The 71,782-nt window shown below is 45.2% G+C and overlaps 3 protein-coding genes and 1 long non-coding RNA gene across 5 annotated transcripts; 2 read left to right on the plus strand and 2 right to left on the minus strand.

The window, feature by feature from the left end:
• The first annotated feature begins 32,928 nt into the window (after window positions 1-32,928).
• Window positions 32,929-36,863, plus strand: LOC100282929 (tic20-like protein). 2 transcript variants are annotated; one of them, NM_001155834.2, is made up of 4 exons: window positions 33,078-33,252; window positions 33,329-33,680; window positions 34,021-34,198; window positions 35,968-36,835. In NM_001155834.2, the coding sequence occupies exons 3-4, from the start codon at window positions 34,033-34,035 to the stop codon at window positions 36,603-36,605; spliced, it is 804 nt and encodes a 267-aa protein (NP_001149306.2). In that variant the 5' UTR covers window positions 33,078-33,252; window positions 33,329-33,680; window positions 34,021-34,032; the 3' UTR covers window positions 36,606-36,835. The 2 variants fall into 2 exon arrangements, with proteins under 2 accessions (XP_008643698.1, NP_001149306.2); XM_008645476.3 differs by having other exon boundaries at window positions 32,929-33,680; window positions 33,788-34,198; window positions 35,968-36,863.
• A 1,531-nt stretch (window positions 36,864-38,394) lies between these two features.
• On the minus strand, window positions 38,395-41,784 carry LOC100502459 (uncharacterized). The gene is made up of 4 exons (NR_157380.1): window positions 41,313-41,784; window positions 39,093-39,141; window positions 38,725-39,006; window positions 38,395-38,645 (listed from the first exon to the last, which is right to left on the minus strand). It is a non-coding gene; the product is annotated as an uncharacterized lncRNA (long non-coding RNA).
• On the plus strand, window positions 39,151-44,174 carry LOC103627410 (filament-like plant protein 7). The gene is made up of 4 exons (XM_008647705.2): window positions 39,151-40,313; window positions 41,249-43,100; window positions 43,206-43,266; window positions 43,350-44,174. Exons 2-4 carry the CDS (start codon window positions 41,284-41,286, stop codon window positions 43,827-43,829), a joined length of 2,358 nt encoding a protein of 785 aa, XP_008645927.1. The 5' UTR covers window positions 39,151-40,313; window positions 41,249-41,283; the 3' UTR covers window positions 43,830-44,174.
• A 3,391-nt stretch (window positions 44,175-47,565) lies between these two features.
• On the minus strand, window positions 47,566-49,559 carry LOC103627411 (uncharacterized). Its single transcript, XM_008647706.2, has 2 exons — window positions 48,447-49,559; window positions 47,566-48,351 (listed from the first exon to the last, which is right to left on the minus strand). The coding sequence occupies exons 1-2, from the start codon at window positions 49,453-49,455 to the stop codon at window positions 47,861-47,863; spliced, it is 1,500 nt and encodes a 499-aa protein (XP_008645928.1). The 5' UTR covers window positions 49,456-49,559; the 3' UTR covers window positions 47,566-47,860.
• Between the last annotated feature and the right edge of the window lie 22,223 nt (window positions 49,560-71,782).

The raw sequence follows: 71,782 nt of genomic DNA on the forward strand, positions 1-71,782 counted from the left end.
AGGTTGGAAAAAAGGTTACGCAAATTATCTTCCTCATCACTAGCATTATCATCACTAGAGGATTCATATCTAGTGGAGGATTTAGATTTAACCTTCTTTTTGCCGTCCTTTGCCATGAAGCACTTGTGGCCGACGTTGGGAAAGAGGAGTCCCTTGGTGACGGCGATGTTGGCGGCGTCCTCGTCGTCGAAAGAGTCGCTTGAGCTTTCATCGGAGTCCCACTCCCGACAAACATGGGCATCGCCGCCCTTCTTCTTGTAGTACCTCTTCTTCTCCTTTCTTCTCCCCTTCTTGTCGTCGCCCCTGTCACTATCACTTGATAATGGACATTTAGCAATAAAGTGACCGGGCTTACCACACTTGTAGCAAACCTTCTTGGAGCGGGACTTGTAGTCTTTCCCTCTCCTTTGCTTGAGGATTTGGCGGAAGCTCTTGATGACGAGCGCCATTTCCTCATTGTCGAGCTTGGAGGCGTCTATTGGTTGTCGACTTGGTGTAGACTCCTCCTTCTTTTCCTCCGTCGCCTTGAATGCGACGGGTTGAGCCTCGGATGTGGAGGGATCATCAAGCTCGTTGATTTTCCTCGAGCCTTCGATCATGCACTCAAAACTTACAAAATTCTCGATAACTTCCTCGGGGGTCATTTTAGTATATCTAGGATTACCACGAATTAATTGAACTTGGGTGGGGTTAAGGAAAATAAGAGATCTTAGAATAACCTTAACCACTTCGTGGTCATCCCACTTTTTGCTCCCGAGGTTGCGCACTTGGTTCACCAAAGTCTTGAGCCGGTTGTACATGTGTTGTGGCTCCTCCCCTTTGCGAAGCCGGAACCGACCGAGCTCCCCCTCGATCGTCTCCCGCTTGGTGATCTTTGTGAGCTCATCTCCTTCGTGAGCGGTTTTGAGCACATCCCAAACTTCCTTGGCGCTCTTCAACCCTTGCACTTTGTTATATTCCTCTCTACTTAGAGAGGCGAGGAGTATTGTTGTCGCTTGAGAGTTGAAGTGCTCGATTTGGGCCACCTCATCCTCATCATAGTCTTTATCCCCTACGGATGGTACCTGTGCACCAAACTCAACAACATCCCATATACTTTTGTGGAGTGAGGTTAGATGAAATCGCATTAAATCACTCCACCTAGCATAATCTTCACCATCAAAAGTTGGTGGTTTGCCTAATGGGACAGAAAGTAAAGGTGCATGTTTAGAAATGCGAGGGTAGTGTAGGGGGATCTTACTATACTTCTTGCGCTCTTGGCGCTTAGAAGTAACGGATGCCGCGTCGGAGCCGGAGGTGGATGTTGATGAAGTGTCGGTCTCGTAGTAGACCACTTTCCTCATCTTCTTGTGCTTGTCCCCACTCCGATGCGGCTTGTGAGAAGAAGATTTCTCCTTCTTCTCTTTGTGGTGAGAAGAAGATTTCTTCTCCTTCCCTTTGTTGGAGGAGCTCTTCTTCTTCTCCTTCCTCTTGGTGCGGGACTCTTCCGATGAAGTGCTCCCGTGGCTTGTAGTGGGCTTTTCGCCGGTCTCCATCTCCTTCTTGGCGTGATCTCCCGACATTACTTCGAGCGATTAGGCTCTAATGAAGCACCGGGCTCTGATACCAATTGATAGTCGCCTAGAGGGGGGTGAATAGGGCGAAACTGAAATTTACAAATATAAACACAACTACAAGCCGGGTTAGCGTTAGAGATAAAATCGAGTCCGCGAGAGAGGGCGCAAAACAAATCGCAAGCAAATGAAGAGTGTGACACGTGGATTTGTTTTACCGAGGTTCGGTTCTCGCAAACCTACTCCCCGTTGAGGAGGCCACAAAGGCCGGGTCTCTTTCAACCCTTCCCTCTCTCAAACGGTCCCTCGGACCGAGTGAGCTTCTCTTCTCAAATCAAAGCCGGGAACAAAACTTCCCCGCAAGGGCCACCACACAATTGGTGCCTCTTGCCTTGATTACAATGGAGTTTTGATCACAAGAACAAGTGAGAAGTAAAAGAAGCAATCCAAGCGCAAGAGCTCAAAAGAACACGGCAAATCTCTCTCGCTAATCACTAAAGCCTTTTGTGGAATTGGAGAGGATTTGATCTCTTTGGTGTGTCTAGAATTGAATGCTAGAGCTGTTGTAGTAGTTGGGAAGTGGAAAACTTGGATGCAATGAATGGTGGGGTGGTTGGGGTATTTATAGCCCCAACCACCAAACTTGACCGTTGGTGGGGCTGCCTGCACGATGGCGCACCGGACAGTCCGGTGCACACCGGACATGTCCGGTGCCCCCGCCACGTCATCACTGCCGTTGGATTCTGACCGTTGGAGCTTCTGACTTGTGGGCCCGCCTGGATGTCCGGTGCACACCGGACATGCACTGTTCCTTGTCCGGTGCGCCAGTATGGGCGCGCCTGACTTCTGCGCGCGCATTAATTGCGTCGCAGGTAGCCGTTGGCGCCGAATAGCCGTTGCTCCGGAGTTGCACCGGACAGTCCGGTGCACACCGGACATGTCCGGTGAATTATAGCGGACTAGTCGTTGGAGATTCCCGAAGTTGGCGAGTTCCTGAGGCCGCTCCTCCTTGGCGCACCGGACAGTCCGGTGAATTATAGCGCGAGTGCCTCTGGAAATTCCCGAAGGTGGCGAGTTTGAGTTGCAGTCCTCTGGTGCATCGGACATGTCCGGTGGTGCACCGGACACTGTCCGGTGGCACACCGGATAGTCCGGTGCGCCAGACCAGAGGTGCCTTCGGTTGGCCCTTTGCTCCTTTGTTGAATCCAAAATTGGTCTTTTGATTGGCTTGTTGTGAACCTTTGACACCTGTATAACTTATATACTAGAGCAAACTAGTTAGTCCAAAGATTTGTGTTGGGCAGTTCAACCACCAAAATTATATAGGAACTAGGTGTAAGCCTAATTCCCTTTCAGAATCCTCTACCAAAAAACAAGTACGCATCATATTAGAAGATAAAATGAAGTATATTTAATATCAATATTAATGTTCTATATTTACCTGCAAGTACTAGTCCGGAGCCAATGACATGGTCCAAGCGTTCTTCTTGCTCACCTTCTCTCCAAGGACGGAGTCGTAGTAAGTGATGATGGCCTGGATGCGCACCTCGTAGTGCATGTCCACGACGAGCTTCTTACAACTCGTGGTAGCCACCACATCCGCCATGGCCTCGTATCCAGCCTCGCATGTGAAGAAATCATGTATACAAAGACAATATATCCATACATTATTTCAAGAATGTACAACAAATGCGCGTATTAAACAATATAGTGTGATAAAGACATACCCATAACTCTTGCTTCACCCGCTCTACCTTGTTTTTGAATTGCCTGTCGTCCCGATCCACTGCATCGGGGGCGACGTCATAGTGGTCGAAGGAATAGGCCGGACCTATCACTCCAACGTACTCAATAAGTTCAAGGAAGTGTTCCCTGCATAGAAGGCCGAGGATGCCATTAGGGTTGCGACCGTGACCCCCTGCATTCTCCAAAACCTTCCAAGACCTGTTCAAGTGATTAAGAAAAAGTATTAGTTTCTATTTTAAATTTGAACATATAATATGAAGAAGCAGCGACAACATCTAAAATTGCATACATTTCCCCATCGGGTCGAATAAGCAGGCGCCTGTCATGAAGTATCGGCCGCTGAGGGAGACTCGCGGGACCTCCCAAGTAGACGTGTGTCGAACCTGAGCCGTCAAACCCAGAGGTGTCATGTTGAGCGTCGTCGTCGTCATCCTACTGTGCTCGGTATAGTTAACAACCATCAACTATAGATGACTGTTGACGGCCCTTTGCTAAGCATTGTGTTTCGCCGAGAGCCTAACACTTGGTAAAGCCTCATTTGCCGAGAGTGTCTATGCCGACTGTTTTGCCCTCGGCAAACAAGGTATATGTTGAGTGTCTTAGTTTGCCGAGAGTGGCACTCGACAAAGCATGATTTGCCAATAAATTGCCCTCGGCGAAGCGCCAAGCATTTGGCAAAGAGCTGGATTCCGATAGTGACGACAGCCTAATGCTTAGCCCCCGTTATTCCGCGTTTGTACATATGCGGTTGCTGGCCTGTTGCGATCGAGAGATCGTTTATGCGTATGCTAAGAACCTGGGCACCTAGCCAACTGATCCCAATTCCCAAGTCATGAAAACATAATTCCTATTGTCACCATGTCGTCGAATGGTCGAAGGATGACTGTATAGTGCAGACGTGCGGTCGACGATCGACCTTCGAAGAAATTTTATAAGGTGATGTAGTGTACGAAGTAAGTTTTTATCATTCTAATTAATACTATTTTTTGTACGTTCCAAAATGTGTGTGTGTATATATAGATAGAGAGAGATGGGTCAAAAGGCCTCTATATAAGCTTTCATCTATGACCCCTAAAATCTTAGGCATGGACCTGCTTGTACTTTTATAGGCACATTAGGACTTGGGAGACACTAACTATAAATGCATGGCCTTCTGAGCAGGGATAGTTATTAAGCTATTTTGATGCCCTATGTACCTTAATTATGTGATGTTTGTTATTAAGAGAGTGGTTGATTTCATAATTGCTAAGGATGATCTTAATGAGCCTTTCTAGGTTGAGAAAACACACTCCTCTTTCGAAGTGAGTCAGCTAGGACTTCCTTTGTTGTTGGTGGTGATAGACACAAGAACTACTCTACAAGTGATAGACCCAAAACCTCCTTAGCCACCTAGGACTTCTCGCCCTTCATCTTTCTCTCATAGAAAGAAGAAGGGTAAGCTTTCTAAATGTTTCTATGTGATATTTTGGACTTTATTTTATATGTTGTTACTACAATTTATGAGGCTAGATTTGAGATACGTGAGCTATGAGAGTGTTTCAGCTTTCCTCTACTTGAGGTTTTTTGTCATCCACCCATATACAGTGACATATCCAGTACTGAGAATGAGGATATTGAGGAGCTTGGTGATCCTTCAACTCAAAAATCGACATACACTTCATGTTATACCAGTACCGCCCACTGTGATGGCAAGGCTATGGTCTTTGACGTTGATGGTGTAGATGAGGTTCTATGGGATGAGATTGAGGAGGAGGATTGATCTTTTATATTTCTCTCTCTTCTTCTTTCTCTTTTTCATTCTTGGCACCAAAGGGAGAGAAATAAGATGAGAAGGGAGGGGGTGAAAAATATTTATGTCACCATAGACCTTATATTAGTTTGTGTTATGTGATATGAGAGTATATATGAGTTAAGTACCTAGAGCAAGCGCTATGATTAGTGGTCTAACTAACCTAAACACTTCACAAAAGCATTTACACTACTCATCCAGTGATTCTTTGAGCACATGGGTTTCTAGATCTAGTAAATATGAGCTTCCACTCTCTTGATATGTTCCTCGGCTCCCACACCTCAAATGGCTGGTTGTGGTGGTATACATAGACTCCAAGTCCAAAACTAGTCATTATAAATGACAAGTTTTGCATGTCGTGTCTGGTGCACTTATTGGATATGTCTGGTGCGTCGATGTTAACTAGCCATTGGTTCTACTCATTACCGATCATTGGAGATCGATCATTTGATGCTTTATCTATTGTGTTCAACGAACATGTCTAGTGCCTTATGGCCCTCTCTAATCATGCTACAACCCTCTGAGTATTATGTCTAGTGGTGTATCTGATGTTACATCAGACATACCCTGTGTCGTTTGAATGTCCTTAAAACATTGTAGTATTCTCCAAGTTTCTTATTCGATGTTGTATTTTGTGCCTCACCACTCATTTCTGGTGGTTGGTATCTGGTGCACACAGGGGTGGTGCCAAGATTATGACATAAAGGGGCCAACCAATTCATCAATACTATACGGTGAAAAATATCATATGATGTTATCAAGCCTAACCACTCGACATGGAATAAGAATTCTAGTTCTTTATAAATTATCCTAGTCCATGAGTCTATTTTCTAGCTAATTAATATATTGAACTAAAGTTATGGCGCAACAACAATACCAAAATAATAAAGACGAGATAATGATGAATGTTCGATTAATGAGATTCAACTTTTATATAATGACTCTAGTATTCATCACGCAGCTAACAAAATTTTAATAGAATTTAAAATCCAACTAGCGTCGAGGATCCATAAAAATCCGTCAACTTGTCCAGGTACATGTCAAATTCATCGTGTACACGGTAACTATTAAGTAACAACTTTAGTTGAAATTCGTATATTTTATTATTAGCGACGAATTTTTAAGATTAGAATATTTTTGTAGGAATTGTAATTAATTATATATATATAACATATTTAGTAATGAAATTTATAGTCCGCCTAAAACCGACTCTAGCAGATTACCCAAAGTTTACCCATATGCAATTTTCTGCACTGTTCACAGAGTGAAGATTGAATATAAACTAGTCGGTTGCCTTTGCATTGCGACGGCTTACAACAATACCCACGTAAACTATCCATCAAAAAAAATCAAGATTTTTTATTGATTGTCTCTGTTCTCTGTATAATATTTTTTGATTTGGCTAATTTGTGTTATTGTTTACTCCATGCAATATGTCTTGGTACAAAACGACCAATGAAGTGAGCGATTAAAAGAGAGTTCACAACGACTGACTGAATGAACAGAGATTATAAAATGACATAATTCCACCATACAGAAACCAAATAAGAGAAAGTTTGTGAGCTCAAGTTTCTAAAATAAGTCACATAAAGTCAAACTTATAAAAAAGATAGATCAAAATATGGAGTGATTGCTAAAGTCAGGCATCAATAAAAACTGGATGCGCTCCATATAAATTATGCTACTTCGTACCAATTACTAACGTTTAAAACCAACAAATAACCTTTCATTTTACTGTTTGTGTGACAAATCATTGTTGCTTCATCCAATTCAGCAACCTCAAACATCATGTAGTCCATTGCGCCAATGTGGTCTTAGAAACAACTTAATGCTTACAAGAGCCAAGAACGTCGTGCCGTGCTTGGGCTGTAGCCTCAGGCCGTACTGCTAGCCCGGTCCGACACGATTATATTTTTTTATTTTACAAAAAAACGTATATACATATATACAATTTATATTCAATATTAAAAACATTTGAGCATGATGTTCTACTGGTTAGACAGCTTCACTCAGTGACTCTCGTCCTTCTTCCATTAGGGCATGGGTTCGAACCCCACTTACTGCATCGTTTTTTAACATTTTACGCTAATTTAATCAAATGGACCGACAGGCTAACGGGCTGACCCGACACAGTCAGCAGGTCGGCACGACGTGCCTAGGCCATAGTTGTGGCCCGCGTGCGTCTGGCCTGTGCTAGGCCACCGTTTGGCCATCTATAGGCGTGTAGCTGATTAATTTGAAATAGTTGTGAGGAGTTATTTATAAAAATATGACGCTGGCCTGTGCCAGGCCACCGTTTGGCCATCTATAGGCGTGTAGCTGATTAATTTGAAATAGTTGTGAGGGGTTATTTGTAAAAATATGACGCGGGACGACGCTTCTTGCGCCTCTAGCCGGCAGGTCCTCGGCCTAGCCGAACTGTCTTACGTGACACGCTTCGATTCCTCTCGACACAATCGAGTGGTATGTATTTCTAGTAGATTGAATCTGCTGCTCTCATTGAGGATCGAAGAAGAGAATTTCGGACTGTGATTAACAAAGAGAAAAAAATCCAACCGACCACCGCGTGCCAGCAGCACGCTCGAGCCGGGGCCGCACTGCGCGCCGGAGGGTTGTGCTTCACCGTCAGTTGCGCCCACGCTGGAAGCCGCGTCGCGCCCACGTCGGGGCCATGTTGCCGCTAGTGGCACGCCTGCGCCTCGTCAGGACCTCGCCTGCACCGCGCTGTGGATGCTACAATGCTGCACCAGCGATCGCCTGCCGAGCGCGATGGTCTCGTCCTTCTTCCTGGCTTGGAGTCATGGACTCGTGGCCGAGAGGAGCTCCTGATCCATTTTTCAGGGGCATAAAGAGAGCACGTCATGGACTCGTGGCCGAGAGGAGCTCCTGGTCCATTTTTTCAATTGAAAAAAACGCTCCCTTCCGTGTCACGGTTACTAGTGCGCATGGATCCTAGGTTTTGCATGCCTATCTCAAAACTCAATAGTGCTGGCCCAGTCGCTGGTGTGATGGCTTTAGCCATGAATTATTTATCCTAGTGAAGGAGCTCGGTCAAAGTGCTCCTGGAAAGGTGGATCTAACTGATTGGTTAAAAATAAAAGAAAAAATGGCAATGCAATTCATACCATTCACTACTTTTTACCGTTTTACGTAGAATTAATTTCTTCGATAATTTCTGTTATAATTGTTGCACTTAAAATAGGTTCTTGCTGAATTTGTTCATGAAATTTTTAGTACATTTAATTAGCATGCATGCTTTTATGTTACAATTTCTACCTTAATTATTTCCTGTCGCAAATAATTAGTTGAAAAATACGTGTTTAAATATGGGAAAATGTATTTTACACCTGATATGTTATGTTCATGCATTACTTTTTGTGTTTATATTTCTGCCTTTATTTCCCGTAGTAAATAATTAGCAGAAAATTATTAAAATGTATGTGAAGGCTATGCTATGTATTTTCATATCCCTCTAAATATTTGTGTTGCGTTGAGCTTTTAGACTCACGTCGAGCGATAAAATGATATAGTGGGTACTCAGACACGTCGATCAGACTACATTTTTAATTGGCTGAGTAAAGGCATTGGCTGCGCCCTGGCAACACAGCGCATTATTTGTGTCGTACGAACTTAGCTGTGTCATGTGATTGCTATGTAGCACTCTCGTTTAATCGGACAGCTCCCATTGAGTCGAACCACCATCGCTGAGTCACGTATTTTTCGCATGCCCTGTAGCCACTATCTATCTACCGTGATCATTGAGCCACAATTGCGCCTGTTGCGCACGTTGCGTAGACTTATCGTCTGCCCCGATTACCGAGCCATAATTGTGCCTGTTGCGCTTATTACGAAGGCTTGTCGTGTTGTCGTAGCCCTGATGGTCGCACACGTGTTGACACCAGATGCTAGAGCTTGTACTCGCGTGGGTTGTGGTGGGTTGTTCAAGCCTCTAAAGTCACATTATGTGCAACCTTCATAAACCATTTTGTTTGACTCTATATTCTATTTGACTATGTTGTGTGGCATTATATATTTATATATCGCCAAGTGGCCATAACAACTATATCAAGCTCTATAGTGCTTGGAAATCTAGGAAATTAAATTGAAATACAATTAAACACAGATAAGTTAATTTTCTGCTCTCTCCTCATGCATAAAGTTTTACCCGAAGTAACCCGAATATATAAAATATAATGCATGAAAGCCTTTTGGCATAGAAGATATCACATATTGGGATTCTATTAGTAAGCAAAAGACTTTACCAAATGATTTAAGGCTATAAATCTCAGTTATACATTGTTCAACAAGATGTTGACACATTGCTCTCTTTGTCATTGAACGGCATGGAGCGAACTTTGAGATAAATGGCTAGTACCATAGCAACACGAAGTTGCGAGTACATCGAAAGGTTACTCTGAGAAAAATTTCACTATGTTGGTGTGCAAAAAACATTGTGTGTTATCGTCGAACCACTTTACTCGTCCTGTCTAGGACCTCTATGCTTGTGTTGCATACATCTCTCAGAATTGTAAATACCTATAGTCGCTGAATTGACTAGGTATAGTCCTTTGATTGGTATGGTATACTTTTAAGCCAAATCGTAAAGGTCAGTCCTGAATGGACATACACCTGGAGTTTATGTAGCAGAACTACATTGGATTCCACCTTTGAAATGCTTACCGTAATCTATCTCTGATCTACTAGGAGTAAGAAGAGTAGAAACTAGCCATGGAATCCCACATCACCATAAAGCTTGAAGCGAAATTGGGCATTAATCTGTCATTGGTCCTTGGCGTTGGAAGAGCCATAAATCTTGAACGCCAGAGAGGTAGTGATGGTAATTTGTGATAGAACTATGAAGATCTTGTGAAGAACGGATGACTCCTTCATATGAGAGCAACACTATCTATTGTTGAAGACTGGTCCCAAACGGTTATTAGTCTTTTTCGCTCCTGCCAAGCAGTTATCACCATTTGCTTAGTCTTAGCAATCAGGTGAATTTTCTCAGATAAAATGAATTCTTGGCCTTGTCTGTTTTATTCCAAAGCTTCTCTTTTTGCAGAACAATGAAGAGACAAAATAATGCTTTATAGAACAAGTTGGTATATAATACGAGAAAAGTTTGCCCTGTTGGCAGCTTACATCACAAATAATTAACTATTGTTATAATTTCTCTCTCAAAATTATAATACCTAAAAATGTTGCACAAATTGATACTCAAATTCATAACAGTATGAGTAATTGGGTAAACCATGGGCAGTGATAAAAATGAGTTGGACTATACATCTATGCATATAAAAATATTTGCTTGGCAGCATTGGCCTGATGCCGTGCACTTTACTACCATTATCTACACACATATTTTCCTATGTGCTTAAAAGCACAATGCAACCAGTGAATGTCTTTGTGAGCGTTAGACCCTGATGGTCATTTTACTTGTTGATCTGAAGTAAACTAATGGCTCCAAACAACGAATGGTATTCATGAGCCCCTGAAGGACCCTTATGGATAAAATAGTGTTGTGCATGTTAGTCTAAATCTTAAGAGATTGACTATGCATTTGGTAATAATAACAATAAGTTTGCAGAATTGTAACCACGAAGCAACTTGTTGTTGCGTGTCTCGCTGGATGTTGAGACTAACCCTTCATGTTGAACGAAAAATATGTAGTATTCATGCCACTACATTAATCTAAGTCCAAAACTCACTGCATAAAACCCCGATCTGTAATGTGCGTAAGATTTCCCAAATAAATCACCACAATAGCATACATTGGCCACAACTGGATGATTGTGGTTGGGGATTTTATCTGTATGCTTTTAGAACATCTCGACATTAGGGGGAGGAATGCCCATATTGTGTAATGCTTCAATATTCTATTAAACGCACAAAAGCCAAACTGAACCTGTCGTTCGATATGTACTCCTGTGTATATGGAGTTTGCCAGAAATCATTGAGAAGTAACCATATTGGTCTGAATGCTTCTACCTGATGTAGATGTGGATATACCCGAGATTAATATCATATCCGCATTTGACTTATTGGCATTTGATCTATTCTTGGGGATGCCTGCGAATATGATCCATCAGCCTTAGTCAAAGCATATGTTTTGATTGCAGATTCACGTGGTCTGTGAATGTGATAACTGAAAGTCGCCTAGAGGGGGTGAATAGGCAAATCTGAAATTTATAAACTTTAAGCACAATCTACAAGCCGAGGTTAGCGTTAGAAATAAAGTCGAGTCCGAAAGAGAGAGCGAAAACAAATCACAAGCAAATAAAGCGGGTGACACGGTGATTTGTTTTACCGAGGTTCAGTTCTTGCAAACCTACTCCCCGTTGAGGTGGTCACAAAGACCGGGTGTCTTTCAACCCTTTCCCTCTCTCAAACGGTCACCTAGACCGAGTGAGCTTTTCTCCTTAATGAACGGGTCACTTAGACCCCTTACAAGGACCACCACAACTTGGTGTCTCTTGCTTGATTACAAGTTGCTTGAGAACAAGAATGGAGGAAGAAGAAAAGCGATCCAAGAACAAGAGCTCAAAGCACACGAGCAAAAACTCTCTCTAGTCACTATTTGTTTGGAGTAGAAATGGGACTTGGAGAGGCTTTGATTCTATTTGATTTGTGTCTTGTATTGATTGCACTAGCTCTTGTATTGAATGTGAAGTCTGAAAAACTTCGATGCCTTGAAGTGTGGTGGTTGGGGGTATTTATAGCCCTAATCACCAAAGTAACCATTGGGGAGGTTGTCTGTCGATGGGCGCACCGGACAGTCCGGTGCGCCACCGGACACTATTCGGTGCGCCAGCCACATCACCCAGCCGTTAGAGTTCGACCGTTGGAGCTCTGACAGGTGGGGCCACCGGACAGTCCGGTGGTGCACCGGATAGGTCCTGTTCACTGTCCGGTGTGCCTTCTGGCGCCTACTCTGACTCCGCGCGCACTGTTTGCGCACTGTAACGCTTTTACAGGTTTCTGTTGGAGTCGACCGTTGCGCTGTAGTCGTTGCTCCGCTGGCACACCGGACAGTTCGGTGCTACACCGGACAGTCCGGTGAATTATAGCGGAGTGGCATTTCTAGAAACCCGAAGGTGGTGAGTTCGAGTTGATTCACCCTGGTACACCGGACACTGTCCGGTGGCACACCAGACAGTCCGGTGCGCCAGACCGGGGCAGCCTTCAGTTTTCTTTTGCTCCTGTCTTTTGAACCCTATCTTGGACTTTTTATTGGATTGTGTTGAACCTTTGGCACCTGTAGAACTTATAATCTAGAGCAAACTAGTTAGTCCAATTATTTGTGTTGGGTAATTCAACCACCAAAATTACTTAGGAAAATGTTTAACCCTATTTCCCATTCAATCTCCCCCTTTTTGGTGATTGATGCCAACACAAACCAAAGCAAATATATAGGTGCATAATTGAACTAGTTTGCATAAGGTAAGTGCAAAGGTTGCTTGGAATTAAAGCAATTTATATTTTCATAAGATATGCAAGGATTGCTTTCTTCTTATTTAACATTTTGGACCACGCTTGCACCACTAGTTTTGTTTTTGCGAATTATTTGAAAATTATTTTCAAAATTCTTTTGCAAATAGTCAAAGGTATATGAATAAGATTTCGAGAAGCATTTTCAAGATTTGAAATTTTCTCCCCTTGTTTCAAATGCTTTTCTTTTGACTAAACAAAACTCCCCCTTAATGAAATTCTCCTCTTAGTGTTCAAGAGGGTTTTACCAATTGAGATAGAATTTCTTTTCAAAGATACCAATTGAAAATAACATTTAAAACTTTAAACTTGTTTCGAAATATTTTGAAATTGGCGTGGTGGTGCGGTCCTTTTGCTTTGGGCTAATACTCTCTCCCCATTTGGCATTAATCGCCAAAAACAGAGTCTTTAGAGCCCTTAATAAATTATCTCCCCCAATGGCAAACAATATATGAGTGAAAGATTATACCAAAGTGAAGAGCGATGCGGAGTGATGGCGAAGGGTAAATAATATGATGGAGTGGAATGGAAGCCTTGTCTTCGCCGAAGACTCCATTTCCCTTTCAATCTATGACTTAGCATGAGAATTCACTTGAAAACACATTAGTCATAGCACATGAAAGGGATATGATCAAAGGTACATAAATGAGCTATGTGTGCAAAGTATCAATCAAAATTCCTAGAATCAAGAATGTTTAGCTCATTCCTAAGTTTGGTAAAGGTTTTCTCATCTAGTGGTTTGGTAAAGATATCAGCTAATTGTTCTTTGGTGCTAACATAAGCAATCTCGATATCCTCCTTTTGTTGGTGATCCCTCAAAAAGTGATACCAAATGGCTATGTGCTTAGTGTGGCTGTGCTCAACGGGATTATCCGCCATGCGGATTGCACTCTCATTATCACATAGGAGAGGGACTTTGGTTAATTTGTAACCATAGTACCTAAGGGTTTGCCTCATCCAAAGCAATTGCGTGCAACAATGGCCTGCAGTAATATACTCGGCTTCGGCGGTAGAAAGAGCTACTGAAATTTGTTTCTTTGAAGCCCAAGACACTAGGGATCTTCCCAAGAACTGGCAAGTCCCTGATGTGCTCTTTCTATCAATTTTACACCCTGCCCAATCAGCATCTGAATAACCTATTAAATTAAAGGTGGATCCCTTGGGGTACCAAAGACCAAACTTAGGTGTATGAACTAAATATCTCAAGATTCTCTTCACGGCCCTAAGGTGAACTTCCTTAGGATCGGCTTGGAATCTTGCACACCTGTATACGGAAAGGATAATATCTGATCGAGATGCACATAAATAGAGTAAAGATCCTATCATCGACCGGTATACCTTTTGATCTACGGATTTACCTCCCGTGTCGAGGTCGAGATGCCCATTGGTTCCCATGGGTGTCTTGATGGGCTTGGCATCCTTCATTCCAAACTTGGTGAGTATGTCTTGAATGTACTTAGTTTGGCTGATGAAGGTGCCCTCTTGGAGTTGCTTCACTTGAAATCCTAAGAAATACTTCAACTCCCCCATCATAGACATCTCGAATTTTTGAATTATGATCCTACTAAACTCTTCACAAGTAGATTTGTTAGTAGACCCAAATATGATATCATCAACATAAATTTGGCAGACAAACAAATCATTTGCAATCATTTTAGTAAAGAGTGTAGGATCAACTTTGTCGACTTTGAAGCCATTAGTGATAAGGAAATCTCTTAGGCATTCATACCATGCTCTTGGGGGCTTGCTTGAGCCCATAAAGAGCCTTAGAGAGTTTGTAAACATGATTAGGGTACTCACTATCTTCAAAGTCGGGAGGTTGCTCAACATAGACCTCCTCCTTTATTGGTCCATTTAGGAAGGCACTTTTCACGTCCATTTGATAAAGCTTAAAGCCATGGTAAGTAGCATAGGCAAGTAATATATGAATTGACTCAAGCCTAGCTACAGGTGCATAGGTTTCACCGAAATCCAAACCTTCGACTTGTGAATATCCCTTGGCTACAAGTCGAGCTTTGTTCCTTGTCACCACACCATGCTCATCTTGCTTGTTGCGGAAGACCCACTTGGTTCCTACAACATTTTGATTAGGACGTGGAACAAGATGCCATACCTAATTCCTTGTGAAGTTGTTGAGTTCCTCTTGCATTGCCAACACCCAATCCGAATCTCTTAATGCGTCTTCCACCCTGTATGGCTCAATAGAAGACACAAAAGAGTAATGTTCACAAAAATGAGCAACACAAGATCGAGTGGTTATCCCCTTATGAATGTCACCGAGAATGGAGTTCACTGGGTGATCTCGTTGTATCGCTTGGTGGACTCTTGGGTGTGGCGGCCTTGGACCCTCATCATCTTCCTTGTCTTGATCATTAGCATCTCCCCCTTGATCATTGTCCTCCTCTTGAGGTGACTCATCTTGATCTTCATTTTCATCATCTTGATCTTGATCCTCATCTTGAGTTGGTGGAGATGCTTGCACGGAGGAAGATGGTTGATCTTGTGCTTGTGGAGGCTCTTCGGATTCCTTAGGACACACATCCCCAATGGACATGTTCCTTAGCGCGACGCACGGAGCCTCTTCATCATCTAGCTCATCAAGATCAACTTGCTCTACTTGAGAGCCATTAGTCTCATCAAACACAATGTCACAAGAAACTTCAACTAGTCCAGTGGACTTGTTAAAGACTCTATATGCCCTTGTATTTGAGTCATATCCTAGTAAAAAACCTTCTATAGCCTTAGGAGCAAATTTAGATTTTCTACCTCTTTTAACAAGAATAAAACAGTTGCTACCAAAGACTCTAAAATATGAAACATTGGGCTTTTTACCGGTTAGGAGTTCATAGGATGTCTTCTTGAGGATTCGGTGAAGGTAGAGACGGTTGATGGCGTAGCAAGCAGTGTTGATTGCTTCCGCCCAAAACCGGTCCGAAGTCTTGTACTCATCAAGCATGGTCCTCGCCATGTCAAGTAGAGTTCTATTCTTCCTCTCCACTACACCATTTTGTTGTGGTGTGTAGGGAGAAGAGAACTCATGCTTGATGCCCTTGTCCTCAAGAAAGCCTTCAATTTGAGAGTTCTTGAACTCCGTCCCATTGTCGCTTCTAATCTTTTTGATCCTTAAGCCGAACTCATTTTGAGCCCATATCAATAATCCCTTTAAGGTCTCTTGGGTTTGTGATTTTTCCTGCAAAAAGAACACCCAAGTGAAGCGAGAATAATCATCCATAATTACAAGACAATACTTACTCCCGCCGATGCTTATGTAAGCTATCGGGCCAAATAGATCCATGTGGAGTAGCTCAAGCGGCCTGTCGGTCGTCATGATGTTCTTATGTGGATGATGAACACCAACTTGCTTCCCTGCTTGACATGCGCTACAAACCCTGTCTTTCTCAAAATGAACATTGGTTAGTCCCAAAATGTGTTCTCCCTTTAGAAGCTTGTGAAGATTCTTCATCCCAACATGGGCTAGTCGGCGATGCCAAAGCCAACTCATATTAGTCTTAGCAATTAAGCAAGTATCGAGTTCAGCTCTAATAAAATCAACTAAGTATAGTTGACCCTCTAATACTCCCTTAAATGCTACTGAATCATCACTTCTTCTAAATACAGTAACACCTATATCCGTAAAAAGACAGTTGTAACCCATTTTGCATAATTGAGAAACAGAAAGCAAGTTGTAATCTAAAGAATCTACAAGAAAAACATTGGAAATGAAATGGTCAGGAGATATAGCAATTTTACCAAGTCCTTTGACCAAACCTTGATTTCCATCCTCGAAAGTGATAGCTCTTTGGGGATCATGGTTTTTCTCATAGGAGGAGAACATTCTTTTCTCCCCAGTCATGTGGTTTGTGCACCCGCTATCAATGATCCAACTTGAGCCCCCGGATGCATAAACCTACAAAACAAGTTTAGGCCTTGTTCTTAGGTACCCAAACGGTCTTGGGTCCTTTGACATTAGAAACAAGCACCTTGGGTACCCAAACACAAGTCTTTGACCCCTTGTGTTTGCCCCCGACATATTTGGCAACTACTTTGCCTGATTTGTTAGTGAGCACATAAGAAGCATCAAAAGTCTTAAATGAAACAATAGGCTCATTTGATGCAGTAGGAGTTTTCTTTTTAGGCAATTTAACATGAGTGGATTGCCTAGAACTAGATGCCTCACTCTTATACATAAAAGCATGATGAGAGCCAGAGTGAGACTTACTAAAATGAATTCTCCTAATTTTGTGTTCGGGATAACCAACAGGATATAAAATATAGCCCTCGTTATCCTGAACCATGGGAGCTTTGCTCTTAACAAAGTTAGACAAATTTTTAGGGGCATTAAGCTTGACATTGTCTCCCTGTTGGAAGCCAATGCCATCCTTAATGCCAGGGCGTCTCCCTCTATAGAGCATGCTTCTAGCAAATTTAAATTTTTCATTTTCTATCTCATGCTCGTTAATTTTTAGCACTAAGTTGAGCTATGTGATCATTTTGTTGTTTAATTAAAGCTAAGTGATCATGGATAGCATCAACATTAATGTCTCTACATCTAGTACAAATAGTAACATGATCAATACTAGATGTAGAGGGTTTGCATGCATTTAATTCATCAATCTTAGCATGTAAAATAGCATTCTCATTTCTAAGATTGGAAATAGAAACATTGCAAACATTTAAATCTTTAGCCTTAGATGTTAATTTATCATTTTCAATCTTAAGGCTAGAAAGTGATTCATTCAACTTGTCAATCTTAGCAATCAAACTAGCATTATCATTTTTAAGGTTGATAAGAGAATCGTCACAAACATTTAATTTTTCTACGTTAGCAATTAATTTAGCATTCTCAAATCTAAGGTTGGAAATAGTGTCATGGCAAGTGCTTAACTCACTAGTCAATTTTCACATTTTTCTACTTCCTGAGCATAAGCATTTTTAACCTTAACATGCTTCTTATTTTCCTTAATAAGGAAGTCATCTTGGCTATCCAAGAGTTCATCCTTCTCATGAATAGCACCTATTAATTCATTTAATTTTTCTTTTTGTTGCATGTTTAGGTTGACAAAAAGGGCAAGCAAATTATCTTTATCATCACTAGAGTTATCCTCATCACTAGATGTTGCATATTTAGTGGAGGCTCTAGATTTTACCTTCTTTTTGGCGTCTTTTGCCATGAGGCACTTGTGGCCGACGTTTGGGAAGAGGAGACCCTTACTGATGGCGATGTTGGCGGCGTCCTCGTCGGAGGAGGAGTCGGTGGAGCTCTCATTGGAGTCCCACTCCCGGTATACATGGGCATCGCCGCCCTTCTTCTTATAGTATCTCTTCTTTTTCCTTCCTCTTTCCCTTCTTGTCGTCGCCCCTGTCACTATCACTAGATAATGGACATTTAGCAATGAAATGACCAGGCTTACCACACTTGTAGCAAACTTTCTTGGAGCAGGACTTGTAATCTTTCCCCCTCCTTTGCTTGAGGATTTGGCGGAAGCTTTTGATGATGAGCGCCATCTCCTCGTTGTCGAGCTTGGAGGCGTCGATGGGAAGCCTACTCGACGTAGACTCTTCTTTCTTCTCTTCCGTCGCTTTGAATGCGATGGGTTGCACCTCGGGTGTGGAGGTGGCGCCTCGCTCGATGATTTGTTTGGAGCCTTTGATCATCAATTCAAAGCTCACAAACTTTCCTATAACCTCCTCGGGAGACATTAGCTTGTATCTAGGATCACCATGAATTAATTGAACTTGTGTAGGGTTAAGAAAAACGAGTGATCTTAGAATAACCTTGACCATTTCATGGTCATCCCATTTTGTGCTCCCAAGGTTGCGCACTTGATTCACCAAGGTCTTGAGCCGGTTGTACATGACTTGTGGCTCCTCCCCTTGGTTGAGCATGAATCGACCGAGCTCCCCTAGATCGTTTCCCGCTTAGTGATCTTGGTCACCTCATCTCGTCCGTGCACGGTCTTGAGCACGTTCCAAATCTCTTTGGCACTCTTCAACCCTTGCACCTTATTATACTCCTCTCGACTTAGAGAGGCGAGGAGTATAGTAGTGGCTTAGGAGTTGAAGTGCCGGATTTGGGCTACCTCGTCCGAATCATAGCCTTCATCCCCCACGGATGGTTCCTGCGCTCCAAACTCAACAATGTCCCAAATGCTAGCGTGGAGTGAGGTTAGATGGTGCCTCATTTTATCACTCCACATACAATAATCTAAACCGTAAAAAACCGGTGGTTTGCCTAGTGGGACGGAAAGTAAAGGGGTATGTTTGGAAATGCGAGGATAGCGTAATGGGATCTTACTAAACTTCTTGCGCTCATGGCGCTTAGAAGTGACGAACGGCGTGTCGAAGCCGGAGGTGGAAGGCGATGAAGAATTGATCTCATAGTAGACCACTTTCTTCATTTTCTTCTTCTTGTCGCCACTTCGGTGCGACTTGACGTGGGGAGGTGATTCCTCTCCCTCTTCTTGTTGCCAGACTCCCCTGATGGAGCTTTGCCGTGGCTTGTGGCGGGCTTCTCGCCGGTCACCATCTCCTTTTGGCGTGAGCTCCCGACATCACTTCGAGCGGTTAGGCTCTAATGAAGTATCGGATCCGATACCAATTGAAAGTCGCCTAGAGGGGGGTGAATAGGCAAATCTAAAATTTATAAACTTTAAGCACAATCTACAAGTCGGGGTTAGCGTTAGAAATAAAGTCGAGTCCGAAAGAGAGGGCGAAAACAAATCACAAGCAAATAAAGCGGATGACACGATGATTTGTTTTGCCGAGGTTCGGCTCTTGCAAACCTACTCCCCGTTGAGGTGGTCACAAAGACCGGGTCTCTTTCAACCCTTTCCCTCTCTCAAACGGTCACCTAGACCGAGTGAGCTTTTCTCCTTAATCAACGGGTCACTTAGACCCCTTACAAGGACCACCACAACTTGGTGTCTCATGCTTGATTACAAGTTGCTTGAGAACAAGAATGGAGGAAGAAGAAAAACAATCCAAGAACAAGAGCTCAAAGAACACGAGCAAAAACTCTCTCTCTAGTCACTATTTGTTTGGAGTGGAAATGGGACTTGGAGAGGCTTTGATTCTATTTGATTTGTGTCTTGTATTGATTGCACTAGCTCTTGTATTGAATGTGAAGTCTGAAAAACTTTGATGCCTTGAAGTGTGGTGGTTGGGGGTATTTATAGCCCCAACCACCAAAGTGGCCGTTGGGGAGGCTGTCTGTCGATGGGCGCACCGCACAGTCCGGTGCGCCACCAGACACTGTCCGGTGCACCAGCCACGTCACCCAACCGTTAGGGTTCGACCGTTGGAGCTCTGACAGGTGGGGTCACCGGACAGTCCGGTGGTGCACCGGACAGGTCCTGTTCAATGTCCAGTGCGCTTTCTGGCGCCTGCTCTGACTCCGCGTGCACTGTTTGCGCACTGTAGTGCTTTTACAGGTTTCCGTTGGAGTCGACCGTTGCATTGTAGCCGTTGCTCCGCTGGCACACCGGACAGTCCGGTGCTACACCGGACAGTCTGGTGAATTATAGCGGAGTGGCATTTCCAGAAACCCGAAGGTGGCGAGTTTGAGTTAATTCACCCTGGTGCATCGGACACTGTCCGGTGCGCCAGACCAGGGCAGCCTTCGGTTTTCTTTTGCTCCTGTCTTTTGAACCCTATCTTGGACTTTTTATTGGTTTGTGTTGAACCTTTGGCACCTATAGAACTTATAATCTAGAGCAAACTAGTTAGTCCAATTATTTTTGTTGGGCAATTCAACCACCAAAATTACTTAGAAAAAGGTTTGACCCTATTTCCCTTTCAATAACTCTCCTCCGATTAATTCACCCTAATGGTGATTTGCCTCACGAAGAGGTTCATCTTGATGATGAAATTCCTAGCAATGCATGCAATATCATTGTGCTAGGAATACGGAACAATGAATCTTTTGTTTTTGGGAAATGATGAAGATCATTATTAAATGTGGGAGACAAATGTGTCGACACCTATCTTGCCTCTATAGATTGCAAAGGGATCCAAAACAAAGTCCTAGACATGAGTGCTTGAAGCTCTCTTATCGGATCATTGATAAATGCAATCCAGGCTGAACCAATAATCGCAAAATAAAAGTCGCGAGCTTAAAGTTCGGACATTTATGGGCACTATTGAAATAATGTGTGGTGAATGCGATGGTTCAAGTGGTCTTGTGAGAGACCCATCCCACATATGTGTTGAGTAAACACTATTTCGCTATGTAATATATCTGGCAAATGACATGAATTAAAATATGCAGTTAATAGGATTCTTGAAAGTCGCCTAGAGGGGGGGTGAATAGGGCGAAACTGAAATTTACAAATATAATCACAACTACAAGCCGGGTTAGCGTTAGAAATATAAACGAGTCCGTGAAAGAGGGTGCAAAACAAATCGTAATCAAATAAGGAGTGTGACACGCGGATTTGTTTTACCGATGTTCGGTTTTCGCAAACCTACTCCCCGTTGAGGAGGCCACAAAGGCCGGGTCTTTTTCAACCCTTTCCCTCTCTCAAACGGTCCCTCGGACCGAGTGAGCTTTCTCTTCTCAATCAAACGGGAACAAACTTCCCCGCAAGGATCACCACACAATTGGTGTCTCTTGCTTTGGTTACAATTGAGTTGATCGCAAGAAAGATTGAAAGAAAGCACGATTGCAAAAGCCAAGCGACAAGAGCGACAAATAACACACGGATCACTTTCTCTCTCAAGTCACTAATCACTAATGATCTCTTTTCTCAATTGTGAAACTTGGAGAGATGGAGGCTTTGAATGTGTCTTGGAATGGATTGCTAGCTCTTGTATTGAATGTTGAAGGTTGGAATGCTTGGATGTTATGAATGGAGGTGGTTGGGGTTGTATTTATAGCCACCAACCACTTCCTAGCCGTTGGGCCTTTCTGCTGAGCGCGGACGGTCCGCCCTCCTGGTGCGGACGGTCCGCCCCTGAAGATCAACGGCTGAAAATGCAACGGTCAGCAGTAACGGCTATATCAACGGCTATATTGTATTTAATGCGTCGTCAGATGTCAGACAGAGCCAGTCGCGGACGGTCCGGTCGTGCACCCCGGACGGTCCGCGAGGCCCCCTATAATTCATTTCTCCGAACCCGTTACCTTCGGGTTTTTCGGTTTCTTACCGACCGGACGGTCCGCGCCTGAGGCCGGACGGTCCGCGCGAGGGCTCGGACGGTCTTTGCTTTTCTTTCGGACAGTCCGTAATGGAAACTTGTATTTTTGCATTGGTTCTGTCCGGGAGTCATTCTAGTGTTGCGGACGGTCCGCCGCAAGGGCCCGGACGGTCCGCGCTTGGCTTGTTTTTCCAAAAAGCTTCTCCTGTTCGGAATAATCTACGGTATTCCGGACAGTCGATTTAGTATAGATATAGATGAACTTTTGGCACCTGTAGAACATATAATCTAGAGCAAACTAGTTAGTCCAATTGTTTGTGTTGGGCGATTCAACCACCAAAACTATTTAGGAACTAGGTATAAGCCTAATTCTCTTTCAATATCCCCCTTTTTGGTGATTGATGCCAACACAAACCAAAGCAAATATAGAAGTGCATAATTGAACTAGTTTGCATAATGTAAGTGCAAAGGTTGCTTGAAATTGAGCCAATATAAATACTTAAGATATGCATGGACTGTTTCTTTCTTATATAACATTTTGGACCACGCTTGCACCACATGTTTTGTTTTTGCAAACTCTTTTAAAAATCCTTTTCAAAGTTCCTTTTTGCAAATAGTCAAAGGTAAATGAATAAGATTTTGCAAAGCATTTTCAAGATTTGAAATTCTTCTCCCCTAGTTTCAAATGCTTCTCTTTTGACTTAAACAAAACTCCCCCTAAATGAGATCCTCCTCTTAGTGTTCAAGAGGGTTTTGATATATCATTTTGAAATACTACTTTCTCCCCTTTTGAACACAATAGGAAAACCAATTGATAATATTCTTTGGAAAACACGAATTTTTTGAAATTGGTGGTGGTGCGGTCCTTTTGCTTTGGGCTCTTACTTTCTCCCCCTTTGGCATGAATCGCCAAAAACGGAATTATTAGAGCCCTCGAAGTGCTATCTTCCCCTTTGGTCATAAATAAATGAGTTAAGATTATACCAAAGACGAAGTCCGGTCCTTTTGCTTTGGGCTCTTATTCTCTCCCCCAAAGACAGGGTCCTTTTCTTTGATGCTCATGCCTTTTCTCCCCCATGAATGGAGAGTTGCTTGGAGTGACGGCGAAGGATGAGTTACGGAGTGGAAGCCTTTGTCTTTGCCGAAGACTCCAATTCCCTTTCAATATACCTATGACTTGGTTTGAAAAAGACTTGAAAACACATTAGTCATAGCATATAGAAGAGATATGATCAGAGGTATATAAATGAGCTATGTGTGCAATCTAGCAAAAGAAATTGCGTGAATCAAGAATATTGAGCTCATGCCTAAGTTTGGTAAAAGTTTGTTCATCAAGAGGCTTGGTAAAAATATCGGCTAATTGATCTTTAGTGTTAATGTAAGAAATCTCGATATCTCCCTTTTGTTGGTGATCCCTAAGAAAATGATACCGGATGGCTATGTGTTTAGTGCGGCTATGCTCGACAGGATTGTCGGCCATTTTGATTGCACTCTCATTATCACATAGCAAAGGGACTTTGGTTAATTTGTAACCATAGTCCCGCAGGGTTTGCCTCATCCAAAGCAATTGCGCGCAACAATGACCTGCGGCAATATACTCGGCTTCGGCGGTGGAAAGAGCGACCGAATTTTGCTTCTTTGAAGCCCAAGACACCAAGGATCTTCCCAAGAACTGGCAAGTCCCCGATGTGCTCTTCCTATTGATTTTGCACCCCGCCCAATCGGCATCCGAATATCCAATCAAATCAAATGTGGATCCCCTAGGAAACCAAAGCCCAAACTTAGGAGTATAAGCCAAATATCTCAAGATTCATTTTACGGCCGTAAGGTGAGCTTCCTTAGGGTCGGCTTGGAATCTTGCACACATGCATACGGAAAGCATAATATCCGGTCGAGATGCACATAAATAGAGTAAAGATCCTATCATCGACCGGTATACCTTTTGATCCACGGACTTACCTCCCGTGTCGAGGTCGAGATGCCCATTAGTTCCCATGGGTGTCTTGATGGGTTTGGCATCCTTCATTCCAAACTTGCTTAGAATATCTTGAGTGTATTTGGTTTGGCTTAGGAAGGTGCCCTCTTGGAGTTGCTTCACTTGAAATCCTAGAAAATACTTTAACTCCCCCATCATAGACATCTCGAATTTTTGTGTCATGATCCTACTAAACTCTTCACATGTAGACTCGTTAGTAGACCCAAATATAATATCATCAACATAAATTTGGCATACAAACAAGTCATTTTCAAGAGTTTCAGTAAAGAGTGTAGGATCGGCCTTTCCGACTTTGAATCCATTTGCAATAAGAAAATCTCTAAGGCATTCATACCATGCTCTTGGGGCTTGCTTGAGCCCATAAAGCGCCTTAGAGAGCTTATAGACATGGTTAGGATACTCACTGTCTTCAAAGCCGGGAGGTTGCTCAACATAGACCTCTTCCTTGATTGGTCCATTGAGGAAGGCACTTTTCACGTCCATTTGATAAAGCTTAAAGCCATGGTAAGTAGCATAGGCTAATAATATGCGAATTGACTCAAGCCTAGCTACGGGTGCATAGGTTTCACCGAAATCCAAACCTTCGACTTGGGAGAATCCTTTGGCCACAAGTCGAGCTTTGTTCCTTGTCACCACACCATGCTCATCTTGCTTGTTGCGAAAAACCCATTTGGTTCCTACAACATTTTGATTAGGATGTGGAACTAAATGCCATACCTCATTCCTAGTGAAGTTGTTGAGCTCTTCTTGCATCGCCACCACCCAATCCGAATCTTGGAGTGCTTCCTCTACCCTGTGTGGCTCAATAGAGGAAACAAAAGAGTAATGTTCACAAAAATGTGCAACACGAGATCGAGTAGTTACCCCCTTATGAATGTCGCCGAGGATAGTGTCGACGGGGTGATCTCGTTGAATTGCTTGGTGGACTCTTGGATGTGGCGGTCTTGGTTCTTCATCCTCCTTGTCTTGATCATTTGCATCTCCCCCTTGATCATTGCTGTTATCTTGAGATGGCTCATTTGCTTGATCTTCTACTTCATCAACTTGAGCTTCATCCTCATTTTGAGTCGGTGGAGATGCTTGCATGGAGGAGGATGGTTGATCTTGTGCATTTGGAGGCTCTTCGGATTCCTTAGGACATACATCCCCAATGGACATGTTCCTTAGCGCGATGCATGGAGCCTGTTCTTCACCTATCTCATCAAGATCAGCTTGCTCTACTTGAGAGCCGTTAGTTTCATCAAACACAACGTCACATGAGACTTCAACTAGTCCAGTGGACTTGTTAAAGACCCTATATGCCCTTGTGTTTGAGTCATAACCAAGTAAAAAGCCTTCTACAGTTTTAGGAGCAAATTTAGATTTTCTACCTCTTTTAACAAGAATAAAGCATTTGCTACCAAAAACTCTAAAATATGAAATGTTGGGCTTTTTACCAGTTAGGAGTTCATATGATGTCTTCTTGAGGATTCGGTGTAGATACAACCGGTTGATGGCGTAGCAAGCGGTGTTGACTGCCTCCGCCCAAAACCGATCCGAAGTCTTGTACTCATCAAGCATGGTCCTTGCCATGTCCAATAGAGTTCGATTCTTCCTCTCCACTACACCATTTTGTTGTGGAGTGTAGGGAGAAGAGAACTCATGTTTGATGCCCTCCTCCTCAAGAAAGCCTTTGATTTGAGAGTTCTTGAACTCCGTCCCGTTGTCGCTTCTTATTTTCTTGATCCTTAAGCCGAACTCATTTTGAGCCCGTCTCAAGAATCCCTTTAAGGTTTCTTGGGTTTGAGATTTTTCCTATAAAAAGAATACCCAAGTGAAGCGAGAATAATCATCCACAATAACTAGACAGTGCTTACTCCCGCCGATGCTTATGTAAGCGATCGGGCCGAATAGGTCCATGTGTAGGAGCTCAAGTGGCCTGTCGGTCGTCATTATGTTCTTATGCGGATGATGAGTGCCAACTTGCTTTCCTGCTTGGCATGCGCTACAAATCCTGTCTTTCTCAAAATGAACATTTGTTAGTCCTAAAATGTGTTCTCCCTTTAGAAGCTTATGAAGATTCTTCATCTTAACATGAGCTAGTCGGCGATGCCAGAGCCAACCCATGTTAGTCTTAGCAATTAAGCAAGTGTCGAGGTCAGCTCTATCAAAATCTACTAAGTATAGCTGACCCTCTAACACTCCCTTAAATGCTATTGAATCATCACTTCTTCTAAAGACAGTGACACCTACATCAGTGAATAGACAGTTGTAGCCCATTTGACACAATTGAGATACGGAAAGCAAATTGTAATCTAAAGAATCAACCAGAAAAACATTTGAAATGGAATGGTCAGGAGATATAGCAATTTTACCAAGACCTTTGACCAAACCTTGATTTCCATCCCCGAATGTGATAGCTCGTTGGGGATCTTGGTTTTTCTCGTATGAGGAGAACATCTTTTTCTCCCCTGTCATGTGGTTTGTGCACCCGCTGTCGAGTATCCAACTTGAGCCCCCGGATGCATAAACCTACAAAACAAGTTTAGTTCTTGACTTTAGGTACCCAAATGGTTTTGGGTCCTTTGGCATTAGACACAAGAACTTTGGGTACCCAAACACAAGTCTTTGACCCCTTGTGCTTGCCCCCAACATACTTGGCAACTACTTTGCCGGATTTGTTAGTTAAAACATAGGATGCATCAAAAGTTTTAAATAAAATGTCATGCTCATTTGATGCATTAGGAATTTTCTTCTTAGGCAACTTAGCACGTGTTGGTTGCCTAGAGCTAGATGTCTCATTCTTATATATAAAAGCATGGTTAGAACCAGAGTGAGACTTCCTAGAATGAATTTTCCTAATTTTGTCCTCGGGATAACCGACAGGGTATAAAATGTAACCCTCGTTATCCTGAGGCATGGGAGCCTTGCCCTTAACAAAGTTAGACAATCTTTTAGGAGGGGCATTAATTTTGACATTGTCTCCCCTTTGGAAGCCAATGCCATCCTTGATGCCCGGGCGTCTCCCATTATAAAGCATGCTACGAGCAAATTTAAATTTCTCATTTTCTAAGTTGTGCTCGGCAATTTTAGCATCTAGTTTTGCTATGTGATCATTTTGTTGTTTAATTAAAGCCATATGATCATGAATAGCATTAATATCAACATCTCTACATCTAGTACAAATAGATACATGCTCAACAATAGATGTAGAGGGTTTGCAAGAATTAAGTTCAACAATCTTAGCATGAAGAATATCATTTTTATCTTTAAGATTGGAAATGGTAGCATTGCAATCATCTAGTTCTTTAACCTTAGCAATTAAATTTTCATTTTCTACTTTAAGGCTAGCAAGAGAAATGTTTAATTCTCCAATCCTAGCAAGCAAATCATCATTATTATCTCTAGGATTGGGAATTGAAACATTACAAACATGTGAATCAACCTTAGCATTTAAACTAGCATTTTCATTCCTAAGGTTGTCAATCATCTCACGGTAAGTGCTTAGCTCACTAGATAATTTTTCACATTTCTCAATTTCTAGAGCATAAGCATTTTTAACCTTAACATGTTTCTTGTTTTCTTTAATTAGATAATCCTCTTGGGAATCCAAAAGGTCATCCTTTTCATGAATAGCACTAATTAATTCATTTAATTTTTCCTTTTGTTCCATGTTAAGATTAGCAAAAAGGGTACGCAAGTTATCCTCCTCATCACTAGCATTTTCATCACTGGAGGTTTCATACTTAGTAGAGGATCTTGATTTTACCTTCTTTCTTTTGCCGTCCTTTGCCATGAGGCACTTGTGGCCGACGTTGGGGAAGAGAAGTCCTTTGGTGACGGCGATGTTGGCGGCGTCCTCGTCGGAGGAGGAGTCGCTTGAGCTTTCGTCGGAATTCCACTCCCGACAAACATGGGCATCGCCGCCCTTCTTCTTGTAGTATCTCTTCTTCTCCTTTCTTCTTCCCTTCTTGTCGTCGCCTCGGTCACTGTCACTTGATATAGGACATTTAGCAATAAAATGACCGGGCTTACCACATTTGTAGCAAACCTTCTTGGAGCGGGACTTGTAATCTTTCCCCCTCCTTTGTTTGAGGATTTGGCGGAAGCTCTTGATGACAAGCGCCATCTCCTCATTGTCAAGCTTGGAGGCGTCGATTGGTTGTCTACTTGGTGTAGACTCCTCCTTCTTTTCTTCCGTCGCCTTGAATGCGACGGGTTGAGCTTCGGATGTGGTGGGTTCGTCAAGCTCGTTGATTTTCCTCGAGCCTTCGATCATGCACTCAAAACTTACAAAATGCCCGATTACTTCCTCGGGGGTCATTTTAGTATATCTAGGATTACCACGAATTAATTGAACTTGAGTAGGGTTAAGGAAAATAAGAGATCTTAGAATAATCTTAACCACTTCGTGGTCATCCCACTTTACGCTCCCGAGGTTGCGCACTTGGTTCACCAAGGTCTTGAGCCGATTGTACATGTGTTGTGGCTCCTCCCCTTTGCGAAGCCGGAACCGACCGAGCTCCCCCTCGATCGTTTCCCGCTTGGTGATCTTGGTGAGCTCGTCTCCCTCGTGCGCGGTTTTGAGCACATCCCAAACCTCCTTGGCGCTCTTCAACCCTTGAACTTTGTTGTACTCCTCTCTACTCAAAGAGGCGAGGAGTATTGTTGTCGCTTGAGAGTTGAAGTGCTCGATTTGGGCCACCTCATCCTCATCGTAATCCTTATCCCCTATGGATGGTACCTGTGCACCAAACTCAACAACATCCCATATACTTTTGTGGAGTGAGGTTAGATGAAATCGCATTAAATCACTCCACCTAGCATAATCTTCACCATCAAAAGTTGGTGGTTTGCCTAATGGGACGGAAAGTAAAGGTGCATGTTTAGAAATGCGAGGATAGTGTAGGGGGATCTTACTAAACTTCTTACGCTCTTGGCGTTTAGAAGTTACGGAGGGTGCATCGGAGTCGGAGGTCGATGTTGATGAAGTGTCGGTCTCGTAGTAGACCACTTTCCTCATCCTCTTTTGCTTGTCTCCGCTTCGATGCGGCTTGTGGGAAGAAGATTTTTCCTTCTTTTCTTTGTGGTGAGAAGAAGATTTCTTCTCCTTCCCTTTGTTGGAGGAGATCTTCTTCTTCTCCCTCCTCTTGGTGTGGGACTCTTCCGATGAAGTGCTCCCTTGGCTTGTAGTGGGCTTTTCGCCGGTCTCCATCTCCTTCTTGGCGTGATCTCCCGACATCACTTCGAGCGGTTAGGCTCTAATGAAGCACCGGGCTCTGATACCAATTGAAAGTCGCCTAGAGGGGGGGTGAATAGGGCGAAACTGAAATTTACAAATATAATCACAACTACAAGCCGGGTTAGCGTTAGAAATATAAACGAGTCCGTGAAAGAGGGTGCAAAACAAATCGTAATCAAATAAGGAGTGTGACACGCGGATTTGTTTTACCGAGGTTCGGTTTTCGCAAACCTACTCCCCGTTGAGGAGGCCACAAAGGCCGGGTCTTTTTCAACCCTTTCCCTCTCTCAAACGGTCCCTCGGACCGAGTGAGCTTTCTCTTCTCAATCAAACGGGAACAAACTTCCCCGCAAGGATCACCACACAATTGGTGTCTCTTGCTTTGGTTACAATTGAGTTGATCGCAAGAAAGATTGAAAGAAAGCACGATTGCAAAAGCCAAGCGACAAGAGCGACAAATAACACACGGATCACTTTCTCTCTCAAGTCACTAATCACTAATGATCTCTTTTCTCAATTGTGAAACTTGGAGAGATGGAGGCTTTGAATGTGTCTTGGAATGGATTGCTAGCTCTTGTATTGAATGTTGAAGGTTGGAATGCTTGGATGTTATGAATGGAGGTGGTTGGGGTTGTATTTATAGCCACCAACCACTTCCTAGCCGTTGGGCCTTTCTGCTGAGCGCGGACGGTCCGCCCTCCTGGTGCGGACGGTCCGCCCCTGAAGATCAACGGCTGAAAATGCAACGGTCAGCAGTAACGGCTATATCAACGGCTATATTGTATTTAATGCGTCGTCAGATGTCAGACAGAGCCAGTCGCGGACGGTCCGGTCGTGCACCCCGGACGGTCCGCGAGGCCCCCTATAATTCATTTCTCCGAACCCGTTACCTTCGGGTTTTTCGGTTTCTTACCGACCGGACGGTCCGCGCCTGAGGCCGGACGGTCCGCGCGAGGGCTCGGACGGTCTTTGCTTTTCTTTCGGACAGTCCGTAATGGAAACTTGTATTTTTGCATTGGTTCTGTCCGGGAGTCATTCTAGTGTTGCGGACGGTCCGCCGCAAGGGCCCGGACGGTCCGCGCTTGGCTTGTTTTTCCAAAAAGCTTCTCCTGTCCGGAATAATCTACGGTGTTCCGGACAGTCGATTTAGTATAGATATAGATGAACTTTTGGCACCTGTAGAACATATAATCTAGAGCAAACTAGTTAGTCCAATTGTTTGTGTTGGGCGATTCAACCACCAAAACTATTTAGGAACTAGGTATAAGCCTAATTCTCTTTCAATTCTGAAGATCCGTCATGAGATCCTAGGAGGACTCATCTTTGAATTATAAATATGCAACATATAAATCTCGTACTGAATAATACATTCCCGATGAATGAGCACTCTCCTATGTAGAGAGAATATCTCCTAGATGAGATTATAGTTCCTTGATGGAACCTTTCCAGAAGAAATAAAGTCTGTGTTAAACACCAAAGTTTGAGCATCCCTATAAAGGGATAAAGACCTATACAGACCCGAAAAGGAATAAGATGAGGTACCAAAGGACTTGAAGCTCACCGAATAAGCACATGTGCATTCCACGATCTTTACTCATGGTATTTTCTACTAGATGTGGAATTACGGTATACTCTAAAGCCACGATGACAGAAACCTATAAGGTTTAGATGTTACTGGCAAAATATCCCCATTGTGCCAGAATGACAAACTATAACGATATATCTGATCAATGAAAAATCCCTGATGGATTACGATTTTTATGGACTTTTGTTACACCAACATAGATGTTGCAAAGGATGAACGCCTGTAGTGATGTGTCATATTTAGAATATGTACTATTTCAACTATATTATCCCCTAAGTCCTATTGAAGGACATGTTATTTGCTTTGCACAACTATGTATAAATTGTGGTGTAAGAGAAAATAATAGCACCCCAACCTCATCTATTCTCGTTATTCCAGATGAACAACGAGACATATATCTTGAAGAATATGCTTGAGTTATGAGGGATAACGACTTTGACAGATGTCATCGTTAGGGGGAGCGAATGCTTATATTGATCACAATCATGAGACAGTAAATGTCATATTCTATGCCCTGAAGGCGTCAGCTTGATGATCAATATGTGAACCTTTATGGAAGTTTCTATCAAATATATAGATCCAGTCGATCAAACACCATCAAAGTGGCTTAACTCGTGGACGCTATGTTTTTCGCGAACTTAAACACTTGCACTTATCTCGTTGTTCCTATTTGAAATGTTTGTATGTTGGTGATCTTAAGTTTGTGATGTGTGAATTGATTATCAATGCATGTGTTTGTAATGTGTATGTTCTGTGTGATGATATATATATATGTATTGTGTGCAATTGTGGAGAAATAGTGACCTAATTTGGTGCCGATTTTGCAGCATTATAGATTAATTCCCGTCGGCCCAGTTAATTCCCGTCGGCTATGGTCGAACCGACGAGGATTAACAATTAATCTACGTTGGCCCAGTTAATCCCCATCGGTTCACCTGGCCGACGGGAGTTAACAGTTAATCCCCGTTGGTTGCGTTGGCCGACGGGAGTTAACAGTTAATCCACGTCGGTTCACCTGGCCGACGGGAGTTAAGGCTTATCCCCGTCAGCTTGTACTTGGCCGACGGGGATTACTTATTCCCGTCAGCCGCCGACGGGAATAAGGTTATCCCCGACAACTGATGGCCATCGGCTTGAGGCCGACGGGAGTTAGCCATTTACCGACGGGAATTAGTTATTCCTGTCGGTTTATAGGTTATTCCCATCGGTTTTTAGCCGACGGGAATTAACTGGATTCCTGTAGTGAGAAGTAAAGTTGTCCTTGCAAGGATATGCAATCTGTTTGTTAAATCTTTATGTGCATATACTTCCAGAAGAAGATGTTTTGTCTTATTGATACGATTTTGCAAGGATCAGGGGAGCACATTTCTAAAGCTAGCCTTTATAGAAGATTCAATGGAATCTAGATATAGAAGATCGAAATAAGTCCTGATGACAATTGTTGTACTCTTTTTCCTTGGTGAGTTTTTCTGAAGTTTCTCACATTAGGTTTTTAACGAGACAACAAAGTGCAAATGCGATATGCGTCACCCTGCGCTCTTTCTCCATATTTTCTCACTGGGTTTTTTGGGAGTTTTAATGAGGCATGTGTTGGTCGCGGTATTCGTCCAAGGGGGAGTGTTGAGAAACCCTAATGAAGGGTTATATGGGCAAATACCGAGTATGCCCCTGAGGGCTATCACGTCTCTATATATAGAACTTGTACCCCCTCATATGGAATAGAGATAAGAAAGAGGCGAGAGGTCCAACCCTATATCATGTGTCTCGTGTGTTTCCTCTGTCGTGCTTATGAGAAGGGAGACGGGTCCTCTACAACTTCTTGCGCCTCTACTGCTGACGGAGGGAAGGGAACGGATCTGATGATCCATGGTAAGGTAGTTCTCAACAGTATAGATATGAAGATGGGTAAGCTGATGCAGATAGTCTAAACTATCTATAAAGTTTGATTTACCTTTGCATCTAGCGTGTCACGAGATATATAATGCCACGTCATATAAAATCATTGTCTAAAACCAGAGTGCAAAAACAGATGGTTTAAAAATGTTGAGGATGTTAGAAATTAATTTGGGTAATTAAGTGGGAAATTCACACTATCTGTCGTAAGGGTCGTCATTGGCCTTGGCCCAATGAACTCAAAGAAATTGTCAGCCATGGTGTTAGGTAGTGTTTGGTTCGGTGTCAACGAGGGATGGGACGGGGTCAACCCTTGGTTGACCCCGTCCCTTATTTTTTGAGGGATAGCCTTATCCACCATTTTTGAAGAATATTCCTTGACCCTGACTCTGAACCTCCAAACCAAACGCGAGTGAAATTAAAATGATCCCATCCCATCCCATCCCTCTTCATCTATCCTCATCCCTCCATCCAAACACACCCTTAGTGCCATACAGATACACAGGCCGCGGCGAGCACAGTCAGCAAGTCGGCCCAAGCGGCTGCACATCGACGTGCCGACGTCTCGTGCCTGTGTCATCTCTTGACTCTTGTCCGTCCTAGCTTCTCCAACTCCAAAGGACGCAAACCAAAACGCACAGGTTGCCTAATCCAAACCGGCCGTCGCTCGACGCTCGTCCCGCTTCCTGATCCTCACCCCTGCCTGCGCGGCTCGGCTCCTCGGCTTTCCGCGTTCGCTACGGTCGGTTTGTGCCAGCAGCCGTGCCGGATCGTTGGCCTTGCGCGGTTACACCGTGCTCCAGGCAATGGCGAGCCAACAGCAAGCAAAAGGCACAATCCTGTGGGGTATTTTGATTTCCGAATCGGAGCAGGTGTCCTTTAAACAAGGAGTTACTTGTTTGCTATTTTTCTAAATTTGCAGCCAATCAACACTCACTAGGACTCTAGAAGCCAGGGCATTGATTCAGAGAACTCTGAGACCATTTTTGTTGCATCTTTGACAGGATTACATGATGAGTGCTCTTGTTTTTCCTCTGGTTGTATATGTTATCCAGTGAACACATGTTTAATTTTATAATCATTTCAGTTTTTATCATGTTTAAATCTATTATTTTCTAGCTTTCGCAGTTTCTAAAAAGTGTGGTCCAGTGTCTGTACTTTTATGCTGTTTAGGTTTTCGCGGCCACTGCCTCCTCCCATCGTGGTACTCATTCCTTCCGGACTGTCAGAGAGCGGGGATCTATCTACGCTAGTATTCAGTTCTTCCATTACTGGTAACGAAGCCCTAGCTTGCTTGGGTGCATTGTTCGTGCGATTTTATTTTCCAAATTTTGGGGGGATTTAACACTAATCCCTAAGGGAACGTATCTGGTGCTCAAAGGGGTACGGTGCTCATGTGCACATTTTAAATCTGGTGGATCCATCTTGTATTCAACGACACCAGCAATTTTACGAAGAACCCCTCCCACCAGGGGAAGAAGGTGGAAGGGGTTCTTCACAAAATTGATGCTGCTGTTAGATGTGAAATGAATGCACCAGATTTAAAATGTGCACATGAGCACCGTACCCCTTTGAGCACCAGATACGTTCCCAATCCCTAAAGCATTTCGTCAGGTCTACCACACGATGGTTCCCTGTCATGGAGCGGCTACTGCGAATCCTCAGCAGTTTGGTGTTATTGCCGCAAACCGCTATGGTTCTCCTGTGAAGCCATCTTTATGCCCTAGTGTTGCGTTTCTGAGACTGCAGGGTTCCGCATTTCTTCTTGGGAATAAATCCTTGGCTTTGAGAGGTAAATCCACTTCTATTTCTTCCCATATGGAATTTTTACTTGTGCATGGATATTTTTGTTTTGTTCTCAGGAGAGCTATGTGACATTTCGTTAAGAAGAATAGAAATAGAATGGAGAGGCAAATCCTGCTCCTAGAAACACCCAACACACCCCAGAATGTGAATAGATATTTCTGTTTATTTTTGTACTTCATCCGAGCTCTTTGAAAATGTGATATATGCTTGGGTGTATTCAGCTGTGCTTATGGGCTTATTGCTGCCACTGAAGCTCTTTCTCCATTGGCAAGGCAACTATTCTTTCTTAAAATAGTTTTTGGGATGAACTGCCTTAGTTTGGTATAGTGTGCAACGTAGTTGGGCAACGTTTGACCATGTTTAGTTTGTATTAAGCTTCAACATTTTTCCTCCAGAGTCCCAACCAAATTGTCAAGATTTGTTTTTCTTTCCTTTTCTTTTAAATGGAAAGTTGCATAATCGAAGGTGTAACGTAATTTTAACTTGCTACATGCTTCCATGGCAGAGCCAGAAGGGCTCACTGATTTTCTGATATCAAAAGATGGAATTAACCTACAACCAACCAGTTAGAGCACTTCTAAGTGTAATAAAAGATGCTTTTGATAGTAAAATAATCAAAAGATGCTTTGATTGTACATTTTTACAACAATTATCCAATAGCAACATCAACAATATTAGTTACCGTTTAATGTGAGCTTTCCCGATTTAAGTTACCGTTTTCCGAACGATTCCGAGTTATTTTGTCTGGATTTATCCGTTTTTGATATATCGGAATTTACCGGCCGTAATCCGTTTCCTGATTTCGACAGAACAAAAACTTATACGGATGAAAATGGTGAAAGAGTTTTTCCGACCGTTACCGACCATTTTCACCCCTAATTGTGGATGCTTATCTATTAACTCTGAAAAGCCATGCTGTTTATAACCTGGATTATAAGTTACTCCCGCCGTCCACAAATGTTGGTCGTTCTCACATTTCGAGGAGTCAACATTTTTAACTTTGACCATATTTATATAAATATTTATATTTATATTACATAATTAGTATCATTAGATAGATCTTTAAGTCTATTTTTGTAGTAAATTTATTTGAATATATAATTGTTGCTAATATGTTCTATAAATCTAGTCAAACTTAAGAAAGTTTTACTGGCACGAATACCATAGCGACAAACATTTGTGGACGGATGGAGTATTTACTTTTAGCAATGACAAGGGAAGTTTGTAATCTCAATGTCACAAAAGATGTTAGTTAAAGAAAAGTTTGCTACGGTTCAGTCCACTTCATGATAGTATGACATTTACATCTTATTGTATCAATGCATGATGGAGTTGTTGTTCATGTGGAGACAACATTAAATGAAGATATAGTCTAGTTCAATTGAACTTTTTTTTATGCTGAAGGCAATTGTACATACATGGATGAATTATGGATTTCTGGCCCTCTCCTATCAATGACATACACAGTTTTACAAACTGTGAAACTAATAATTCATATATTGACTTTCTTGTGATGATTATTTTGAAATTCTACTTCATTTGTGTGTTATTTGAGGAATTTGATTTTGCATGTTTTCGACTATCAGTCATAGCAAATTTTCTTTGAGTACTTTATTTTCTCAATTATTTCTCCTTTGTGCTAAAGTTGCCATATGCATTTGAGGTGAAGTATCTCTATTGTAAATCTTGCTATGCCAGTGATGATGTTGAAATTTTTATTAGATCTTCATATGACAATAAATTTTTTCCTTTCAGCTGGTGTGGATTCTCACCGTTATGCTACATCTTCAGCATTTGCAAAGTATAATCCTGTCAAGAACATCAAGCCACTACTGTCATCCCCAAAGTTGAAACCAAGAACTAAAGTTGGTTGCCAAGCATCCTTGTCGTCATTCAGCTACCCTGAGTTATCTTTCAAACCGAAATGGTGGTGGAGGACCCTAGCATGTGTACCTTATCTTCTGCCACTGCACAACATGTGGGGGCATGCAGATGCTATCTATCAGCTTCATCCATACTTGCAAAGATTTAGCCTGCCTTACGCTTTCATCGATACAATGGCTCTGCTCCCTGGGTGGCTTTTCCTGGCGATCTTCATGACTATATACTTCTTTGTTGTGAGGCGGAAGTGGTCGCCACACTTCTTGCGCTTCCACATCATATTGGCTATCCTGCTTGACACGGGCTCACAAGCTCTGGCCACTGCCTGCAACTGGAACCCAAGCATTGCTTTTCAGGGCAAACAAATGGCACATTTCTGGATGGCAATGGCCTTCATTCAAATCTTCACGGTTGCCGAGTGTGTAAGGTGTGCACTTTCAGGGGTGTATGCAAATGTTCCATTTATATCTCATGCAGCACTCATCCATTCAGATCTTAACCTGTTTAGGTAGTTGATCATTGCAAAGTGCATTTTTGGAATTAAGAGGTACTGAATTGGTTAAACTGTCGAGTAGAGGACTAATCAGACTATCAGAGAGGAAATTAATGTAACCATTGCTCTTCACTGCATTGTTGCCAGTACTGTTGATTTCATGTCTCTGAATTTAAGCTTGAGTGGCACCAGGCTTTGTGCTTTCTTCTTTCCCCACCCTCTTTAGCGGCACAAACGTTGAGAACTTATTTATATGGATAAATATTTATCGATTTAATAGTGTGGTGGTACTTCTGTGCATTTTAGCTGCCTTGTGATAAATCACCAGGCCCCGATTTGGTTTCACAGGTCGCTTTTGTTGTCAACGTGTTCAATGCCTTGTTTGAAATAGGTGCAAAGGAGCCTTCACTTGGTTAATGGAGCGATCCTAACGGCTAATTTGGAAACTCAAATCCCCTTCGGGATTAAAGGGGCCTCCATTTCCGAAGGGGATTTGAGATTCCCAGAGTAGCCCTAATACTGCTGTCCAAATCTGCCGCTGTCCAAATCTGCCGAAGCCAAGGGAATCCGGGATTAGAAGCCCACAAGTTCGATTCGCAGTTTTGGGAAGCTGGTCTCACCAGATCTTACCAACAGAATCCTAAGCTAGTTCCCGCATCTCATCTCACCAAATCAAACAGCGTTCCTCAAACGCCGCAGGTATGGCTGCAAATACACTGATGCCTATTTGGAACACAGGAAGGAATTGAGAATGCAGAAAAGTTTCCCACCCAAGGTTTCTTTTGAATGCGGGATTTTTTTCCGTTTCATGGGTTTTTCATGTGAAAATGAACTGGGCCCTTAATATTATGAGACCGTTTTGACTTCTCTGTACCCATTTATTTATTCTAAACTGTAAGAGCATCTTCGTGGATTCTTTGTTTTTGGCTCTCTATTTAACTCGATATATATTTTTCTATAAAGATTACACTCTATATGGAGCACCTCACTCTAACTTGAAGAAGCTAGCCAGAGTGGCTAGCTAAGTTTTGCTAGTGCGGGAGTCAATTTAAAGAGTCGGATAGCTTATCGAGTTAGATAGCTAGTATATTGCAGAGTTATTTGTTGTTGAGTAATCAAAATTTAGCTTGACAAGCCATTTAACTAATCTCTTGGATATGCTCTAAGACCCATTTTATTTATTCTAAATAAAAAGACATTCTGACTAGCCTTCATTCCTTGCTAGCGGCTATCTCCAACAACTTACCTATTCGTATACCTATATTTAAACTTGAATATGCGAATAGTACAGTCTATAGTGTAAAACAGTATTCTGGGTGAACATATAGATAAATTGCTGGACATAGTCTAAGGTTATTCTTAATGGATAGTATCATACTCATTAATGAGATGTCATATAAGACTTTTCGCTGATGTGGCAAGACATTTAATAGGGGAAGTTGTATGTTATATAAAATATTTATTGTTTTGGCACGACATCTTAGGTTGTGGCATAAAAAATAATGTTTAGATATAGTCTCACACAATATCACACCAATTAACTAGTTTAAATATATAATTATGATAGTACACATTACGAAGGATATCACACTTTAAATCCTATGTGGTGACACTCCATTTTTAGTTGCAAGCACGGAACGCCAACAAAGGGGCGGGGGAACAAGCTCAAGTGCTGTGGCCTAATCCTTTTCACCACACCACCTCACTCGCGGAGCACCCGGCATCTGATTCTGATCAGTGGGATGTCGCCGTGCAACCAACCGCTTGACCGAGCGACAACGAAGTGCTGGGTGGTCGCTGAACCCATTGCAAACGGCGCCAGTGGTTCGTTCGGTGCCGAGCTCACCTCACGCGACTGCCCCACGGCACCGGCAGGCAGCAGCCGGGCGACGGGGACGCGACGCGTCTCTGGCTGCGCTAGTGACAAGTGCGTCCCGTTCATGTCCTGGCATTCCACCCCGATCCGTCGCCTTAGACGACGCTACGCACTGCCCAACCGCTGCAAACTACCAGTAGCCGACGACAAGTGCAGAGGAACGGTCGCTTACGCCTTAAGGACCTGTACCGTTGTACGCATGTTAGTGTCCAAATCCAAGCAATATGCAATAAGATACTGTATCTGTACGAATGAATCTTACTGTTCATCCGGTCAGTCCTTCCAAAGAAAGAAAAAACGCGCAATGTGATTGTGAAGAACTCATGTCTCTCACAGATAGGTGCACTGGGGTGATGGATGGCTTTGATTCAGCACCAAAAAGTGTTGACCTTTTTTCCCCCCTCTTTTCGCCTTGAGTAATATTCACACGTGCTGTCGATCGACCTAACTCCTCGAGAGCACGTCCGATGTCGTGCTCCACATTTCTCCTGTGTTCGGACGACGGTTTCACAACTTTCCTGACGTACTTGCCAGTGCGCCCCGACTGGTGGCAATGGCATGGACGGGTCAGTGATTTTTTTCGGGGGTCTTATAAACCTCAAAGCTTGATGCAGAAGCCGTTTTACCTACCTGTCTTCGTCGACCCGACGTCCACGAGGTGCAATGCCACATCGATCCCCTGTAGAAAAAGCTAGCTAATAGCCTATATGGACAGGTAATATTCAGACTGTGGACGATAAGGAAGCAAATATACTTTTTTTCCGGAGGAAAAAAACATGCACACTGCAGATACACCGATCTCATTCTAAGAAGTAGAAGCCATGGAATCGATGCCAACATTTTTTTTCTAGGAAAAAAAAGGAATTGGTAACAAATTCCAGTCGTCGCGTGCAAACTGGTTTATCATGATCCCCCAGTAGAGCAGGAGAGCAGCCATGGCCCATGGGGAGGACGGAGGAAGAAGCTAGGCCAACGCTGGTCTCCGGTGGGACACGTAGGGCGTGTTTGTGACCCTGTCCCTGGCCAGCTCGGTCCGTTCAATTAGACCAGGCTGAGGCTAGCCTGTCCCGGCTACTGCAACTTATTTTGTTTGCGCACTTGTACCATATGAGCCTGGCTCAGACGAGCTGGTGTTTGTCATCCAATATGCAGCCAGGCTAGAAGACCAAAACTACCTAAACGCGGAATCCTTGCGCCACGAGCAGCCAGGCTCCCAGGAAACGGACCTTGAGCTCGTTTCTGTGGAGCCAGGCTGAGAGGCTCAATTTGCACGCGCACAGCCTGGCTCTCGAGCCAGCCAGACGACGCAAACATAGGAGCTGCAGCCCGGGAGCGCAGCCACGCAAACACAGGAGCTGCAGCCCGGGAGCGCAGCCAGGCTGCTGGGCCATGGCGACAAACACGCCCGTAGAGTGTGGTCGTGGTCGTACCCGGGCCGGGACTGAACAGCCCAACTGCTCCAGCTTCCAGTCGTTCTGACAGCATGCCTGAACCACCAGGCTCCTCGCTGACCCCTCCGCTTCCTTCCCGCCAAGCGAAAGCGCCACCCGCGCTGCCCCTGCCCCCCTTGACGCCTTCCTCCGATCCTCAACAGGATACACCCCTCGCAACAGAAACCCCCTCCGCCGAGGCCCGCCGACCAAACTTCTGCCAGTACCGCTTGCACCTTACCTGCCAAGCTGCGTACTGACGGAACGCCTTGAGCGAGAGCGAGGTTGCGCTCCACTCCACTCCACTCGCCAGTTCAGTTCTTGCTTCCTGCTCCTGTCGTGGTGCCCTGAGTCCCTGACTGCGAGGAGCTAGCTATGCATCCCCGCGGTGGCCGACGAACTGCGTAGCCTGATCAAACAGGTACTGAATATGTTCTCTCACCTTGGTTTTGATGCTCTTCTGTTTCGGATTATTGGGATGTCTTTGTCATGTTGAATGCTGGGTTTCAGTTTTACAACTACATTGGTGTAGCCTGTGCTCGTCAACTTTAGTGGATAGTTAATATATATATTTTCTGAACAAAATGGCACCTGAAATGTTTCGATTTTCGTACGATTTTTTAAAAGCGAGTTTGTGTCTCAACTTTTGCATGTGAGTACCTCAGGGATGCGCTAATTTCAGAATTATTTGAACAACTGAAGTAGTACATTTTCTTTGAATTGGTTTCTATATTTCCACAGATTATTCGTACTACATATTTTGCCAACAACCAACTCACTACAAACTCATCAAACTAATAGGCACTTAGGCAGTTGTTAGAAGACCAGCAGTTTCGTCGGTCTTAAATTGGACAGTCAATATCAAGAATTTTGGATCAGGGTTGAATAAACGAGGGGTTCCAGTACGACCCAACATTTCAAAAGCATACTTCTTTAGTCTGTTGCATGGTTTGTTTGGTTTTGGTGGTCATAATTTGGGAGGAACTAATGTTCAACGTTTCCAACGACAAAGAGTTCAGATATCAGCAAGTTTTTTCCTTCGGAATGAGACACATCAACTAGTAGTGGACTAGCGGTTGCTTCAGAAGCCCACACATTTCTATCTCTCCTTTACAAAAAAGCTTTGGTGGACGGAATGAAGAACTGTTCAGTTGTAGGACTATTTATCTTTAGCAACTGGTTGGTAAAACGTGAGAACCAAACTAGTGCAGTTGTTGCGGGCTCATACATAAGCAAGAGCATCATGCAAACCTAATTGGCTTGACCAACCTCTGTTGTTACTGTCTTACACAAGTTGTTAACGTAAATTACTTGTTCATTTTCCCACGTATTCTTTGTTTCTGCATAAACTTTTAGCTGAATAATCTGGGGAAGCAAGCGTCAAGGTAACAATGACTGAAATGGGAGAAGCTCTGAGAACCTGCATGGAGCGGCTGGTGGTTGCCAGAGAAGAGCGGGAGCAGATCATCGTCGAGGCGGCCAACGAGATATCCTCCAAGAAGAAGAAAGTGCGCGAGCTCCAGCTGAAGCTGGAGGACGCGAACAAGAAGATCGCGAAGCTCGCCGCCGAGAACAGCAACCTCTGCAAGGCCGCTGACGTCAAGGACGCGCTGATCGGGGAGCTGAGGGAGTCCGCAGCGGCCACTGGGGACAAGCTCGCCGACGCGACGGCGAGGCTAGAGTCGGCGCAGAAACAAGCCGGGTCGTTGGAGTACGAGGTGCGCATGCTCCAGAAGGAGCTGGAGGTCCGGGGCCAGGAGCGGGAGTACGACCTCAAGTCCGTCGACGCCGCGCGCCGGCAGCAGGCGGAGCACCAGAAGCGGATCGCGCAGCTGGAGGCTGAGTGCCAGCGGCTGCGCGCCATGGTCCGCAAGAGGCTTCCCGGGCCGGCAGCGATCGCCAAGATGAGGGACGAGGTCGATCAGCAGCAGGCCCAGACCCCCACAGCCAGCCCGAGGCGACCCCGTCCCGCGACGCCCTCCTCGCCGCGGTCGGCCGTCGCGCCGTTCTCGCCGCGGACCCCGTCGCCGCGGCGATCCGTCTCGGGCGGCGCCGACGGCTACGCGTTCAGGCTCCGCGCCGTGGAGGACGAGAACACGGCGCTGAAGCAGGCGCTGGCCAAGAGGGAGAGCGAGCTGCAGTTCATGCAGATGAAGTACGCCGACGAGGCCTGCAAGCTGACGGCGGCTCAGATGCAGGTCAAGGAGCTGACGGAGGAGAACAGGCAGCTGAGTGACGCCAACACTCAGTCTGAATCCTGGGCTTCTGCTCTGGTTTCTGAACTGGACAAGTTCAGGTCAGGCAACGAGAACGGTGGTGCCTGTGCGTCCATCATGGCATCATCTGAGATGAACCTGCTCCATGATTTCTCTGAGGTTGAGAAGCTGGAGACGGCGTCAGGTGATCAAAAGCGCAACGTGCAGCGTGCATCTCCGCACAAGGCGGATACAGGACTGGCAACGGAAGAACAGAATGGTAATGCTCCTGTCCTGGATGGTAGCGTCTCCAACGGCCATCCTGAGAAGGTTAGGCATATCTGGGAATTAGTTGTGCAGAAGCATGAAGCGAGCGGGGAAAGCTTTGAAGCTATTATTGAACAGATAAGCCAGGCATTGGAGCAGACAGCTACTCGTGCCAAGAGAGATGGTTCGGACGTGCCAAGTGACCAGTCTGAAATAGAGAAGGCGGTGAGAGATATGGTTGAGCAGACCACTTCCATGATCCAGGCGGCATATGCAGAAGAAGACGACGTCGCAAGATCAAGAGCGCTGTCGCACCACAAGTCTGAGATGTTTCGCCGCTTCAAGCGCCTGGTTCAGGTCCGTCATGAGCTACTGGAAGGGAAATGCGACCTTGGAAAGTTTGTAGACGAGGTCTGCCTCATCCTAAAGTACGTAGTGAGCCAATGCTTCTCGGATCAAGATCAGATCGACACTGTGAGCCGTGATACAGAGGATTTTGATGGAGCTAAGCCATCAGGTGCGGTTACAGCAGACGGTACGCATGACACTGAAAGCGCTAAACCAACAGCGACTTCAGCTTTTCGGACAGAAGCAGATGGAGAACCAGTTCAGTCAGTTGAAAGCCAGACTACGGCGGCCAATCGTCTGCAGAAACCTGATATAGAACTCATACATGCCCTACAACACGAGGATGGTAGTAGTATCCTTTCAGAGAGAAAATCGGCGGCATACCGTGAGATGCAAAGGTAGATTTATATGCTGCTATGTGTACTCGATCACTTTTTAAAAAATAAATAAATAAAATGTTGTCAACAAATTTTTTTTTTTGATGTATGCTCTTGATCATACAGCCCTGCTTCTGAGGCAAGTGTGGAACGTCGGGCAGTGCAAGAGGAAAATCATTTAGCAACAGTAAGTTACGGTGTCTGTGAGTCTGTCTACAGTTATTAGTACACCATCATGAACTGAACTCACAATATCAGCATTCACTGCAGAACTCAGAGATTCTCGCAGCGGCTGATAAGCTCGCCGAGTGCCAGGAGACGATCACGATGCTGAGCAAGCAGCTGCAGGCTCTAAAGACGCCGGCAACTCCAGGTCCTCTAGACGCCTCCTCCGCCTGCATCCCCAGGACGAGCTCGGCGAAGTCCGACTACAAGCCGCAGTCGCTCGCGAGCATCCTCGCCGAGGCCTCCACGTCTCCCAGTCCCACTCCCACCACGCCCACGCCACAGGTGCTGTCCAAGGAAGACGAAGGCGAGGTTCGTGCTACTGCTACGCCGACGACGAGGAGCGCAGCACGGCAGGAGGAGAACGACGCCGGCGGCAATAATTCGATGCAGATTGTCGTCGTCCATGCCGAGCCGCGGCCGGACGACGGTGGTTCCGCTGACCCGACGAAGAGGAGGAAGAAGCGCGGCACGAGCCTGCTGGGCAGGATCGTGTTCAGGAAGAGAGCCGAAGGCGGCTCCTAGACCGACTGCGGTGACCTGCATCGATGCGGTGGATGCGTTCTGCTGCCTACAGGTTTGGCATGGATCCGGCCAAGTGTGCTGTCACGTTGTGACCAGTGGTTTTTTTCCCCTTCTTCAGCGTGTTCTGTTTATGCTGCTCCCAGTGAGCGAGCGATCTTTTTGGGCGACATATGTTCCGGTCTTGCAGAGCCTTGTGGCTGATGGCGACGGGTTCTGTCGCATGGTGTGAGCTACGTGTCTTCTTTTGTTTATGGACAGACTTTTCTCTGTGTATTTATGAACATCTTGGCTGTGCAAAAATGTTTATTTATTGGAAGGGGACAGGTTCTTTTGTCCTTACAGTAACAGTGCGTGGGTACAGTACTGTACAGTACTAGAACAGATTTGTGTGTTTTCTGAGATGTTCTTGCACTTGCCTAAACTGCTGGACTATAGGCATGTTTGGTTCGTTGCCTCAATTGCCATATTTTGCCTAACTTTTTTTGTCTAAGGTTAATTATTCAATTTGAACGACTAACCTTAAGCAAAGTGTGACACATTTAGCCACAAACCAAACATGTTTTATATATACCGCAAAGGAATTGATCAGCAGGACGTGGGAATTCAAAAGGGCTGCGGATAGAATGAGTGTAGAGATCCGAAATCCGAATGCATAAGGAGCGCGGCAGGATTGTTTAATCTCATGGCAAAAGTGGCCATCCCAAGGGGGGCTTCTCAACGGGGATGTGATGTTCTGATTTAATTAAATAGATGGGAAAGGGATTGCCATAACCTAATCCTGCGCAGAATGGGCCGGACCAGCTGACCTCAACATAAGAAAAAAAGGGAGGAAAACTGTATGGCACAGACCTCGCCTTCTGGATGAAGCGGCGCCGTCCGAAACCGGCGCACACAAGGACGGCCGTATTCTAGAGGCCGGGCCGGGCGGCTGAATGGACAGGACAGGAGAGCCCGGCAGCACCTTGGACGCAAAGAGGTTTCAGATGCTGACAACTTCGCATGAAAAACACGAAAAAAAAATTAGTCTGCGGCCGGACGCAGACAGAAACGTCATACGCAGCTGCTACTCCGCGACGCCATCGACAGCTTGAGGCCGAGGAGACACCTGGATTAGATTATCACTCAGGACGGCACGAACTTGTTGTTTTCCACCGGCCCCTTTTTAATTGACTGCCGGCAGTTGCTTGTCATCTCTCTGTTCTGTGCTTCTGCACTGCTGGGATGCCTGGATAGCGTGGCTAGTCATGGGCTCATCTTATTCTTATCCTGTACGCTTTTTTTTCCTGAAGTTCTTGTGGAACCGGGTGACCAGATGGCAAGTTGTGGAACGGTATGGATTCTTTGCTTCCGTTGCGTCTGCCGCGCCGTTTGATGGCATATGGTTCTTATCGCCACAAAAAGGTTCCCGGATCCAGATGTCTGGATGCCATTGCCAATACATGAAGCTACCCTACCTGTTGCTCCAGATGCCGTTTATCTGAATTCCAGCTTCTTTTTCTCCGCAAGTTCATCCTCTGTGAACAGTCACTGAAAACTCGTTGCAGGGAGAGGGATTGCTCTAAACAAAAAAAACCAAAGTTTCTGCCTTTTTTTTCGGGAAAAGTTCTTCTAGTATTTTTTTTAAAAAAAAAATCCAGCTATCCTACCTTCGCATGTGCAAAATAAAGTATCAGATAACGACGGTCAAATAAACTATTTAAATTTCTGTATACAAATGGTATTACTCACACTTTGGTTGTAATGTTTTTTTTAAAAAAAATATCAGGACATACTTGAAAACAAAAACAGTAGCTGTTATATTTGTATTGGAGGCTGCATCAATGTCTATAATATATCTATATACTTCCACACTCTTCTCTATCACCGTCTGATTCAGTCCTTCACCATCATTATCAAAAAAGTTAATCATAATATAAATACACATTATATCTCATATCTCATCTCCTATTTTAAATTTCACTCTATAAACAGTGTTGTAGACTACAATGCAAAATAATTTTTTGTACGACCTGCTAGGGACAACCTAAAGTTACTCATTGCCATTATAAAATATTTAGCCTAAGATATCCAAATACATTTATACAATATGCACACCTCCACAAATAATGAAAAACAATTAAAACCATCCATATGCTTGTTTTCCTATCATCTATTCCTACTATTTATTAAAAAATAGAGCGACTCTGTTCTGCTTACCAAACACGAGATCGGAGTCGCTCTATTACAGTTGGCTCCATAATGAAACACCCTCTATGGTGCAACCGGATGGGTCTCCTATTATGTGGAAGTGAGACTAGTCATATGCTTGTGCTTTACTACGATATTTATGTATTACGTGTGTAGATTTTATTTTAATAAAATAAAAAATATATGTGTTTTGTTGGGTAGGTAGATATTAATGTAGAGTCAACGATTAAGGTTCGAGAATCCTCACTTGTACACAATTTTATCTTCTTTTTTTGCATAAAACGTGGAGAAAAAGGATGTCCACTGTGAAAACTGGTGCTTTAATATAATAGACAAGAGAAAGAGAAGATATGTGTTGAGAATTCCTATTTATGAAGAGTGAAATTAAGGTAAACTAAAACTATAAATTTATTATTGACACGATATAATATAGTAAAAAAACGGTTGCAATCATGTTTCTCATGCAATCACCGTATAATTAAAGTATCAAAAGTCTAAAAAGTTCTAAAAAAATTATAAATATACTTTATTATATACACTACAATGTATGAAATTTCAAGTTCTAATTCATACTATATTAAAAGGTATAGAAATGGAAAAGCTATATAATTTTTAGTTCTTTATATTGGATAGAATTTTCTGTTTTTTTATATATCTTAACATAGGAAAATTTATATTTACTATTTGATACATTATTAGAGTATATAAGAAACTATATCTATTTTTTGAGAATTTTGTGACTTTTAATAATTTGATTGTACGATGACTGAACAGAAAATCTAATTCAACAGAAGTTTGACTCAATATAGTACTATATTTTTTTAAGGACGTGGAGAGGGCGTGAGCCGTATATGATAGTGGTACATGCCCACATGTTATACAGCTTCTCAGTTTCATTAAAAATAAAATGTAGGCTCTGTTTATAAGTTACTACAACTCAAACATGAATAACTAAGCACTGTCTCCTTTTGTAAGTCATTTGTTGCTGGAAGCACCAGTAACAAAATCACGAGCGGTGGCGGCTGGATCGGATACTTGCATTGCTTCCAGCCTTCCACTAAGGTTTATCGTCAAAGCGTGCGCGGTGCGCCCATTGGGAATAGAAACTGCCTTGATTATCATGGTTTTTGGTCAAAGCGTGCGCCCCTTGGAAATTTGGGAGTCGAAACTCGTGTTATAAAGCAAACCAAACACTTCAAATCAGGTCATATTTTTATTTTTTAGGACTTAAATATACAATTTCTTGTTGGAGCCAAAACTTTCCGTTACAAACAAACAAAAAGCTCCTCAAAATATAAAAATAGGTGAGGTGATGGAAGTAACTAGTCTCGAACAAAAGTATAAAGTGCATGGGGTTTACAAATCAAGGTAAAAAGAGATACCATTATTAGCTATATGCAAATGTGAATCACAGGAAGATTCAACTTTTCAGATTGTGTGGTTTTTATTTTTTTCTAGCCGCTTCTTTCCTCCTCTTTATTCGAAATTATAGTTCTAGAATCTATCTCCACCATATATATGTACAACTTGAGCAATGAAAGCATAAGGATAAAGAGACACGCACCAGGGTATAATATAAAAGAAGAAAACAACGAACCAAAAGCTCATTGCATAAGACAAGCTTTTCATCCTTTTAACCGACCTATATAATACTTCTTCACATCTAGATAACAGCAGCTAGACTATGATACATCACCAGCAGCAGAACAACAACTTAATAGCGGCCAAATCAAGCTGCGTGCCCTAACTCCTAAGCATGTGTGTCAGTATCGCCGTGACCATTCGCCATTACTACACCTAATTCCTGTTTGACAAATGGGCCACCTGTCGGTCTCCGCTGTTCGTCAGTCTCGTAGCGGGATCTCGAACAGGTCGGACTCGGCCTCCGGGTCGCCGACGGACGCCGCGCCGGAGCCGCCGACGCTCTCCTTCCTGCTCCTGCTCGTCTTCGCCGTCTCCAGCCACCCGGAGTCCACGCGGCCCACGGAGAAGAGCTCGCCGCTGTCGTCGAAGTCGAGGCCCATCGAGCCGCTGCCGCGGGCGTCCACCGTGGACGCGGCGCGTACGAAGCACGGGTTGGCCGTGCGCCGCGCGTTGCCCGGCGCGTACCGGAACTTGCTCTGCCCGAGGTTGACCAGCGCCATCACGTCGAAGCTGGAGGCCAGCACCGGGTATAGCGGGCTCGAGAACGCCTCCGCGTTGCAGCTCACGGCGTGGACCAGCTGCCCGTCCACCGTGAAGAACACCTTGCGCTTCGCCGGCTCGAAGCCGCACCCCACAACCTTGTCCACGCCCGCCCACGAGGACTTGTCCGATTCGTACACCAGCTTCATCCCTGAAACCATTCAGCGAAATCAAACTCTTTATCGCGCTCATGGATCGTTGAAGCAGCAGCGTGCTTTATGTGCTCTGCTAAATGCTAATACTTACCGTCAAGGTAGACCGCGCCGTCGGAATGGAAGCCGATGGACGACGCGTACGTTCCGACCAGCGACGGCCGTTGTGGAGCGGCGGACGCGGTGGCGAGGCCGAGCGACATGACCAAATGCCTCCGTTTATCCTGTTCGTCGTCCTTGACGGCTCTGTTTTCTTGGACCGGGTTCTTGGCGGCAGGTGCAAAACTGACGAGCTTGACGCGGTCGCTCTCGCTGGAGCCGTCCCGCCCACGCCTGCTCGCCCTCGACGCGGACCACTCCGGCCGTTTCGTGTTCAGGTAGATGATGGTGATCTCGAAGTAGGCGTCCTGCGGGAACGGCGCGCCGGCGAGGGGCGGGCCCGGCAGCGGAAGGCTCATCCTGGCGAGGCACAGCGCGTTGGGGTTCCCCGCGTCCGTGTCGCCGCGGAGCGGGCTCGGGTTGCTCCCGGGGAGCCACTTCCTGCTGGACGCGGCGGCGGCCGCCGGGTCGAGCCGCACCGCTTGCATCCGCTCGGACGATCCCATGGGCAGCTCCCACGCTGCCGCCTCCGCCATGTCGCGGCTCGTCCCGGCGTCGCAGAGCGGGCACGTCCCCCACAGCGGCGACGACGACGCGGACTTGGACTTGGACCGCGGCGGCGCCACCGCGAACACGAACTGCGCCCACCCGTTCTCCGCCGCCTCGGTCACCAGCCGCGGGTGGTCGGCCCACTGGAACGGGCCCTGCTGCGCGCCGCCGCCCGAGCCACGGTGCCTCGCGTCGACGCGGGCGTGGTGCTGGTGCTGGTGCAACTGCTGGAACCGGAGCCCCACGCGGCCGCTGGCGGCGTTGTACCTCATGTTGAGCTTCGCCAGCCCGGGGCTCGCCGTCGGCTCCGCAACGGCCGTAGGGGAAACTTCTGGCAGCGCCGGCGGCGCATTACGGGGCAAGCTCCTACGCCGGTACACCAGAAACACGACCGCGATCAGCGCCGCGATGGGGAGCCCGACGGCGAGCAGCAGCTTAAGCCACAGCGCCGCCATACTGCACGCACGTTCCTCCCGCTGTTGCTCACTGAGAAGTATAGATGGCCAAAAAGCACGAGGCCCGTGAGCCCGGCACGAAGCCCGCTTTTTGGGCCCGGTCCGAGCCCGGCACGGTAGAATAAGCGGGCGGGCTTGGACAGGAAACTAGGCACGGCGGGCTAGCCCGGCACGGCCCGTTTACCTCTAAGCCCGTTAAGCCCGTTTTTTTTACACTAAAACGTGCTTTTCGGCCCGTTTAGCCCGCTTTTCGGCCCGTTTTTTCGTGCCCGGCCCGTTTAGGCCCGCTGCGGGCCGGGCTTGGACAGAAACTTAAGGCCGCTGGCTCAGCAGGCCCGGCCCGGTTTTGGCCGGGCTTCACCGTGCCCGGGCCGGGCCGGGCCGGGCCGGCCCGTTTGGCCATCTCTACTGAGAAGACCGGGGCTGCGTCGATGGAGCGGCGGCGGACATGGTCACGAATCACGATGCTCTTTGTGGTGCGGCCGGTTGATTCTTTCTGCGTGCTGTTGTTGTGGCGTTCTTGGAGCCTGGTTTGGTGGAGGGTCTCGGAAGGCTGGCGCGGCCACGGAACGCTGACCGCCTCAACAAAAAACAGGCAAAACAACGACTGGAGGGGTTTTAAATTGGGCGGAAGCCGCACGCATCGGCGTGATGCTGCAGGTGTGGGTTTATTTTGCTCAGGGGTTGATCGAATTGGCGCTTATTTGCAACGGGCACACCAGCACGTTGCACGGTGCGGGTTAGGTTGGTGACGTGACGTGCGAAAACTTTTAACGTGGCACACATTCGAAATTATTTAATGGTCATGCGAGAATTTTCAATCATAAAGGCGAGATTCACTGAACATTTGACATTTTTAGATCTTAAATTGGAACCAAGCATATACACGACACTTTGTTGGGAGTAGGATATCATATACCCAAGGATGACATGATCGAACGGTAGAATCACGATTTTATTAGTTGCTTGAGGAAATGAATGTATTTATTTGCATCGTTAATAATGATTTTCTGCATTTGGAAGTCAATGATGGTAATTTTGGCAAAAATTTAGAATCTTGAATTCACTTATTCGTAGATATTACTCAGTTTTACTGTGATAAATTTTGATGTTAGATTAAGACCTTGTGTGATCCTATCGATTGGAGAATACAGTTGACACGACCATATATACCGCGAAATAAAGATTTATTCGGCACTGCTAGAGCTATATAGAACCTTGCTAAGAAAAATCATGTTCATCCAAACAATCCATCTTATAACATAGGAGTAGATGGACTGATGGAGTAGTTACTTAGAAACCAATCATCTAGTATAGCTTATAAAAGCTAAAATACCACTGGTATTGCGACTTATAGAAGTTGAGAGGATCAAACAAGTCCTAATAAAATATTGCACTATTTTTAAAACTAGTATATAAAATTAGTTGATGATACAATAATAATGAAACATGGAATTAAGAACTACGTGCCTGTTAATATTTCAAAACATTGGCATACTTGACAGTTTTTACAGTTTTATTTTGTACAAAAATAAATATCGTCCCTTAAGTATCAACCTAACAAAAAAAGTGCGGCTACATTACATGATTCATATTGAAGCTTTAGGGTACCTGTTGTACATGTAGCATTTCTTTAAAGAAAAACGGGTATTTGATAAGATTTATGGTAACTAGCAGTAGTTGATCAGTTACTATCACTTTCCTAATCATTATGCGATGACAAAATGATCTAGTTTTGCAAGTGAAGGACGAGAGATAAAACTTCCACTACTTCTCTTATACGAGGAACTTACAAACAAAATCATCAGTAAACCATTGACGTTTTTTAAAAAGAAAAAAATGTGCAATCGAGCTTTCCGTACATTTAAATTATCATAGGTTATGAAATTTATTAAAACATTTATATATGTACATTATTTTTTTGTCCTACCAATATATAAAGTTTTAAGTTCTAATTCATTGTATGCTGAAAACATTCTAAGAGATATAAAAAACTATGAATTAGGACTTAGCATTTAATATGTTACTAGACATAAAAAAATAGAAAACTCTATCCTGAAGCAAAAAATGAAATATGTCATAATTGTTTTGTGTGTTTTTATGAATTTTTGTTAGTTTAATTGTATGACCATTATTACACGGAAACCTTGACTGCATAATATGTCCCCCGTTCCAATATATTAGTCGTTTTAGTACTTTATTTTTTGTCTATATTCAAATGGATGTCAATAAATCTAGACACATATAAAATATATACATCAAATATTGTATGAATTACGAATACTATTTTAGGATGGATGGAATAGTTTTTATTTTAAAATACATAACTGGATATGTAGTTTCCTTGACATGCATGCATTTTATAATGCTAAACATTTCCATTGGAAGAGAGTTTAACTTGTACATCGTTAAAATCTACAGCAGAGTTCAGTGACACAAACATCGAATCCCAGGAGAAAAAATAAATCTTTCCATCAACAAGGTAACTGATAAGTGATGAAGTCTCACAACCTCGTTTCATGTGGGGAACCAAAAAATGATGCCTTGGAGTGGACAGCCACACAAAACTTTTTCCACGTCGTTTTTGTAAGATGTTTCGACGTTTTAACATCTCTCGACTTCACACCTTGGTGATGCCGTTTGACAGGATTCAAGACTCAAGAGGTGCAAAACAACGGGTGAACGTACGCAACGCAGAGTGCACATGAGAGATCTTCTTTTCCCCAGATAAGAAAAGTATTGGTTCTTTTTCTGCAGCGTCGGCCTTCCGGTGAACCGGTGTCGAAGCTCACGTCAGATGTGCCGGCCTGACGACCGCCTGATCATGTTGTTGCCTTCTGAATTCCTAAACCTTTCTCTCTCTATATATAATCCCCTTCATCTTTGGCACTAATCAATGGCACGTGGTATGGAAGCGTTCTCACGTGAAGGGCGGTTCTGGGTCTTTGCTTGAACTGACATAAAAAAAATATATTGGCTTTGCACACACGGAATAGAATATATTGGCTCGCAAGCGGCTGTTGGCCCTTCACGCTCTCACGGCTAGTTTGAAAGGTAAACAATTGGGGGATTGGATTAGAGTGACTAAAATCTCCTCTTATATAATATTGAATAAAAAGAAAAATTTAGCCACTCTAAAAGCATCTTCAAGAGCTTCTCATAAGTCTCTTTTAAATCAAGTTTTTTAAGAAAAAAAAAAACAAAAACATGTCTCCAACAGTTCTCCTAAAATACTTCCAACTTTTTCATAGACTTTAAAACTCTCTCGTTTGTAGCTACAAACGAGGGGTTTTTGAGCTCTCTACAAACAATCTGCCTCTTTAAAAGATCTGTTAGAGAAATGATTAAAATCTACCATCTCTAGTTTTTGAACTCCCAAACTAGTCATCAAGATTTCCGTTGTGTTTATTTTTAGTCCCTTTCAGTCAGCGCGGGTGTCTTTTTGTTTCTCAGGATACTATTTATTGTCGTTCTGAAAGCATTTGGATCCGGTAAGCCCATTTCATAGTTTCACGTGTCATTGTTTATCTCGCTTGTCTGCTATTTTATACAATACCAAATTTGAAGTTGGTACATTAGGATGGTTCAGTTCGTAGCTATAATTATTCTGGAGACCTTTAGGCCGGAAACGCATCTTTTGTATAGTATAACTATTCTAACTTAATTCGAATAACGTTCTCCAGTTCTCCTTATACATCTCCCATTATCTATACTTCTAATTTACTATTTCCCTCTATAAGATTCTTCTCATACATATAGTTCGTTCTCCCTATATACTATAAGGGCCTATTTAGAAATGTAGTTTTGAAATACTATACTTTTGAGATACCATATTGCTCAAAATCAAGATCTATTTGGTTCCATTGGAAAAACAAAGTATATTTAGAGAGAAGAGAAGGAACCTGAAGTGGTGAGTGGAGTTTCGAAAACTCCAAAAATACCACGGTTTTAGGTAAACGTGGTATTTAAAACTGTGTTTTGCCTGAACAAATCAAACACATTTTGAGTTCTAATATTATAGTATCATCAAATATCATAGTATTGTTTTAAAACTGCAAAACACTACACTTCCAAACAGAGTCTAAGTTTATAACTTAATTAATTAACATATATTTATTTTTTTCAAATTTTAAAAACTCTACAATACTACTCTAATACATATTATTACCATACGAGGCTTAAACATGGTTAATATTGGTGTGATTAAAAATAAAAGAAACACCGTATACAGGGCACCGTTGGACGCATTCGATACCCGCACCAGCATGTGAGCGTTTGGAGAGAGCCTAATACATTTTTCAATGTGTTGAAAAAAGGAAAAACATATTTGCATCAAACCGCCAGGGTTCCTGCGTGTCTTTTGCATTGTTCCCTCAACTTTACTTACTCCTTAGAAAAAAACTATCAAGAGTTTTATTTGTTGTTTTACAGATGTTTCTAGAGTTATTTACGCTATGTTTAAATTCATTAGTTGCTAATAGTTAGCTAACGAATAGTTTATAGCAATATTAGCTAGCTAATTATTAATTGCAATTAGCTAGTTTTGCCTAACCGGTGACATAGTTGTTACTTGACATTCAACTAAAAACTAGCTAAAAGTCGATCGCTTGATCTAAAGAAGCTAGTTACTAGTATCTATCCATTTGTCAACTGTAGATCCGGTTGTTGTACCCGCGTTTGGTTGAGAATCTATATTTTTTTAGCAAATCCAGTTTAGAAAGATAAACCAAGCGCAACCTAAAATAATCTCTATCAGTCTAGGTGCAACAGTGCCCCTAGCATTGTAGCCCCTCCCCTTTAGGAGCAACAGCATGTATGCACTGCAGCAGCACAAGGGTGAACAATGCTAGGGGCGGGTGTGCCGACGCTTTATCAAAGGGACACTTGTACGCTATCGGGTCAGCGACGACAGCGACTCGGCTACGACGGTGACTCGGCGAGCGAGCGAGGGATCGAGGCCGAGGCCCAAGGGCGACTGGCCGCAAGACGGGAGTGACTGTGCGGCACTGCGGGCCTACGGCGGCTGCGGACTGCGGTGCGGCTCCAAACCCTAGCCTAGCAGCCTGTGCTGGCGTGCGGGCATCGACCGTCTGGTCTGGCCGTCTATGACTAGTGTTTGGTTAGGGCGAGGGGCCGAGGGCGAGTGCCGAGTGACGTCGTGGTGGGTTGTTGGCCTTGGTGGGTCACGTTCAGTCGGTCACGGCCTATCTGCGTATCTGCCTCATGCCTCAGCTCGTGAGCCGCTCGCGAGCCAGGCGAGCTAGCTCTGCTCGGCTCGATGGTACAGCGAGCCTGCAGAACAGACTCTGCTCGGATCGGTCTAAGCTTGCGAACCACGACGAGCTCGAGCTGGCTCACGAGCCGCGAGCTATTTTTCCAGCCCTAGCTAGGGCACTAGCCAGTGCGCACTTGCGAGGGCGAGCTCGCCTGCGCGGCTTCGCCATGTCTTTTGCGGGTGGGCTCGTTGCCCATGCTGCGACCAGGGCTCCATCCTCCATGCGAGGGAATCTTCGCTGTACTCCGAGAATCCTTTGGCCGCCTTCGCTTGGTCTGTTCGCGCCATGGACAGTCCCGCAGTGCGAGCTCGCTCATGACATCACGCGCGTGCTCCACTTCAGCCCCGACGTCACCAGCCCTGTAGGCCTAGGACTAGCGCTTGACCCCCACCTCACCGCGTGGCCTACCCACCTCTGGCTTTGTTTGGGTACTCTAGTATTGACCTCAATATATATGTGTTGAGGTGGATTGAGGTGTATATTAGTTTAAGTTACAGTCCAATCCACTTTAATACATATGGATTGGGTCTAATAGTAAAGTACCAAACTAGGTCTTCGGAGAAAGAGGATAGTGGATGTTGTTTTTCTGGCCAGCGCGGCCTCTCTAGATCCTGTCAAAGCACCTACCGTGCATGCAAGCTATGTGTTTGGTTCAGCTTTTTTCTGACCAGCTTTTCTGAGAATCTAACTGTGGAAAGAATCTGGCTGTGGGAAGAATCTGATAATCGTGGGGATTACGTGCGGAGGAAGATGAAGTAGTCCAAAGGGTTTAGGATCTAGAAAGCAATAGATTCCTACTATCGCGACGACTCGGCCAATTCTGTATTCATGTTAATTTTGGACAGTTTTTACTAAAACGATTTTTATAGAAGCGGACTAAAAAGTTGGGGTGTTTGGCAGTCCACAACAACTTTTGGTGGCCAGAAGCTGAAAAAGCCCAAACAAACACACGTGGATATAGGGTCCACAACAGTCCAAATGATAACTCCTCTTCCTCAATTAAAAAAAGGTGCCTAGTCAAAGCACCTGTATGCATAGGGATGAAAACGGGACAAACACATGTGGATATAGGGTCATCCCATATTTTACCATAATTTATTTCTCTAGGATACAGGATCGGTTATGAGTAGTTAAAATTCAGGATGGATACAAACGGGACTAGGTAATAATTTGGGCGGGTAATAAACGAATATCCGATAATACTCGGGTAGATAACGGATATTTATCGTCTAGATAATATTAGTTGCCCAACTATTCAACAAACAAATAAAATAAAAATAATACATAATCATGTACTTGATAGCTTAAATATACAAAAATAAATCGATAAAATTGACATCATGTAGTTTATAGTTATTAATCATAAGAACATTATAGAACCACAACAACACAATTCTTTAAAAAGCGACACCATATCCACTCTTTTAGGCATAATCCACAAGTACACAAGTATATAACATATATTAGATAGTTGATATTAATTGACATGCTCAAGTGTTTAACACTTTCACATCACAAAATGAAACAACACAAATCACAATAGATAGAGTTATTTGATCATGTCCAATCCAGAACAACACTACAAGTGAAGAAGTGCAATCAACATAATTCCAAAAACCAACATGTTAATTTGCTGGCGATGTTATCTTCGTGCATTCTTGGTTCCTAGCTAACCCAGAAAACATTGAGGTCATCACTCATCAAGCTCATCAGCCAGGTACTGAAAATCTGAAACTGAAATGGAAGGACACGAGCAGGCTGCAAACAGCCAGCAAGCCTCCAATATGGTGGACGGCGGACGACTGGACTGGACGCAAAAGGAGCTACGCCTCAGCCTCACGGGCACGGCTCACGACACGCGCACGCCTGCCGCGTGCCTGCTAACCCTAAATGCTTTGGGCTTATTTGGGCTATTAGATAATGGGCCCGACCATTGGGCCAGCAGGCCGCAACCGCAAAGCGCTGGGCACAAGTGTACATGTACTGATGTACATATACAACCCCTTCTTGCACTTTTTTTTTGCCACTGATTCGAATCGTCACCGTGCATAACCATCGTCACCGGTGACTGTGAGCCTCAGGCAGAACATCACAAGTTCACGACGTAGAGAATGAGGAACAACACTCTCTGTCTCTAGCGAAGAAACTGTACACTAATTTTTTTAGAGAAAAGGTTTCCGTGCTTTATTTTGCAATAAAGCGCTCAAAGTTTTCACAGTTTATGGTTCCCGTGTATTTGATATTGTGTCCGCTTACAAGCATAAATGCGTATTCCCTCCGTTTCTTTTTAGTTGTCGTTAGATAGTTCAATTTTGCACTATCCAGCGACAACTAAAACGAAACGAAGGGAGTAATAACTAACCAACAGAAGATTCCGAACTAATGCCACTCACATCATTACCCTCGCATCCCTCTCTACACGACAACAACCTAGATGTTGCTTCGCCATCGACGACACCAAATCAGATTTGTGTGTCCAGCCAATTCTTGTCGGCAATCTTGAGCTTGCCTCCAAAGTTCCACCGTCCTCGCTAGCTGTTTTTGCATCCCTAACCATGCCCCCCCCCCCTAAAAACAAAGCACATTAAGTGTTTTCCACATACACCACATAGTTGTTGCACCTTGAAAGAGAAATAGGGTTAACCTTTTTCCACAATTAATTTTGGTGGTTGAATGTCCAACACAAATATATAAACTAACTAGTTTGCTCTAGAATACATGTTCTACAGATGCAAAAAGGTTCAACACAAACCAATAAATATTTAAGTTAGAGATCAAATTCAAAGGAGCAAAGAAACTTGAGTGTGCTGTGGACTGGCGCACTGGATTGTCCGGTGTGCCACAGGACAGTGTCCGGTGCACCATGTCCATACGAATATGAACCAACCACTCTCGGGTTTCACCAGGCGCACTCCGCTATAATTCACCGGACTGTCCGGTGTGCCACCGGACTGTCCGGTGCACCAACGGAGCAACGACTAACTCGCGCAACGGTCGAGTCTGCAAAGGCTACAGTGCGCGACAGAAGTCAGAGCAGAAGTCAGAGGCGCACCGGACAGTGATCAGGACCTGTCTGGTATGGCACTGGACTGTCCGGTGCCACAAGAAGACAACGCCTCCAACGGTCAACGCACCGGACAACCTACAATGCCTGTCCGGTGGTGTCCGGTGCGCCCATCGACAGCAGCCTTCCCCAACGACCATTTGGTGGTTGAGAGCTAAAAATACCCCCCAACCACCACAACACCAAGAATCCAAAAATTCTGAACATTGCATTCAATACAAGAGCAATAGACTCCACTTCAAGACACAATCAAAGCGATCGATCCACTCAAAGTCCCCGAATCAACTCTAGCGCATTAGGACTTGTGAGAGGATCTCTTGTGTTCATTTGTTGCTCTTGTTTGCTTGGCTTGGCCTTCTTTTTCTTTTCAATTCTTACTCTCAAGTGCTTTGTAAGCAAGGCAAGAGACACCAATTGTTTGGTGATCCTTGCGGGGTCTAAGTGACCCGTGAGATTAAGGAAGAAGGCTCACTCGGTCTAAGTGACCGTTTGAGATAGGGAAAGGGTTGAAAGAGACTCGGTCTTTGTGACCACCTCAACGGGGACTAGGTTCTTTAGAATCGAACCTCGGTAAAATAAATCACCGTGTTCACTCGCTTTATTTCTTGGTTGATTTGTTTTCCCCTCTCTCCTGGACTTGATTTAAGTTCTAACACTAACCCTGGCTTGTAGTGTGTGTTTAAAGTTGTAAATTTCAGATTACACCTATTCACCCCCCCTCTAGGCGACTTTCAATTGGTATCAGAGCCCGGTGCTTCATTAGAGTCTAACAACTCGAAGTGATGTCGGGAGAACACGCCAAGAGGGAGATCGTGACCGACGACAAGCCCGCAAGCTCGGGGAGAACCCTCTCAAGGGAGTCCGGCCACAAGCATAAGGAGGAATCCTCTTCCTCCAACAAGATGCATCGGAAAGGCGACAAGAAGAAGAAGATGAAGAAGGTGGTCTACTACGAGACCGACTCTTCGTTGCCATCCACGTCTTCAAGCTCCGACTTGTCCGTCGCTTCTAAGCGCCGTGAGCGCAAGAAGTATAGTAAGATGCCACTTCGTTATCCCTGTATTTCAAAGCGCGCTCCTTTACTTTCCGTTCCCTTAGGCAAACCACCATACTTTGATGGTGAGGATTATTGTATGTGGAGTGATAAAATGAGGCACCACCTAACATCACTCCACGCAAGCATTTGGGACATTGTTGAGTTTGGAGCGCAGGTACCTAATGTGGGGGACGAAGGCTATGACTCGGACAAGGTCGCCCAAATTAGGCACTTTAACTCCTAAGCCACAACTATACTCCTCACCTCCTTGTGTTGAGAGGAGTATAATAAGGTGCAAGGGTTAAAGAGTGCCAAAGAGATTTGGGACGTTCTCAAGACGGCACACGAAGGGGACGAGGTGACCAGGATCACCAAGCGCGAAACGATCGAGGGAGAACTCGGTCGATTCGTCCTCAACAAGGGAGAGGAGCCACAAGCAATGTACAACCGGCTCAAGACCTTGGTGAACTAAGTGCGCAATCTCGGGAGCACCAAATGGGATGACCATGAGATGGTCAAGGTTATTCTAAGATCCCTTGTTTTTCGCAATCCTACTCAAGTGCAATTAATTCGTGGGGATCATAGATACAAATTAATGTCTCCCGAGAAAGTGATAGGCAAGTTTGTGAGCTTTGAGCTAATGATCAAAGACTCCAAACACATGGTCAACTTGGAGCAAGGCGTCACCTCCACACCTGAGGTGCAACCTGTCGCATTCAAAGCGACAGAAGAGAAGAAATAGGAGTCTACATCAAGTAGGCTTTCCATCGATGCCTCTAAGCTCTACAATGAGGAAATGACGCTCATCATCAAGAGTTTCTGCCAAATCCTCAAGCAACGGAGGGGGAAGAATTACAAGCCCCGCTCCAAGAAAGTGTGCTACAAGTGTGGTAAGCCCGGTCATTTTATTGCTAAATGTCCAATTTCAAGTGATAGTGACAGGGGCGACGACAAGAAAGGGAAGAAGAAGGATAAGAAGAGATACTACAAGAAGAATGGCGGCGATGCCCACATGTGTCGGGAATGGGACTCCGACGTGAGCTCCACCGACTCCTCCTCCGGCGAGGACGCCGCCAACCTCGCCGTCAACAAGGGCCTCCTCTTCCCCAACGTCGGCCACAAGTGTTTCATGGCCAAAGATGGCAAAAAGAAGAAGGTACAATCTAGAACCACCCCCAAGTATACAACATCTAGTGATGAGGGTAGTTCTAGTGAAAACGAAGATGATTTACTTACTCTTTTTGCTAACCTCAACATGGAACAAAAAGAAAAATTGAATGAATTGATAGGAGCCATTCATGAGAAGGATCAACTCTTGGACAACCAAGAGGAATTCCTTATTAAAGAAAATAAAAAACATGTTAAAGTGAAAAATGCTTATGCTCAGGAAGTAGAGAAATGTGAAAACTTGACTAAAGAGCTTAGCATTTGCCATGATTGAATTACCAGTCTTAGAAATGAAAATGCTAGTTTAAATGCTAAGATTGATAAATCGAACGGATCAATTTCTAGCCTTAGGACTGAAAATGCTAGTTTAATTTCTAAGGTTAGAGAGTTAAATATTTGCAATGATTCTATATCTTGTCTTAAAAATGAGAATGCCATATTACATGCTAAGATAGATGAATTAAATGTTTGCAAACCCTCTACATCTACTGTCGAGCATGTTTCCATTTGCACTAGATGTGGAGATGTTAATATTGAAGCTATCAATGATCACCTTGCTCTTATTAAACAACAAAATGATCATATAGCTCAATTAACTGCTAAAATTAATGAGCATGAAATTGAAAATGAAAAATTTAAATTTGCTAGAAGCATGCTCTATAGTGGGAGACGCCCTGACATTAAGGATGGCATTGGTTTCCAACAAGGAAGCAATGTCAAGCTTAATGCCCCTAATAAATTGTCTAACTTTGTTAAGGGCATAGCTCCCATGGTTCAGGATAATGAGGGTTACATTTTATATCCTGCTAACTATCCTGAGCATAAAATTAGGAAGATTCATGCTAAGAAATCTCATTCTGTTCCTCACCATGCTTTTATGTATAAGAATGAGGCTTCTAGTTCTAGACATTCCAGTCATAATAAAATGCCTAAAAAGAAAACTTTCACTGCATCAAATGAACATAACATTTCATTTAAAACTTTTGATGCTTCTTATGTGCTTACTAACAAATCAGGCAAAGTAGTTGCCAAATATGTTGAGGGTGAAAGGGAAATAGGCTTACACCTTTTTCTAAATGATTTTGGTGGTTGAATTGCCCAACACAAATAATTGGACTAACTAGTTTGGTCTAGATTATAAGTTCTACAGGTGCCAAAGGTTCAACACAAACCAATAAAAAGTCCAAGAAAGGGTTCAAATAAAAGGAGCAAAAGACAACCGAAGGCTGCCCTGGTTTGGCGCACCGGACTGTCCGGTGCACAGGGAGATCAACTCCGAACTTGCCACCTTCGGGAATTCTGGGAGCCACTCCGCTATAATTCACCGGACTGTCCGGTGTAGCACCGGACTGTCCGGTGTGCCAAGCGGAGCAACGGCTACCTGCGCCAACGGTCGTCTGCTACGGCTACAAGGAACAGTGCCGACTGCGCGCGCAGAGTCAGAGCAGGCGTCAGATGGCGCACCGAACAGTGAACAGTACCTATCCGGTGCACCACCAGACTGTCCGGTGGCCCACATGTCAGAAGCTCCAACGGTCGAACCCTAACGGTTGGGTGACGTGGCTGGCGCACCGGACAGTGTCCGGTGCGCCATACGACAGCAGCCTTCCCCAACGGCCATTTTGGTGGTTGGGGCTATAAATACCCCCCAACCACCACTCTTCAAGGCATCCAAGCATTCACTACTCCTCATTCAATACAAGAGCAATACACAACACTCCAAGACACAAATCAAAGCCACCGATCAAATCAAAGTCCACAATTCAACTATAGTTTTTAGGACTTGTGAGAAGATCGACTTGTGTTCTTTTGTTGTTCTTGTTGCTTGGTTGGCCTTTCTTCTTTCTCTCATTCTTGCTCTCAAAGCCTTGTAAGCGAAGCAAGAGACACCAATTGTGTGGTGGTCCTTGCGGGGTCTAAGTGACCCTGGAAATCAAGGAAGGAAGCTCACTCGGTCTAGGTGACCATTTGAGAGAGGGAAAGGGTTGAAAGAGACCCAGTCTTTGTGACCATCTCAACGGGGAGTAGGTTTGCAAGAACCGAACCTCGGTAAAACAAATCACCGTGTCATCCTCTTTTATTTGCTTGTGATTTATTTTTGCCCTCTCTTTCGGAGTCTACTTTATTTCTAACGCTAACTCCGGCTTGTAGTTGTGCTTAAACTTTATAAAATTTAGATTTGCCTATTCACCCCCTCTAGGCGACTTTCAATTGGTATCAAAGCCCGGTACTTTATTAAGAGCCTAACCGCTCGAAGTGATGTCGGGAGCTCACGCCAAGAAGGAGATGGTGACCGCCGAGAAGCCCACCACAAGCCACGGGAAGGCTCCATCGGGGGAATCCGGCAACAAGAAGAGGGAGGAATCACCTCCCCGTGTAAAGTCGCACCAGAGTGGCGACAAGAAGAAGAAAATGAAGAAAGTGGTCTACTACGAGACCGATTCTTCGTCGTCCTCCACCTCCGGCTCCGACACGCCGTCCGTCACTTCTAAGCACCATGAGCGCAAGAAGTTTAGTAAGATACCCTTACGCTATCCTCGTATTTCCAAACTGAAAGTCACCTAGAGGGGGGGTGAATAGGGCGAAACTGAAATTTACAAATATAAACACAACTACAAGCCGGGTTAGCGTTAGAAATATAAACGAGTCCACGAGAGAGGGTGAAAAAACAAATCGCAACCAAATGGAGAGTGTGACACGGGATTTGTTTTACCGAGGTTCGGTTCTCGCAAACCTACTCCCCGTTGAGGAGGCCACAAAGGCCGGGTCTCTTTCAACCCTTCCCTCTCTCAAACGGTCTCTCGGACCGAGTGAGCTTTCTCTTCTCGATCACTTGGAACACAAAGTTCCCACAAGGACCACCACAAGTTTGGTGTCTCTTGCCTCAATTACAAGTGAGTTTGATCGCAATGAAAGAATCAAGAAAGAAGAAATCAATCCAAGCGCAAGAGCTCGAAAGAACACAAGCAAATCTCTCTCTCTAATCACTAGGGCGTTGTGTGGAATTTGGAGAGGATTTGATCTCTTTGGTGTGTCTAGAATTGAATGCTAGAGCTCTTGTAAGTAGTTGGTGTCACACCCGGTTTTAGAAGGCAAACCGAATGCGAACCATGTACGTGCCAGGATCAGTTATTCACGTACACAGCAGTTACATAATATGGACATCATCACACAGTGCTCAAAATAGTATTAAAAAGGGAAATAGTCGATTACATCATACGTCTGAGACGTCCATATAGTCCTTACAATAAATCAAAGTGCAGAAAAGAAACGTAGATAACCGCGGCCTTCACAGGCAGCCGACTGGGGGTTGCCGCTAACCCACACCTAGAACTCGTCGTAATCTTGGAACTCCTGGAAGTCTCCTTCCACAGCTTCATCTTCGCCTGAGCAGTGGTTGCAATGCTGACAACCTGGGGATGGGGGGGTTTGGTGTGTAGAGCAAGGGTGAGTACACATCAACATACTCAGCAAGCATCCTGTTTGGCTGTAGTGGACTAGCTTTATGTGGGGATAAGTCAAGCAGTTGCTTTTAGTTGGTCAGATTATTACTTACTAGTAGAAAGCCAGGTTTTAGCATTAACCCAAATTATTAGCCCGATGTACCCTTTCCAAACGGAAAGAATACCACTTACCAGCACCATAGTCATAATCAAAACCATCGATCTCATAGCCACCTGTACCAAAGTGTCTCTGATCAAGTACCACTAATCACTGGAGCTCCCTTGGCCGCTCATAACCGCGAGCACGGCTGATATATCAGTTTTCAAACACTCTGCAGAGGTTGTGCACTTTACCCACAAGCCGTGATTCCCATTCTGCCCGGAGAGAGCTACTCCCCATTGACCACTACCTAGGTGGCCTAGCAGGGCATCACTACGTAGCCTTTACAAAGATTCCCCGGGGCTGTAGCCACCCGTTAGGTTTCCTAAATGCACCGCACTCCTCCCCAAGGGGCGAACCCAAACTTGGCAGAGCGAGCCGCATACACCGAGCCCCATTGACGGCACGACGGCTAAGTGAACTACACCCCGGATCCTCTAATTATTCAGCTAAGGGCACCCCATTCCACCCTTATGGTTGCACTGTTTTCCCGGGCGGTCATCCATAGAACAGGTCCTTACGGAGAGGCACTCGAGAAACCGCTCGAGCCCCCTTGATGACCACAAGTACAACATCATAAATAAGAGAAGGGAAAACAGCGTATCATAGATAATCTCATCATGTTCATTGATTAGAGTTTGAGCAATAGCATAAAGCTAAACAGTAATAATCCAACCCAAATAGGTAAACAAGGACATGGATAACAAAAGCTAGTCAATCCTTAGGCATAAATGTGTAAAGCGGGAGGTGAATTAAATAATGAGTAGGACATAGATAGGTCAAGGGACACTTGCCTCCACCAAACGACTGCTGCTCAGGGGCTTCTCCTGCGGGTTCCTCGGGCTCCTCAACCGGATCGTTCTCTATGCGAGCACAAACATACATACATCCACACATTTAATACAAAAGAACAGTACACCATACAATAGAATGCAATAAGTAAACAGACGTTCCACGCGGGCTCGTGAGTACGGTTAAGAGAGAAAAGAGGAAAAGACAGTCGAGAAACGATCACGTTACATGATTATAAATTAACTACTCGCTTAATAGAAGGAAATTTATGTAGACACTATGTTTAGCGTAAAGTAAAGTCATGTTTCATGTCTAATTATTATAAGCAGGTGGAGATAAATAAAAGGATGGTCGCGCGGCGAGACGCGCGACAAAGCTCTCTAAAACAAATTAAGAAGTTAACGACTCGTCGCGCGACCGAGCACGCAGCGAGACACTTCGCCTTAGCTAAGAGGAAACGTTAAGCGTCGCGCGACGAAGCGCACGACGGCACACGTCGACTAAACTGAGTCCAAAGTGGAACGTCGCGTGAATACACACGCGACGTTACACCTTAAACAACCTGAAACAAAAATGGATCGTCGCGCGACGAAGCGCACGACGCAACACGAGATAGAATATGAATTTAGACAAATCCGTCGCGCGGCGAAGCGCGCGACGCAACACGCTAATTAACGAATAATCACCGCGAGCGTGGGCGAGCGAAGATACGGTCGGGCGAGGCCGGGACGGGGAAACGGGCGACCGAGCTGGGGCCAGGGCGGTTGAACCGGCCGGGGGCGGCCGAGCCGGCCGGGGCCGCGCCGGGGACGCGCCGGCGAGCAGGGGAGGAGCGGGGGCGGGCGGGCGAGCGCCGCGCGGGGCCGGGACGGGGCCGAGGGCGGGCGCCGAGCGCCGCCGCGGGGAGGGGCCGAGCGGGCGGGCCGAACGCCGCCGCGGGCGAGCGGGCAGGGGGCCGAGCCGCCGCGCCGAGGGGCCGAGCGGGGGTCGAGCGGGTGGGCCGAACGCCGCCGCGGGCGAGCGGGCAGGGGGCCGAGCCGCCGCGCCGAGGGGCCGAGCGGGGGCCGAGCGGGCGAGCCGGGGCGCCGCCGCGGGGAGGGAGGGGGGAGGGGCCGCGCGGGGGGGGCCGGGCGGGCAGGGGCCGCGCCGCCGCGCCGAGGGCAGCCGGGCGGGGGCCGCGCCGCCGCGGGTGAGCGCCGCCGGGGGCCGGGGAGGGGGCGGGCGAGGCCGGCCGCGGGCCGGGGAAGGGCGGGCGCCGCCGCGCGCGCGAGCCGAGGGGCGGGGAGGGCCGCCGCGGCCGGGGGACGGGCGGACGAGGGCCGCCGCGGCCGGGCAGGGGCGGGCATGGGGCGCGCGCGAGCAGGGGAAGAAGGGGGCGCGCGTGGGGAGAAGAAGGGGGAGGGAGAGGGAGAGAGAGAAGAGAAGGGGAGGGGAGGGGAGCTCACCTCGGGGTCCAAAATCCGGTGATCGCCGTCTCCAAACCCTAGGGCACCACGGGGAGAGAGAGGTGGGAGAGGGAGAGAGAAGTTGTTGCGCGGGAGATCCAAATGAGAGAGAGAGGAGAGGTGGGGGCGCATGGGGGGGGGTTGGGCGCCAGGGGCGCGCAGGCCGGGGCGGGCCAGGCCGGCTGAGCTGGGCTGGGCCGAACCACTTCGCGGATCAAAAACCCACGACGAGCACGACCACTAAACGGAATTAAATCGCGAACCGAAATCCGGAACGGAACGAGACGAACACTCAACATCAGACAAAGAAATGTGCTTCGGCATGATGCAACACCCATGACACTTAGGTTTTGGTTTATACATGACACGAACACTTGTCACTATACTGGTTTGAAATTGGGAAGAGGGAGCAAACGGGGAAAGAGAAAAGAGAGTAACGCCCGAATTTGGTGAGAGAAAAGAAGAAAAAATTCTGCCCCCAAATTCAGGGCGTTACAAACCTATCCCCCTTAAAAGAATCTCGCCCTCGAGATTCAGGGTTGGCTAGCAAAGAGCTCAGGGTATTTAGTCATCAGATCATCTTCACGCTCCCAGGTTGCTTCCTCCTCAGAGTGATGATCCCATCTGACTTTGCACATTCTGATGGTCTTCCTTCGGGTGACTCGGTCTGCAACCTCAAGGATTTGCACTGGCTTCTCAACGTAGGTCAAGTCCTCCTGGACTTCAAGACCTTCCACTGGCAACTGCTCTTCTGGCACACGCAAGCACTTCTTCAACTGAGACACATGAAAGACATCATGCACAGCTGACAAATTCTCTGGCAAACTGAGCTGATAGGCCACTTCTCCACGTCTTGCAAGAATCTGATACGGACCAATGTAGCGGGGTGCTAGCTTGCCTTTCACTCCGAATCTTCTGACTCCTCTGATCGGTGACACTTTCAGATAGACAAAGTCTCCGACTTCGAAACTCAGCTCTCTTCTTCTTGTGTCTGCATAGCTTCGCTGCCTCGATTGCGCTATCTTCAGATTCTCTCGGACCATCTTGATGTTCTCTTCGGCTTCAAGCAAAATGTCTGGCCCAAACACTTGCTTTTCTCCAGGCTGATCCCATTGCAACAGAGTTCTACAACTCCTTCCATAAAGCGCCTGAAATGGTGACATCTTCAAACTGGCCTGGTAACTGTTGTTATAGGAAAACTCTGCATAAGGCAATCGCTTGTCCCATCCGGACTGATCTTGCAACGCACAGGCTCTCAACATATCTTCAAGAATTTGATTGGTCCTTTCGGTCTGGCCATCTGTCTGTGGATGATAAGCTGAACTGAAATTCAGATGCGTGCCCAAAGCTTCATGCAACTGCTGCCAGAAATGAGAGGTGAACTGCGTTCCTCTGTCTGACACTATCTTCTTTGGCACACCATGAAGACAAACGATCCGAGACATATACAATTCTGCCAATACTGCACTGCTGTAGTTGGTCTTGACAGGTATGAAGTGGGCTGACTTGGTCAGACGGTCCACTACTACCCAAATGGAATCGTAGCCGGCTCGAGTGCGAGGCAATCCGACTATGAAATCCATACCAATTTCATCCCATTTCCACTGAGGGATCTGCAACGGTTGCAACAATCCAGCAGGTCTCTGGTGCTCTGCCTTAATTCTTCGGCAACTATCGCACATAGCCACATGCTCTGCGATTTCCCTTTTCATTCCGTACCACCAGAATTTCTTTTTCAGATCCTGATACATCTTCTCACTGCCAGGGTGAATCGAATAGGCTGTCTCATGAGCTTCCTTAAGAATCAATTCCCGAATGGACTGGACATTGGGAACACACAAGCGGTCTTTGAACCATATCACGCCTTCTGCATCTTCTCGAAAATCTTTGCCTTTGCCTTCTAGAATCAGTCGCTGGATCTCACTGATCTTCTCATCATTCTTCTGCGCTTCTTTGATTTCACGCTCCAAGGTAGGTTCCAACTCAACTGTGACTCCTCGCGAATTGTTCAGAAATCCGAGACTCAACCTGTCAAACTCCTTGGCCAACTCATAAGGCATCGGACGAGCAACCATCAGATTGACTTGACTCTTTCTGCTCAAAGCATCTGCCACTACGTTTGCTTTGCCTGGATGATAATGAATCTCCAACTCATAGTCTTTGATCAACTCTAACCATCTTCGCTGCCTCATGTTCAACTCTGACTGAGTGAATATGTACTTCAGACTCTTGTGGTCTGTGTAAACATCGCATTTCTGTCCATACAGATAGTGCCTCCATGACTTCAGTGCGTGAACCACTGCTGCCAACTCTAGATCATGGATTGGGTAGTTCTTCTCATGAACCTTCAACTGTCGGGACGAGTAAGCCACAACTCTTCCCTCTTGCATCAACACACATCCCAAACCCGTGTAACAAGCATCACAATACACCGAGAAGGGCTTGTGCACATCAGGCAAGACTAGGACAGGCGCTGTAGTCAACTTCTCTTTCAGCGCTTCAAAGGCCTCTTGACAATTCTGGGTCCACTTGAACTCAACTTTGTTGCCTAGCAACGCTGTCATAGGTTTCGCAACCTTCGAAAACCCTTCAATGAATCGTCGATAGTATCCGGCCATTCCAATGAAACTCTTGATTCCTCGGGCATCTGTTGGCGCTTTCCAGTTCAAAATGTCTGCCACTTTCTTCGGATCCACAGCCAATCCTTCCTTGTTGATTATGTGACCCAAGAACAGGACTTCACTGATCCAGAATTCACACTTGCTCAACTTTGCATACAACTGGTGCTCTCGCAATCTCTGCAATACCATCCTCAAATGATCTGCATGCTCTTCTTCGCTTTGAGAATAAACCAGAATGTCATCAATGAATACCACCACAAACTTATCAAGGTAATCCATGAATACACTGTTCATCAAGTTCATGAAGAACGCTGGCGCATTGGTCAAACCAAAAGACATCACTGTGAACTCGTACAAACCATACTTGGAAATGAATGCCGTCTTCGGAATGTCCGAAGGTCGGATCCTGAGCTGATGATAACCTGACCTCAGATCAATCTTGGAGAACACACTGGCTCCTCTCAACTGATCGAACAGATCCTCTATTCTGGGCAAAGGGTACTTGTTCTTGATCGTGACCTCATTCAAAGCTCGGTAATCAATACACATCCTCTTGGTGCCATCTTTCTTTTCCACGAACAAGACAGGGGCGGCCCAAGGCGAGGTGCTTGGCCGAATGTAACCTTTCTCTGACAGCTCATCAATTTGCTTCTTAAGCTCATCCAACTCTGGTCCAGATATTCTGTAAGCTCTCTTGAAGATAGGGGCGGTTCCAGGAAGAAGCTCTATGGCAAACTCAACTTTCCGCTCTGGTGGCATACCCGGTAAGTCCTTTGGAAACACATCTGGGAACTCGGACACAACCTTGATGCTCTCAATTGGGTCTGCTTCACTGCTATCAACAGCTATCTGATAACAACTTCCTTTCTTTGGCTCAGGCGGGACTAACTCGGTCACCACTTCCTTTCCTAGTGGAGACACCAACTTGATTGTCCTCTTATCACAACTGATAACTGCCTGATACTTATCTAGCCAATTCATCCCTAGGATGACATCTATTCCCTGAGTACCCATTACTATAAGGTTGGCGGGAAACGCTATCCCCCTTATTTCCACACTTATATTCAAACAAATGCTATCGGCTCGAATTCTACCACCGGCTGAGTCAATTTGAATGGGGGTTGACATGGCAGTAATTGGAAGATTATGTGCTTCTACCCATGATGCAGTAATGAAAGAATGCGTTGCTCCAGTATCAAATAACACTTCTGCAATATGGGAGTCGACTGGGAACATACCTACTATCATGCCGGGGGTCTCCTGAACTGCTTCAGCCTCCAAGTGGTTCAGTCTTCCATGATTATAGCGCGGCTGAGGGCGATTGCCTGCTCCAGGCTGAGGCACATTCTGCTTTGCTGGGGCATTGGGGCCTGACTGCTGCTGGGCTGCCTTCTTCGGACATTGCATCACCCAGTGGCCTTGCTCTCCACAGTGGAAACATGCTCTGTTTCCAACCTGAGCTGGTGCTGCCTGACTGTTCTGCTGGTTTGCTGGGGCAGGAAGACGAGGTGCCTGCTGATTCTGCCTCTGAAACTGACCTCCTGACTGATTGCTCTGACGGTTCTGGTACTGATGCTGAGGATACTGCCTTTGGAACTGCTGATGCTGAGGTGGACGCTGGTTCTGCCTGAACTGCTGAGGTTGATTGCCTGAGAAACGAGGACGACTGCTGCTTCCAGGCTGGGGTCCACTGATCTTGCGCTTACGATCTTCCATCTCCTTACGCTTCCTTTCTGTCATGATTGCTCTGTCAATCAGGTGCTGGAATGTCGGGAAGGTGTGATTCATCAGTTGGTACTGCAGAGGGTCAACCAAGCCTCTCAGGAAACGGTACTGCCGCTTGGCGTCGGTGTTGACATCTTCAGGAGCATAGCGAGACAATTGCAGGAACCTGTCCCGGTACTCACTGACAGACGATGACCCTTGCTTGAGGGCCAGGAATTCCTCCTTCTTCACTGTCATCAGACCTGCAGGGACATGGTACTGACGAAAGCTACCTCTAAACTCTTCCCAGGTGATGGCGTCAGGGTGGGCATGGGTGGCGAGGTAAGACTCCCACCATGATTGGGCTGCTCCTCTCAACAGACGGGGACCATACAGAACTTTCTCCCTGTCATCGCACTGAGCGGTATGCAACTCCCGCTCCACAGTGCGCAGCCAATCTTCAGCATCCATAGGGTCAGAAGAATGAGCGAACGTTGGTGGATGACCTCTCATGAATTCAGCACGCTTGTCTCTGGGCATCTGAGGCATCTGAGGTTGAGGTGGTGCCTGCTGCTGTTGCTGCTGCTGCTGCTGAATGGCGGCCAAAGTCTGACCGATGGCTTGAACTGCCTGAGTCTGCATCAGAAACATCTGCTCGATGGACATCGGGGGCGGGGGCGGTAGGTGCTGCTGCTGGGGCACCTCATCCTGTTGAGCGGCTCGCTCCTGCTGAGCACGCCTTCCTCCTCTGCGCCTGTTCTCTGACATCTGCAGAATGCAACCACATATCAGAACTGATCTGGCAAATCTTGCAGCATAAGAAAAGAGTATAGAATTCTTCAACAGCACTGAACAGATGAGCATCTTCGCTGATCTCCAACACAGACCACACAGCTTCTCAGATAAAGAGGAGAGTGGAATAAAAGGTTTCCCAACTATATAACTAACTCCATTAACATAATAGGTAAACCAAAATGCAGGGGACACCCACACTCTGGTGACAGTCATTACAAAGATCGAAACCAAACATAGTTCATCATGACAACCATAAATGCACATGACATGGCAAACTACCCTGTCTAACTAAGACTAACTAAGACCGAGACTAACGCTAAGACTGAAGCTTCTATGTATATATTTCGTATTAATTACAAGATCCAACTCTAACGATCTATGGTTCTAGAGTTATCTTGGTCTTGCAGTCGGGATTGCCATAAGACTGGGATCCACGCCGAGGTGAGCGGTACAGGTGCTGAGTCCCGACGGGAGCGGGGGAACCACCATCCAGGTGACGACGTTCCGCGCGCTCAGCCCACAGCAGGGCGATCTCAGCACGAGCCCTACTCAGCTCGTCTAATGCATGGTCCAGCTCCGTGTTTAGCACGGCGGCTAGGTTGACTGTGCTGCTCAACCTAGGATTGCCCTCACCGACAGGTGAGACAATCACGCCTCCTGTGCTGCCAGATGGACGGCGGGGGTAATACTTCAGGTCAAGACCGTCAGCTGCCCCACCGAAAACCGAGCAGTAGTGCGAAAGCGCACGCCGTGCAGCATCTTGCATGGCTGCCTCAGCTGAGTCCCGCTCAGAGATAGAATAGTGCTCTGAGTAGGCCTCCGCA

This window comes from Zea mays, chromosome 5 (genome assembly GCF_902167145.1).
Source record: "Zea mays cultivar B73 chromosome 5, Zm-B73-REFERENCE-NAM-5.0, whole genome shotgun sequence".
Classification (NCBI taxonomy): domain Eukaryota; kingdom Viridiplantae; phylum Streptophyta; class Magnoliopsida; order Poales; family Poaceae; genus Zea; species Zea mays.

Coding starts and splice junctions, on each gene's coding strand:
- LOC100282929 (XM_008645476.3), top strand. CDS start 34,033: ATGGTTCCCTGTCATGGAGCGGCTACTGCGAATCCTCAGCAGTTTGGT. Junction 34,199..35,967: donor TAAATCCTTGGCTTTGAGAG/GTAAATCCACTT, acceptor TTTTCCTTTCAG/CTGGTGTGGATTCTCACCGT.
- LOC103627410 (XM_008647705.2), top strand. CDS start 41,284: ATGACTGAAATGGGAGAAGCTCTGAGAACCTGCATGGAGCGGCTGGTG. Junction 43,101..43,205: donor GCATACCGTGAGATGCAAAG/GTAGATTTATAT, acceptor TTGATCATACAG/CCCTGCTTCTGAGGCAAGTG. Junction 43,267..43,349: donor AGGAAAATCATTTAGCAACA/GTAAGTTACGGT, acceptor CATTCACTGCAG/AACTCAGAGATTCTCGCAGC.
- LOC103627411 (XM_008647706.2), bottom strand. CDS start 49,455: ATGGCGGCGCTGTGGCTTAAGCTGCTGCTCGCCGTCGGGCTCCCCATC. Junction 48,352..48,446: donor CGGCGCGGTCTACCTTGACG/GTAAGTATTAGC, acceptor GAATGGTTTCAG/GGATGAAGCTGGTGTACGAA.